The following is a 72,089-nucleotide window of genomic DNA, read 5'->3' on the forward strand; positions in this document are numbered from 1 at the left end:
TAACCCTAACTTCCCCCCCAAGTGCCTAACCCTAATCCCCCCTCTAAGTGCCTAACCCTAACCACCCCATTCCCCGCTGCCTAACCCTAAGTCCCCCCGGGGGTGCCTAACCCAAACCCTCCCTCCCCCTAGCCTAACCCTAACCCTCCCGGGGGGGTGCCTAACCCTAAGTCCCCCCCGGGAGCCCTAAACCTAACCCTCCCCCCCCCGAGGCTGTCCGCTCGCGGCGCCCGGCATCACTACGATCGTGATGCCGGGCGCCGGTCTCCCGGCGTCGGGGAAATGCGGGCGTCTACATCTAGACGCCCGGCATTTCACCCATGCCGGGATAAGACAGTCGGGAAGCCAGCTGCCGGTATATAGGCAGTCGGCTTCCCGATTGCTTCCCGTATATAAAACTGAATGAAAGTTAGCCCTATGTTATGTTTGATGAAGAGATGCTACTGCCAGGAAATAGTACACAATAAATGTCACAATAATTAAACTAAACATGCAGCATACAAATGGAAATGGTATAAATGAAAATCTATATGTGTTTTATTCCCACATGCAGGTGGTGGGTATATGCAAATGAAATAATGACACAGTATATTTAATATCCACAGTAACGACACACTAGGGAAAGAGTGAGGGCAGAAAAGTGGGAGTAATTATGTAGGATGGTATAAACATCAAGATATAAAATTGCATAAAAGATAAAATGAAATGGGGCAATAAAAAAGATGATGTAAATGTCAAGGAATCCAAAAATTGTTTAGGAGCAGTCGGATTCTCCTTTAATAAAGATGCTCCATATCCTAAAATAAGCAGATTGGTACAGTATCTATGTGCACGTGAAGTGAACTTGTAGTAGGTTCAAGGTATTCATCCGGTCTGTTAAGTCCATACAGTGTGGTGGTATCTGCAGTAGCCGTGGCCCGCACACGGCCAGCTTCACTGCTAGCCGGACAACAATAAGGGTCCCCTTGGGCACAGTCGAGAGTGTCTCACCAGCCCGGAGAAAATTGCCAGGTGCTAGCAGTCCAAATAAAATTGCAGAACATCTAACCAATGGACCACGATACCGACCTTGACTTTTAAATCAAACAGCACGGGTATTACCTATAGAATCCAGGACATGAAAAAGCCTTTGATAGGCTCCATTGGTTATAATTGTCCACGGTCCTCACTAAATTTGGTCTCGAGGGGTTCTTCCTCAGGGCAATCCTTGCGCTATATACAAATCCTTCAGCTAGGGTTTTTAGCAATGGGTTTCTTTCCAATCCATTTTCCATTTCTAATGGATCCAGACAGGGGTGCCCTTTATCTCCCTTAATTTTTGCCCTTTCTATTGAACCGTTAGCTGAATGTATTAGGTCTCATGACCAGATCACGGGTATTATAGTTGGTTCCTCACATCATAAAATCTGCCTTTTTGCGGATGATGTATTATTGTTTGTTACCAATCTGGAAATTTCCCTTCCCGCTATCCGTTCTGTCCTCCATAGCTACTCTGAAGCTTCATACTACAAATTAGATACTTCTAAGACGGATGCTCTGGCCCTTAGTATTGGCCAATCCCTTCTCCTGTCTCTTAAATCTAGATACACATATATGTGGCAGTCGGTATCATTAAATTATTTGGGTGTTCAGATACCTTCAGACCTCCACACGGTTATTGACTATAATTACCTTGCTTTATTAAAACAGTTTATGACATTAACTAAATCATGGTCTAACTACGAAATCTCTTGGTTGGGCAGGGTAGCTACTGTGAAAATGATGCTATTACCCAAAATACTTTATCTTTTTAGAGCCATCCCATATATAATACCCCGTCATTTATTTAATCAATTTTATGCAGTTTCTTCCTCTTTTATTTGGAGCAATAAACGTCCCAGACTCTCTCTTGTCCGAATGTCCAAGTCTAAACTTAGAGGTGGTCTTGCTGCACCCAACCTGGAATTTTACCAATTTGCCAGCTTGCTGGCGCAATTATCAGATTGGCTTGTTCTCGATTCTCCTAAACCCTGGGTGGATATTGAATGCTCTCAATCTGTTGACATCCCTTTAGGGGATCTCCTCTGTTTGGGCACTGGTCACAGGCCGGTATTGAGATTTCTACTAAGAAGTACTAAGGGTTCTCTACGAGTTTGGGATACGTTGCTTGGTATTACAGGATTTATTAAATTTCCCTCAGCCCATTTATCTCTGAAAGCGGTATCTAAACTTATTCCAGACCTGTCCCTGTCTCTGTGGTTGGATCTAGGGTTGTGTAAATCTTTTGATCTTTTGGACAATACTGGTGTTAATACAAAGCAAGGGGTATAAATATAGTACTTAGGGCCTGATTCAGACCCACTCGCAAGCGGCTGTCCGCTCGCAAGTGGGTCGAAGGTGTGCACTGCGCATGCGCACGACGGAGGGAGCTCCGTCGTGCGCATGCGCGAGACGCGACGAGCGAAGGACTTTCCTTCGCTCGTTGTGTCTGATCAAAGGGGGCGTGCTGTCGATGTTGATTGACAGCACGCCCCCTTTGGTGGGCGTGCCGGGGGCGTGCCTGCCAGACGGAGGCGTTCCCAAGGGAACGCCTACCGTCAGAAGCCGGCCCCACTGACATCACTAGTGATGTCAGTGGGAGTGATTTTGGCTCTGATAGAGCCAAAATCACTCCTGGCCTTGCGGTTGAGAAACTCAACCGCAGGCTTCTGCTCGCACTGGCGATGGTCGCGATGGTCAAGACCATCGCGACCATCATCCTGCACACTTGTATAGGCTGTGGGTGGTGACCTACAGCTATACGAGCGTCCAGGAGGACGCTCCATATTTATGGAGGTGGGCCCTGATTCAGAGCGAGCGCTCTGGTCAGAGCGTCCGGCTCTGAATCAGGCCCTTAATCCTTATCATGTATGGAAAATCCTGGCGTTCATCACTTTGTATGTGGAATTCTCAGAGTTTCCAAGATTTGTCCGTATGGTACATGAAATAAATGTAAATACAGGAAAACACTGTCTTAATGATCTAATATAATATTCCTGTTAATGTCTATATGAAAGAGAATGGCGTAATTCTTGTCAAATGGTCAGATGTATCAGATGCGTACCCCAACTCACATTCAAATATGTGGTTAAATTCCCAAAAAAGGTTTCTTTGTTCTTCCCGTCCAATTAATATTCTTAATATTAATAAACTGGTCTCTTGTATCAATCCATACTAATTGTATGAAGGGTAAGATGGTACATACCCTACTCACGTGGTATAGATGCTGTGATCTGCATATAAGGGTTTCTTTTCAGTTGTCCCCGGGATGTTCTTGAAATTAATCCCCGTATGATATATCCTCATAAAAAGAAAGAGGAGTAGTATGTATGGCTAAAAGCTTTTTAATGAAATACAATACATACTCAAACATAAAATGCTACTTAGTCATTCCATAAACCTGGGCCTCCACTGATATAGCCCAACTGGTGCCCAAAAACCATCTGGGCCTTACCGCTCTATGTTTTCCATATACCCAATAACTCAATGATTTTAACCTCTATTTTCTTGTGTTTTATATTTCAGGTGTCAAACTCATGGACTGTATATAGATACACACAAAATATTGGGAAAATAAACTTTCACAGAGATATATTAAAGAATGAAAAAGGAGCCCAACAAACACAATGATGTCTTCTTTACTTTGGTGACCTATTAAAAAATGTTTTAAATAAAATAATATGGCCACCCGCCTGTTGATTTCTGCTTTAATATGGCCTCTGATACAAGGTTCCATGGCTTTGAATGAACACTCCCACCATCAGGCACCCCAGTCTCTGACTCATGGTGACACTGGACTAAGACGCTGCGGAGAATATAGCAACCAGATCTTGGCGAACGGAAGATGCAAGATTATTGCTACGCTGCCTAATCAAGATGGACACCGCTGCCCGGACATGTGCCGCTGTACGGATGAGGTCATGTACTGGCTCCATGAGAATGAGGATAGAAGAAAGGAAATCCTGGAGCTCAGAGAACTTGTTTCAGAGCTTCAAGAGAAATTGAGAAACCATAGGCATCACCTTAGATCACTAGAACAACAGGTAATCACTACTCACTAGTAATACTTCATTACCCATTACATCCAGCATTTCTCTACTGTACAAATTACCTGTTCTATTTGGAAGATCTGGCCAGCATTTCTCTACAGTGCAATTATCTGTGCTATGCAGTAAACCTGTTACCTGTTAGTATTTCTCCACTGTGTAAATTGCCTGTGCTATTTGGAAGATCTGTCTAGCATTCCCCTGCAGTGTAATTATCTATGCTATTCAGAAAACCTGCTAGCAATTTCTTCAGTGGAATTACCAGTGTTATTCTGAAGATCTGGTTAGTTGTTTTCTTTATATAGTTTTAGTATTATCTTACTTAGTTGGCATATTTAGCTAGTGCATATAGTTCCTGGTGCCATCTAGTTAAATGGTACATATAGCTAGTGCTTTAGTCATTTTGAAGTGTCCTGTTCCCTTTAAATATATGTGTCTGTGATCTTGAGAATGCACTGCTTAAAGTTTAAGTTCTGGTGGCAGTCGAGTACCAGTGAACTGTATTAATTCAGAGAAAGGGGGTTGTTATAGGTGTAGTGCTCAGCAAGTTGGTTCAGCATGCTCGAGATCATGGTAGGCACTCATAATAGTCTGGCAGTATTGCTTCTAGGTCAAATACCACTCCATCCTGTAAACTAGGTGGATTGGTACCCTATGTACCATTAAATTGGTCACTTTAACCCCTTATAGTCATGAAAGCCTGTGTGACCTCTTTTACAGGAACTGTGATCTCAGAAGGGTTACAGACCCTGCACAGAGCTCTACGGCTGTAGTATGTCTGGTGTTTTTGTAATGCAACAACAGTAGTGAATAGGAAGGCATATAGTGGTCTATTCATAGACCAGTAAAAAGTCCTGTTTAGCTGCCTTCGGCAATTCATACAGGGGGTTACCGTGGAGGTTTTACCTTCTCCGGCGGCACCCCCGCTCTGTGTATGAATCGCATCACCATACTTTGTTTGCTCAGCTTTGCATTACTCTGCAGAGTACAGAGTTCCCATCTCAGGATGCCGTAATCTGTACAGCGCACTGAACAGAGCAGGGAAGTTGCTCTCTGTCCGGCACCCGGCCCTGGCTCTGCCCCCTTTTGCCCAGCGACCTTTGCGGAAGGTCTGACCTGCTGCTCTCGGACGCCGGTGCATGCACAGTGAGAAACAGACATATCGTGGTCCTGACATGTCTGTCTTCACACTGCTTTCCAGGATCGCGGAGGGGCCAGATATCGGATGAAGACGTCGGACAGCTAAGTGTACATGAATGGCTATTAAACATTACTATATATCGCATCGATGTGATGGGATCTATAGTGATATTTTTCAGTAGCCACTTCATGTTCTTCATGAATAGACTCCAAATTAGCTATTAAATTAATCAGACACCTGGCTGAATGTATGTTAAGGATGATAGATATTACAAGAGCTGACACATGACAGCGCATAGTGGCCGGTATACACATTATGTGTATTTATACAGGAGTACTTATTTGCTTGATACATCATGTCCACCATTTTGTCCATGCAGCCTGAGGAAGATCATTATAACGCCACCCTAATGCACAGGGTCCACGGCCTGGAGGTCTGGGCCAGTGAGAGCAGCACATTGCTGCACCTACAAGCCAGCTACATGTATGACATCCAGGCTCAGCTCGGCAACCTGTCCCAGTTGGTGAATGGGACCAGTCGGGACTCTTCATGCCCAGCTCCTGCAGCAATCATCAGCTGCCACCCTTTGCAGGTGGGCACATTGGTGGGGTGCATGGTTCTGTCTGTGCCTGGTTACAGTAGAAGTAAGGATTGCCACCAGAGATGGGGTAAAGTTATCAAAGTCCACTCCTCCCCAATGTACAGTACCCAAGGTGGCAGACAGAGATGGGGATAAGTAGCCAGCCTCGGAGAGAGATAAAGAAGAGAAGGTTCCCAATGCAGCCAATCAGCATTTAACTGTCATTTAATAGAATGTGCTAGATAAGTGACAGAAGCTGATTGGTTGCTTTTGGCACCTTCTCCCAGGCTTGATACATCTCCCCCAAAGAAAAGGATGAAAGAAACATAAAAAACAAAAAGCAAGAGCACAAAACAAGAGGAATAAAGAATGATGGGGGGAGGGGGGGAGAGATAGAAAGATTCTGTACAGAGAGTGGGATAGAAGAAAAAAGAAGACAGAAACGATATAGATAGATAGATAGATAGATAGATAGATAGATATGAGATAGATAGATATGAGAGAGATAGATAGATAAATAGATATGAGATAGATAGATCGATAGATAGATAGATATGAGATATTAGATAGATAGATAGATATGAGATAGATGATAGATAGATATTAGATAGATAGATATGAGATAGATGATAGATATGAGATAGATAGATATGAGAGATAGATAGATAGATATGAGATAGATGGATGGATAGATAGATAGATATGAGATAGATAAATATGAGATAGATAGATATGAGATAGATAGATAGATAGATAGATAGATAGATAGATATGAGATAGATAGATAGATAGATAGATAGATAGATAGATAGATATGATATAGATGATAGATAGATATGAGATAGATGATAGATATGAGATAGATGATAGATATGAGATAGATAGATATGAGAGATAGATAGATAGATAAATAGATAGATATGAGACAGATAGATAGATAGATACATACATATGAGATAGATATATATGTGTATATATATATATATATATATATATATATATATATATATATATATATATTAGGTAGGTAGATAGATATGAGGTAGATAGATATTAGAAATAATTTTGTGTGGCTGTCCCCTCACAAATAGTCTTGTAAGCATAATTCATATATTTAGTTTGAATTCATTAAAAAAATTAAATATCAGACAGCGGATGTTTTGGGAACTTCCTATACAGACTATAACTTTTCCAAATGCAGTTTTTGTGTTGGGCCAGTATTTTTTTTTTCTTTTACAGTTTCTGATCATTTTAACATTAGAAACAAATCACATTATTTAACGGGGAACATCATAGCACCATTACTGTATTTAATGATTTACTTTTGGGGGGCGTGGCCTAATCGCGAGAGGCATGGCCATACACCCTTAGGCATAAAAACCCCTATTTGCAGCGCTGCTGAGATGGGGGTTGCTTTGAGGCTCTCGGCCATGTGCCCCTCCAACATTCCCTAGCCGAGGTAATTAGTACCTGCTCCCCCTACCCAATCGGTGCCCCTGACCGCACCTCCATCGTTACTTTTCCGCAGTTGCTGAGCTGGGTATAAACCTAAATGTTAAGTGATAGTGTAAGCTTAATCATCCTTGGCGTGGGCTCCTTTCCACTGCAGATTGATAAATGGCTCTGAAAACAAATATTCATAATAGATGGCGATGAGGAATATTACATTTCGAGGCTGCATCGCAATGTTTAATAAATATGCCCACTCAACTAGAATGGTATGGAAGTGGAAATTATATCCTAAAGGTCATTTGCAACATTGCGTTAAAGACAAACAAGCCCAAAACAATGGAAGGATTAATAAGGAACAAAGATAATTATAGGAACCGACATTTGCCAATTCGCCAGTATGGCACTTGCCAGGGGTTTGCTGATATATATCTCACAATTTTATCTCACACCAATCTTTGATACGTATGCCCCTTAGTCAGTCAAGTCCTTCACTTTGCCAGGGATGCCCGGACAGAACCCTAGATGCAGTATTGTTTTCCAGCAAATATTTATTAACCTGCATAATTGTATATTTACATTTCTATCGCACTATTATCATTATCAGTGGTTAATGATGATACAGCGACATATCCACTTACAGAGACAAGAAGCTTCCAGACGGACTGTTCAGCCCTGTACTACAACGGGATTCGCACCTCGGGAGTCTATACGCTACTGCCATCTAGTGGACGAACTCCGACAGATGTTTTCTGTGACATGGGCACTGAAGGTGAGTTTGTACTTTGTACTGCCAATTAATGAAATTTTTTTTTTATCTGTATAGTGCAAGTTAGACAATGAAAGTAAGTGTCTGATTGGCTGACAAATTTGCATATGCAAATAAAACATTATAGTGTTTCAATGATTCGTGTTTGCAGATGAACCAAACAATACTATAAAACAAACGGGAGCATACTTAGAAACTAAGGGGTCTATTTACTAAGCAGTGTTAGGGGACAGAGTGAAAAGTGATAAGGTGCCAGCCAATCAGCTCCTAACTGTCATCTCACAGGCTGTGTTTGTATAATGACAGTTGGGAGCTGATTGGCTGGCACCTCATCACTTTCTTATCACTTTTCACTCTGTCTCCTAACACTGCTTAGTAAATAGACTTGGCCCATCTAGTCTGCCCCTTTTCATGTATCCTTTAGGCAACTTCAACCCTATTTGCTCCTTACATCTTACTTTGGTGTTATATTTTTACATCACATAATAAAACTTAAAAACGTAGAAACACCCCTGCCTGCACCAATTGGGATGAAACCAACGTGAGGTTGTCCTTTTGGATCCTGGACCGGTTTTAGGGTCCCGGTCGAACCTCCCGTCTACTGGATGGATTTGGACGAAAACTTCACAGACTGGTAACATTGGATCCCAGAAAACTTACTAGGGGGGTTAGGGTCCTGGTCGGACCTCCCGTTGTTGTACGTTGGGCAGAACTTTGAGCCAGGGAGCCTGTTCTGTGCCTTCCACTGGATAGAATTGGATGACATCACATAATAAAACTTTATAACTTGAAGATTTATAACCCGGGCAACGCCAGATACTTCAGCAAGTAATAATATATCTAAAAATAATAAATGAATAAACAAACATAACTTTGTACATACTATACAGTACATATTATTTTAATACTGTATTCTTCAGTAAATTGTTGTATGCAAAAAAAAGAAGCTACGTCTATATTTGCTACAATTATAGCGACTGTTCTGGAGTCACTGCGTTTCCCCTGTGTGGAAGGATTATTTCTCTGATGCGCATTGTTACCAGTGGCAGAACTAGTGGTGGTGCAGCCGGTGGCTTGCATCGGGGCCCGCTGTGGTGCAGGGGCCCATAGTCCCTGCAGCTAACAGTGCCGCTGCACCCACTGCCAGTGTCCCGGGGGCCCCACAGTGAGTGCGGTCTCCACTACACAACAAACACCGCCACCGGCCCTCGCACTACCCTGTGGTGGTGTGTTTGTTTTGGCAGCCAGTGAGAGTAAGACAGTCAGATGTGCGCATATAAGTATACATACACTTTGCCAGGAGATACCATCACCACGGTGCACTTGTACAATGCCTGGAAAAACATATGTACACTTATGTCCAACTCTGCGCATTCTGCAGTTGTGCTGACGTGCCGTCACTGAACTTTGCCTACCATGAAGAAACCCATTACAGCCCGGTTACGCCTGTTCAGTCATAAATGTAAGGTACCAATGGAGGCCTCCTCTACAATGCATCACCCATGCACGCGCATGGTTCCGGATCAAGGCCGGTGAGAGAACACAACGCAATCAGGCGTACATTCAGTCAGCATAAGCCCCTCAGTTCTCAACACTTTCATCTGCAGATCCCTCCTCTGACAGCAACGGCTTCTGCCACGTTCCTTCACACAATCTCACAGATAAAAAGGACGTGTTGCCCAATGACATCCCCATATTGCTACACAAGAAAAGAGCGTGTCCTACTCCTAATGCTATTTCCATGCACATAAACTCCAAAAATATACTGGTAGGTTAATTGGCTCCAACAAAATTAACCCTAGTGTGTATGTGTGTGTGAGCATGTGATAGGGAATATTGGGCCTGATTCAGAGCTGTTGGGAACGCCTCCGTTTGGCTGGCCACCCCCCGGCCCCCCCACCAAACGGGGCGAGCTGTCACTCACCATTGACAGCTCGCCCCCTTTGGTGCGAGACCCGGAGCGACGGAGCACCCGTCGCTAGCCGGGTTTCGTGCATGCGCACGACGGAGCCGGCTCCGTCGTGCGCATGCGCTGTGGGCCACCATAGACCCGGTTGCGAGCGCTCAGCGCTTGCGACCGGGTCTGAATCAGGCCCATAGAGTGTAAGCTCCACTGGGGCAGGGACTGATGTGAATGGCCAAATATTCTCTGTAAAAGCGCTGCGGAATATGTGTGCGCTATATAAATAACTGGTAATAAATAAATAAATAAACCATATATTACTGAGGATAGCGAGCTGATGGCATATGGATGTGACTCAGAGTCTCTTAGCTGCCGTTTCCTTACATGGGTTCATTAGAAATCCATAACATAGATCTGGAGGTGATCTTCTTCTTGTCCGTCCGGTAGATGGAGGATGGACGGTTATACAGCGGCGTCTGAATGGAGCCGTCAACTTCAACCGGACCTGGAACGAGTACAAGGAAGGTTTTGGTGATGTGAACGGCGAGTTCTGGCTGGGAAACGAGAACATCCACAGAATGACGAGAGGAGGGGGATATTCACTGCACATCGACCTGGAGGACTGGGCTGGCCAGCATAAATATGCTATATACAGGGAGTTCAGGCAAGTAATGATACTAATGTACTAATGCTAATGTAATAACACTAATACTATTGGTCACTAGACTCTCTCCATCTATATCCTCCAAATGAATCTCACCTCAACTCTACAGCAACCCTGATTACCTCATTCACATCTCTCCAACTAACTCTCATGTGCTGCCCGGAATGTCAGATCTGTCTGTAATAAACTGGTCCCCACTCATGACATTTTCATCTCCAACCCCCTCAATCTCCTAGCCATCACCGATTTCCCCCCTGACGCCACTTCTCCTGCAGCTCTCTACTCTGGGAGCCTCAATTTCTTTCACACCCCAAACCGGGGGTCACCGTGTTGTTAGTGTTGGGGTCCTTCCATCCACCAGTTACTCCTACCAACTCATACCCTCTGATCTGTCCCTTTCATTCTCTACATTTGAGGTTCAAGCTATGCACCTTTTCCAACCTGTTCACCTTTGAGTAGCTGTCATTTAATGTCCCCTCCGACCCTCCCTCCAAATTCCTTAATAACTTTCCTTTCTGGATCCCCCACTTCCTCTCTTCATATCTACCCTCCATTATCTTAAGTGACTTCCATATCCTTATCGATATCCCAACAGAATTTCTCTGCCTCAAAACTCCTTACCCTCACATCATCGTTTGGCCTCTCCCAATGGACCTCCTCACCCTCCCATGTGAGTGGCCACTCTCTCCATATGGTATTCACTCACCGTTGTAATATTTCTGATTACACCAATTCACCATTCCCCCTTTCTGGCCATCAACTTCTCTCTTTTAACTTATCCCTCACTCCTTCTCCACCTCTGCCTCCTAAGGTTACCATTATTAAGCGTAACATTGAGGCCATCGCACCGTATCCTTATCCATGATGCCGGACTCCCTTCTCTCCCCCATTATCTCTCTCCCTTTCTTCTGCTGTGGCTCTGGCAATCACTACTCACCAGTGCAGATCCACACCTCAACCCTGGAAGTCTCAAAGCAACACATACCTTCAAAAGTGCTCATGAACCGCAGAGCGACAGTGGAGGAAATCACGCTACTATGCAGACTACCTTTTATTTCAAATTCATGCGCTCATCCTACAGTGCTGCCCTCTCCCTCTCTAAACAGCCATTTTCAGGAACGTCATCTCAAGTCCTCAAACCTCCATCATCTCTTCACTTTTTTCAACTCCCTCCTCTGCCCCCTCTCCTTGTTTTCCTTCTACACCCTCTGCCCTTGACTGCCAACTACTTCACATCTATAATTGACCCCATACATCAGGATATCACATCCCACCCTCAGCACTCTACCCCGCCTTTCCCAACCTACCCCTCCCCATCCATCTTGCAAACTCTGACTTCTTTCTATCCTGTATGTGAAGATGAACTTATGGCCCCCATCTGGTACTTGAGTGGATTGTCTACATCCGCCTTAACGCCTTTCCTCCCACTCCCTGCTTGACCCATTTCAGTCTGTCTTCCATCCTCTCCACTCCACTGATTCTGCATTCATGAAAGTCAGCAATGACCTCCTGATAAATTCAAGAGCCACTACTCTCTGCTCATTCTTCTCGACCACTCAACTGCTTTTGATACTGTGGACCACCCTCTCCTCCTGAAAATCCTTCACTCCCTTGGTCTACTGCCCTCTTCTGGCTGTCCTTCTTTCTCCTCTCATTACTCCTCTTCCCCCTACTTCCACTAACAGTAGATGTCTCCCAAGGTTCTGTTCTTGGACCTCTCCTATTCTCCCTCTATACGTCCTCTTTAGGTGAGCTCTTCAGCTCTTTTGACCTCCAATACCATCTCTATGCTGATGATACTCAGATCTACCTTTCCTTCCCTGCCCTCTGCTCACTTGTATCTCCAACTGTATCTCTGCTATCTCTTCCTGAATGTCCCAGTGCTTTCTTAAACTTACATGTCTAAGACTGAGCTGATCATCTTACCTCCCTCCCGCATAACCACACCCCCATAATTTCATTATCTATTGACAGCATAACTATCTCCTCTAGCCCCCAAGTGCTCTGTCTTGCAGTTATCCTTGACTTCTGCCTCTACATCTAATCACACATTCAGGACCTCTTGGAATCCTGCCACTTCCATCTTATTTCCAGGATCTCACCTTGGATGCTACTAAGACCCTCATCCACTCACTGGTCGTCTCCAGACTACTGTAACCTCCTCCTATCTGGCCTCCCTGACTCTCACCTCTCTCCACTCTGATCTGTCCTCATTGCTGCTGCTCGGGTCAATCTTCCTCTCCAAACATTCTACATCTGCCTCCCCTCTCCTACAAGCCCGCCACTGGCTCCCCTTCCCTTCACAACCCAATTAAAGCTTCTCAAGCTCACTTACAAAGCCCTCACCCATTCCTCTCTCATTTAAATCTCTGACCTTACTTAATACTTAATACTCCAGCCCGTCCTCTTTGCTCCTCAAATGAATGCCGCCTCTTCTGCCAACTGATTACTTCCTCCCACTCCCAACCCCTTAAATTTTGTCTGTGCTGCTTCCTACCTCTGGAATTCTCTCCCTCTCCCTATCAGACTCTCCAACTCTCTACTAAACTTCAAACTGACACTCAAGACCCTCTACTTCACCAATGTCTACCCCATCTGTGTCACCCCTGTCTGTCTGCCCCTCACCTTTAGAATATAAGCTCTCATGAGTAGGGCAATCTTCTCTCATGTGGTTTTCTTTCTTTACTTATACTATAATATGCTCCACACTCCCTACAATAGCCCCTAACCCTTGGTTTCTGCTGTCCTGCTGCTTATTTGAGTGTTACGGCCGCTGATGCAGCAATGTGTATTAACCATGTACACATCATGCATTGTCTCGTAGTGTACAGTAAGTCACTGTTTTCTTGATTTTGCTTATTTGTTTATGTACTTTGTTAGGCGCTGCGGAACCCTTGCGGCACCATATAAATGAAGGATAATAATAATATAATGGTTCTAACCTAATAGTGCATGGTAACACTAACTTAATAATTCCAATATAATAATGCTGACATAATACTACTAAACTAATCATTCTAACAGCATATTGCTAACCTAGTAACACTAACTTAATAATTCTAATAACATAATACTAATGTAATAACACTAATATAATGGTTCTAATGGAATAGTGCACAGTAACACTAACATAATAATTATAATTAGAGATAATAACACTAATTTACCATTTATCTAAATCAGGGGTGGGGAACCTTTTTTCTGCCGAGGACCATTTTGATATATATAACATTATTCGCGGGCCCGGGGCAGGCCACGGCCCCTCCGCGTGACGTCACACGAGGGCAGGGCCACAATCGCCAGTGATTACAGCAATGCTCGGCGCATCCTGAGGATGCTCCAGGGAGCTGTAAGGGCAGCGGTGTGACATCTGAAGTGCCCTAAAGACGCTCCAGGTGGCACTGCTGCATAGATTCTGGCTGCAGGGGGCCATTCTAGGCCAGATGAGGCTAGCAGAAAAAAGCTCAGAGGGCCAGACCAAATGATTCCTGGGGCCTTATACGGCCCCCGGGCAGGAGGTTCCCCATCCCTGATCTAAATAATAAGTGAGAAAGTGTATCTGTCTGTCTTTTTGTTCCTTATGCACTGCCAGAGTTTTAGACACTGCCAGAGTTTTAGACCTAGCTCCATCAAATTTGGAATGGTGGTGTAGTTTGACCAGGATTAGGTCTTTGCCTAGACTCGAATCTCGTCAGGGCCACACACTGTCATATAATTGCTAAATATGGGACACTATTAAGTTACACAGGTACCAGGGCTGGTCCCAGTGGAAATTGGCAGTGTGCCAAAAACCTGTGAGATAGCTACAAAAGCATAATTTTCACCTCAGCCTGAGCAAACTTGATGACTCATGCAAGTTCATATTAAATCCAGAGCCTCTATATTTGCATGTAACTAGAACTTTGTGGGCCACATATCAAGATCTTAAAAGGGCCCCCTAGAGGTAAAAAAAAAACACATACATTTGCCCTCACACAGAGCCAATGTTATGCCACACAGACCCCATTCATATTATGCCACATAGAGCCCATTCAGGTTATGCCACACAGTAGTACACCTTATACACATTATGCCACACAGTAGTAGTGCCCCTTATACATCATACCACACAGTAATGCCCATTACATTACACAGTACACACAGTACCCTTACACATTATATCACTCAGTAATGCCCTTTACAGATTATACCACACAGTAGTAGTGCCCCATATAACACTTTATTCTACACAATAGTAGTGCCCCTTACACATTATGCCCCCCCAGCAATTTACCTCCCCATGTCCCTCCAGTAGCCTCTCGCCTCTGCCTGTGTGCCATCAGCAACCAGCTGGTGTGGCTTTAGGGCCGTGCTGCCAACTTATTACAACTGGCGCACCGGCAGGCAGAGGCAGACATGGACAAACGGCGCCAGTGCATTTTGAAAGTGGCGACAATTGAAGGGGCTGTGGGATGGGGAAGTTAGAGTCGGCTGTGGACAGGGGAGATTAGGTATAGGCACCACTGGGGGGGTAGGGTTAGTCACTAAGGGGGGGGGGTTTGGTTGGGGCACTAACGGGGAGGGTTAGGGTGCAGGGGGGAGGGTTAGGATGCAGGAAGGGAATATTAGGGATAGGAGGTGAAGGGGGGAGGGTTAGCATACTTACGTAGCCCGTCGGGATTCTGAGCATTGGGATGCCGCTGCCGGTCTCCCATACTCAACCCGTTAGCAAGCAGTGGGGTCCTTTTCAGGATCAATGGAATGGGGTTATAGACAAGGACAATGCAAACACTTAAAGGCTCCACATGTACTTCAGGGTCCAGTCTTCAACCCGGGCAACGTCGGGTATCCCAGCTAGTAATGTAATAATACTAACTTAATAATAGCAATGTAATAATAATGCTAATATAATGATTCTAATAGATGAATGCTAACATAGTAAGATTAATGCAATAATTCTAACATGAATATACCGATTCTAATGTAAAAATACTTACATAATAATACCAATGTAATAATACTAATGTAATAACACTAACATAATGATTCTAATGTAATGACACTAACATAATAACACTAATATACTGATTCTATAGTAATAACACTAACGTAATACTACTAATATAATAAGACTAACATAATAACACTAATATAATTATTCTAATGTAATAAGACTAACATAAAAATACCAATGCAATAGTACTAACGTAATAACACTAATGATTCTAATAGAATAATGCTAACATAGTAACACTAATACACTAATATACTGATGATTTGCCTAATGTACAGTATAAATACTGTGAGTATATCTATCTATCTTTACATATATATATATATATATATATATAATATATATACACAGTGCAACTCTCTTTGTTGAATTTATAAGCTATCAGAGATATATGTGTATATATACAGTGCATCGGGAAAGTATTCACAATGATTCTCTTTTGCCACATTTTGCTATATTACAGCCTTATTCCAAAATGGAATAAATTAATTTTTATCTTCAAAATTCTACACACAATACCCCATAATGACAACGTGTAAAAAGATTTTTTGAGATTTTTGCAAATTTAATTAAAAAATAAAAACTAAGAAATTACATGTACATAAGTATTCACAGCCTTTGCTCAATACTTTGTTGATGCACCTTTGCCAGCAATTACAGTCTCAAGTCTTTTTGAATATGATGCCACAAGCTTGGCACAGCTATCTTTGGCCAGTTTGGCCCATTCCTCTATGCAGCACCTCTCAAGCACCATCAGGTTGGATGGGAAGCGTCGGTGCACAGCCATTTTCAGATCTCTCCAGAGATGTTCAATTGGATTCAAGTCTGGCCTCTGGCTGGGCCACTCAAGGACATTCACAGAGTTGTCCTAAAGCCACTCCTTTGATATCTTGGCTGTGTGCTTAGGGTCATTGTCCTGCTGAAAGATGAACAGTCGCCCCAGTCTGAGGTCAAGAGCACTCTGGAGCAGGTTTTCATCCAGGATGTCTCTATACATTGCTGCATTCATCTTTCCCTCTATCCTGACTAGTCTCCCAGTTCCTGCCGCTGAAAAACATCCCCACAGCATGATGCTGCCACCACCATGCTTCACTGTAGGGATGATATTGGCCTGGTGATGAGCGGTGCCTGGTTTCCTCCAAACATACCACCTGGCATTCATGCCAAAGAGTTCAATCTTTGTCTCTCATGGTCTGAGTCCTTCAGGTGCATTTTAGCAAACTCCAGGCGGCCTGCCATGTGCTTTTTACTAAGGAGTGTCTTCCATCTGGCCACTCTACCATACAGGCTTGATTTGTGGATTGCTGCAGAGATGATGAAGGCCACTGTGCTCATTGGGACCTTCAAAGCAGCAGATATTTTTCTGTACCCTTTCCCAGATTTGTGCCTCGAGACAATACTGTCTCGGAGGTCTACAGACAATTCCTTGGACTTCATTCTTGGTTTTTGCTCTGACATGCACTGTCAAGTGTGGGACCTTATATTATAGACAGGTGTATGCCTTTCAAAATCATGTCCAAACAACTGAATTTACCATAGATGGGCTCCAATTAAGCTGTAGGAACATCTCAAGGATGATCAGTGGAAACAGGATGCACCTGAGCTCAATTTTTAGCTTCATGGCAAAAGCCATGAATACTTATGTACATGTGATTTCTTAAGCTGCATACACACACAACGATTTAGTAAATGAACGATTTTAGTAAACAATTTTCATTCATTTTTTCAAGGGAAAAATGAACGAAAATTGTTTACTAAAAACGTCCATCTGTAATGAACGATTTTTTTAACTGCATACGATTTTTGCATATTCCCTTAATGAAAATCGTTGAGTTGGTCAGTCTGACTGAACTACAAACTGCAAACTACAAACGTGAATGCGCATGAACGATAATTGTTCACCATTTTGACTTGGAAAGTGGACGATTTTTTCAACGATGAACGCTAATTGAAATCGGTTATCGAAAATCGTTCAAAAAAATCATTGTGTGTGTATGCACCTTTAGTGGTTCCTTTTTTTAATAAAATTTGCAAAAATCTCAAAAAAACTTTTCACACGTTGTCATTATGGGGTATTTTGTGTGTAGAATTTTGAGTTAAAACATTAATTTATTCCATTTTGGATTAAGGCTGTAACATAACAACATGTGGAAAAAGTGAAGCGTTGTGAATACTTTCCCGATGCACTGTATATATACACATATATCTCTGATATATCTCTGTCCAGGTAGCATTACAGGCAGAAAAGCCATCAGAGCAGCACAAGTGGGATGCCGCCTTAATGTGCCCAAAAGTTATTAATACTTAATTTGTTACAAGAAATCTCCACTGCGCCACTTACATACTGAATTCAGAATGATATGGGCAGCCTTCTGCTGCTAACGGTCTCAGGACCACATTCTGCAGGTTACTAAGCCTAACATAAATAAAAGTAATAATAACGCACCTTCAATGTTTTGAGATACTTTCTTACTTCGTATAAATAATAGGAAGTGAACAATATAGGTAATAGGGAAGCGCTGTGTGTTTAACGTGAACCTATAATAGTATGATGCAAAATGGTTGAAAAATTATTGAAATAATGTATATATGTGGCATAGTTCATGCGTGTAAAATTATGTGTGTGTGAGAAATTAGTTAAGGAGTGATATGGCAGTCATCAAAAATACAATATGAAAAATAAAATATATATATATATTCTTTTTTTTTAAACTCTTAAAATCTACTTCTAAGTATAAAAAAAAAATGAGTGGAGGCTAAAAATAAAAAAAAACAAGTTATAAAACAAGCTAAAAAAACAGCAATTTGATTCCTAGGAAATGTACCATAGGTGTATAATGTTATAGCTCTTTTTGCGGGGTGATGAGATTCCTGCTGCCGTAATGCAATCTAATTGCACTACAGCAGCAGGAATCAAATTGCTGGGTTTTTTTAGCTTGTTTTATAACGTGTTTTTGTTTTTTTGCCTCCACTAATTTTTGTTATACTTTTAGAAGTAGATTTTAAGAGATTTTGAAAAATAAAGAATATATATATATATATATATATATATATATAATATATATATATATATATAATACAATTACTTCAAGGGCGCTACGACACACTTAATAATACAGACAATCCTTATATATAACAATCCCTTCATGGCTTTTAGGTTCCAATTCTTTCCGTTTTGTGGATGTAGATAAAGATATTCGTGCTCGCTTTTCAGAACTGATCGAAAAGTTCATAGTATGACAGGACTTGTTTAATCGTCCTCCTTGAGGTTCTAAAAGATACCCTCACACCAGAAAAACTCCCAAGATAGGCCCAAAGGCCAACATTAATACACTTTAAAATAAATTTTATTAAAAATTTGCAAATTTAGATGGACAAATGTTCTTACATGAATGTATTAATACATCGACATCCTTTATACAAATAAAAATAGATTTCTCCACACCTTACAAATGAGTGAAGGTTTATAGTGCAATGTCCACCATTTGTATAACCCTACGCGTTTCGTTTTACGTCAAGACTTCATCAGGGGTACATCTCAAAATAAATATGCTTAAGGATATAGCTTGACAGTGATCAAAACGGCTCTCAGATTCAATCAATAATTAACTTTAAATAAAGAAGTGCTTCCCATCACCAATCGACGGCACCCGCTGGAAATCCCGATGGCGTCATCGGGACAAGTCCTGTCATATGAACTTTTCGATCAGTTCTGAGAAGCGAGCACGAATATCGTTATCTACATGCACAAAACGGAAAGAATTGAAACCTAAAAGTCCTGAAGGGATTGTTATATATAAGGATTGTCCGTATTATTAAGTATGTCGTAGCGCCCTTGAAGTAATTGTATTGTATTTATTTGTAGTCCTACTAACAGAGGACTTACTGAAAGGAGCGGCTGTTTATTATATAGCGCAGGTTGGGTTTGTTTGTATATATATATATATATATATATATATATTTTTTTTTTTTTATTCACATAATTTTACACGCATGAAATATGCCACATATATACATTCTTTCAATAATTTTTTCAACCATTTTGCAACACGTTAAACACACATACTACTAAGCTTGAACCAAAGGCTCTGAGTGAGGATTTTGGTTTTTTTGCAGTATTGAAGACGAAACTAACTTCTACCGCCTGCACGTTACCGGTACCAGCGGGACTGCAGAGGATTCCTTCGCCTGGTACCACAACAAGCGGAGTTTCAGCACTCCGGGGGCAGGGAACCTGTGCGCCGAGATCTCCCATGGGGGCTGGTGGTACCACCAGTGCTTCTTCTCCAACCTCAATGGGATTTACTATCTGGTAAGAGCATCTACACAATATAATACTCCCAAATGAAATCCAGAGGAACCTGTCCCACCAAGAGTAAGTACTGTGGGGGAAACTAAATAATGGTTCCATGTGCGGCAGCCTGGGAGAAACGCAGCAGGGTGTTCAATGTGCAGCTAAATTTTATTAAAATTAGCCCTTGTCAGATTTCCGCGTACTCATAGGTGATCCCGTTGTTGGAATAGAAAGAGGTCCATATAGAGTTGGATGGACGGACATTTTTTGTCCGTGAAATGCGCATTTGCGTACTACATGCCAAAAATGTTTACGCCCACATAATTGCACAGATATTACTGCATTCTACACTTCCAACTCCGTCCGCTCAGATAGGCAGTGCCAGATTAAGGCCCTCATGGGCCTGGAGCTGAAATTTATGAAGGGCCTATTGTGTGTTGCTGCAGGGAGTGTGACAAGCACTGCGACGGTGTGACGTGATGTGGGGGCGTGACCAGTCTTATGTGGGTGTGGCCTGTGCCACGGGTGTGGCTATCTCCATGAAGGGCATTGCTAGCCACTACCTTCGACCACTCTATAATGGAGCTATAACAAAAAAAAGGTTTTTTTTTGGGGGGGGGGGCGGGTTTGTGAAAGGCTGAGAACTGTATTGTCTGCCTTTCTTTGACTGCTAGAATAGTTTAAAGTGATAAAAAATAATAATTGTTCACTGATTATCGGCATATTTCTATAAATGTTCCCTAATCCCTAGCCACTGCAGTAAATCAATAAATTAGCTGTTGCCTTTACTTGGCAATACTAGACCAGGGTGGTAAGGGTTAACTTATTGCTTTGCAGATGTGCATGCGTGAGTTGATTTGGGATTTAGTTTTACATGTTAATAAAAAAAAATCTAATAAGGTTTAAAATAAAAAATATTTAAAATGAAAAAAAATCTCAAAAGTCTTTTCATAAAAACAATTTTTTGGGATCTATTTACTAAGCAGTGTTAGGAGACAGAGTGAAATGAGATAAGGTACCAGCCAATCAGCTCCTAACTGCCATCTCAGGCTGTGTTTGAAAAATGACAGTTGGGAGCTGATTGGCTGGTACCTTATCACTTTTCACTCTGTCTCCTAACACTGCTTATACCCCTTTTACACCGGAGCTAAAACCCGGGTTTTTGAAGGGTTAACCCGGGCAGCTCCCTGGTGTAAAAGGGGAGAGGGTTGGATCGCCGGGTCGAGTGACCCAGCAATCCAACCCAGGTAACTAGCAGGGTTTAGCACGGGCATAGCCCGTGAAACCCTGCTGTGAGAACAGCGCACTCCGGGTCACGATGACCTGGAGTGCGCTGCTAGCCGGCCGATTGGTCCGGCTTCAGTGGTGCTTGGAGATGACGTCATCTCCAAGTGACCACTTTCACTCCGGAAAAGCCGGGTCTATGCAGACCCGACTCCGGTGTGAGCGGTGCCGACTCGGGAATATCCCGAGTAGGCGCCGGCAAAATTCCGGGTCTGATCCGGATAGGAACTTTGTTCCAACTCCGGGTCAGACCCGGAATTTAGGTGAAAAAGGGGTATTAGTAAATAGACCCCTTAATCTGTTAATTACCATCCAGAGATACAGTAGTGCTAACAGAACATGTAATGCGGCGGTACAAGTACCTCTACAATACTAGTTAAATAGGATTCTCCATGCAGATGCTTTGGGAAGCCTCCACCAGATCATCTAGTCAAAGCGCAAGTGAATAAATATTAGGGATGTGCGCCGGACCATTTTTGCCGGATTTGGATTTGGTTCTAATTCGTCGTCCGGCTTTGGATTTGGATTTGCCAAACTGCGGTGACTGGCTTTGGATTTGGATTTGGATTTTTTTACAAAAATTGACAAAAAAAGCTAAAATCACATAAATTGGTCTTTTTTTTCTTCCTAGAGTATTATTAACCTCAATAACATTAATTTCCAGTCAATTTAGACCATATCACAGCTTATAATATTGTTTTCAACATTATTGGCCAAAGGTTGCAGTGAGCTGACTGGTTACTAAGCGACAAAGCAGCGGCACAGACACCACAGTATAAAGCACATCTATGACACATTGCCACACAGCAGTGGCAGAAATGAAAAGTAGTGCACCCACCCAGTGGGGTACGGCCAGCAGAATCACAGTACTTGTTTACATAGTGGGCTACGGCCCAAGGAGTCACAGTGCACAATCTTATTCACAATACACCACACATAGGGCCTGATTCACATTACACCATAAAGTAGTGTCTCTTATTTGTTACGACACACAGTAGTGCCCCTTTTACACAATGCCCACAGTAGTGCCCCTTTTATACAATGCCCACAGTAGTGCCCCTTTTACACAATGCCCACAGTAGCGGTGTCCCTTACACAATGCCCCCAGCAGTGGTGCCCCCTATGCAGTCCCCTTAGGAGTAGGGTCCCCTATGCAGTGCCCCCAGTAGAATGCCCCTCAGTAGTATGCCCCCCATTAGCAGGCCCCCCCCAGTAGTATGCCCCCCAGTAGTATGCCCCCCATTAGCAGGCCCCCCCAGGAGTATGCCCCCCATTAGCAGCACCCCCAGTAGTATGGCCCCCCCAGTAGTATGGCCCCCCCAGTAGTATGCCCCCCCAGTAGTAGGCTGCCCCAGTAGCAGCCCCCCCCAGTAGTAGCCCCCCTGTAGTATGGCCCCCCTGTAGTATGCCCCCCCAGTAGTAGTAAGCCCCCCCAGTAGTATGCCCCCCCAGTAGTATGGCCCCCCCAGTAGCCGGCCCCTCAGTAGTATGGCCCCCCCAGTAGCAGACCCCCCCAGTAGCAGACCCTCCCCCCAGTAGTATAGCCCCCCCCAGTAGCAGGCCCCTCAGTAGTATGGACCCCCAGTTGCAGACCCCCCACCAGTAGTATAGCCCCCCCAGTAGCAGACCCCCCCAGTAGTATGGCCCCCCCCAATAGCAGGCCCCCCCAGTAGTATGGCCCCCCCGCACCCCCAGTAGCAGACCCCCCCCCCAGTAGCGCCCCCGGCCCTTGCACAAGTAAAAAAATAAATACTTACCTGTATCCCCGCTCCCGCGCCGTCCGCTCTGCTGTCACACGCTGAGGAGGGAGCCGGAAGACGGAGCTCATGTGTGAGCTCCAGCCGGCTCCCTCCGTGCAGCAGCCAATGAGAGTCTGTGTAACTCTCATTGGCTGCTGTAACAAACACACAGCTGCCGCTGGCGGCTGTGTGTTTTGTCTGTGTAGGGCAGAGCGCTATCACAGCGCTCTGCCCTACACAATAGGAGCCCTGATGTCGGATTCTCTAGTGAGAATCCGACATCAGGCGGACGCCGTTCGGCCCCGAACGGGGATCCGAGTCAGGCGGTGAACACCCGAACAGGGTTCGGGTGGACTCGGATCCCCAATGTTCGGAGCTTATCTCTAATAAATATATATATATATATATATATAATATGAATTAGGATGCAACAGGTAATACCTGAGCAAACACCTCAGGCGGCACTCATGGCTTCTGGAAAATGCTATCTCCAGAGGCAAAGACTCAGCTTGGCACTGTCAGCATTGTAGAGTAATCGAAAGTTCCTAGCACGTAACCAGAACTACTTCTGCTAATAATGTAGAATTTTATAGGACTATAGCCCTGATTCAGACCCACTCGCAAGCGGCTGTCCGCTCGCAAGTGGGTCGATGGTCTGCACTGAGCATGCGCACGACGGAGGGAGCTCCGTCGTGCGCATGCGCCAGACGCGACGAGCGAAGGAAAGTCCTTCGCTCGTTGTGTCTGATCAAAGGGGGCGTGCTGTCGATGTTGATTGACAGCACGCCCCCTTTGGTGGGCGTGCCGGGGGCGTGCCTCCCTGACGGGGGCGTTCCCACGGGAACGCCTCCCGTCAGAAGCCGGCCCACTGACATCACTAGTGATGTCAGTGGGAGTGATTTTGGCTCTGATAAATCACTCCGGGGCTTGCGGTTGAAAACCTCAACCGCAGTCTCCGGCTCGCAGTTTCGATGGTCGCGATGGTCAAGACCATCGCGGCCATCAAAGTGCACGCTCGTATAGGCTGTGGGTGGTGACCCACAGCTATACGAGCGTCCAGGAGGACGCTCCATTTTTATGGAGGGCGGCCCTCATTCAGAGCGTGCGCTCTGCTCAGAGCGTACGGCTCTGAATGAGGGCCAATGCTCTAAAAATAAACTAATACAACACTAAATGGGTAAATTCTGAATAGTTTATTAAAGGATATAGGGTCAAATTATCAATTAATATTTGCAGGATATTCCCTGAAAACACCAGTTTTTTTGTGCTACCCACAAATATTAAGGATCCCTTGAATGTATGAAAGAGGAGCCGCAGCAAATATCACCGTCATCGGAGGTTTTGAGGTCGAAAATTTTTTCGCGCTCGTCCCCGCGTATCCCCGTATTCAATTCCAAATCGTCGAAAACAGGACCCTGCAAAAACAAAATCTGTGAAAAGTGCTGTAATTTTGGGGAAATCAGCCTGACACCCCCCAAAAGATGGGGGATCACTATGGGTACCCCCGAATAGCCCTACTAAAGGTATTTGGGGTCTTTAAATGGTCTCAATAGCTGTTTTTTTGTGGCTTTGAGAAAGTGGTGAAGAATAGCATTTAGCAACTTTTGGGGGGCAAAATAACTAGTCCCAGGAAATTTGGGGTACATGAAATGGGTGCTATCATATTTTAAAGTTGCTAATGTGAAGATTTTAAAAAAGTGAAAAATCCACCTGCCGCAAGCACCTGCAAACTAAAAAACACCTGCGGCATACTTGGGGACTCCCCCTGAGTCTATTTCGCTAGTTGTAAAGTTTATCCCCCCATTATTATTTTTTCACCCCCAAAACAAAAGTTCTTTTTTGGGGTGTCCTGTGGTACTTTTTAAATGTTTTTTGACACAGTTAACCTTAGGGGGACTGTCTAAGGAGTGCTGGGGGGTTCCCGCAATGTTGCACCCCAAAACCCCAATTTTGCACTTGTTTTTGACACCTATTCATAGGTGAAAACATTTCACAGGTTTTTGCCATTGACTTTTCGCACCTGCAAAAAGTCAATGAAATTTAATACGGGGATAAGTGCAGAATGGCGAAATGACGTCATCGGCTTTTCGCCTCCTACTTGAATATGCCCCTTATACTGGCCGCCGGAACTCCTCTGCTGGAGCCAGGACATCTGCATCCAAGGACGCAGAGCCTGGCATCGGCACACCTACAAAATGGGGCGACATGCCCACTGTTTTGTAGAACGGTTCCAGGGCGCTGCCACAACATGTCAATCATGCTGAGAGGGGACTGCAGTGGCAAACGCAGGATTTTGAAAGGGGGGTTTCCAAATCTTTGGTTACTGAGTCAATGAAAAAACATCTACCCACAAATAAATAAATAAATATATATATATATATATATATATATATATCTTAAACAGGACTTAGGACCACTACAGTAAATTATACCACTCAGCCCATGATGGGGTACAGACAGACAGACATCTATGTCTAAAAAACAGATGGGGAGAGCTTCAGTGAAGCCTTCCAGGCACTGCCGGGTTCCCGTGTCATGCACATGCGCACACGGACCATCACGGACAGCAGCCCAGCGGAGGACCTCGTAGACGAGGAGGACTTCGCTGGAACTCACCGGAGGGGTGAGTATTGGTAAATACCAGTGGATATTTCATTTGTATCACAGTGATACTAAATGAAAAATGCTGCTGGTGTTTACCTTAGCTGATAAATGGGGCCCTCTATGTGTCTTTTTGAATATGATATTTTGAAATTTACCTTTTAAACAAAAATTTAATGACCGACCCCCCCCCTACCCTTACTAAATTCAATTACCCTCCCACCCTTACTAAATGTAACACAGACCCCATTCCAATCACAAACAGCAGCTACACTTGACAGTCACTGTAACTTACCTTATAGCTTAGTCAGTGCACCCTCTCCTCCCCCTTCAGGGTCCAGGACAGACAGCTCATCTCTACCCTGGTCTTCAAGAGTAACTGAGGCCTCACCCAAATGTGTATCTCAGCTGACGATTCAGCCGAGGTGTTATGCTCCTGGTCCAGCATGCTGCAGCTGCTGCGTTGTCACTCACTGCTGCTCCTCCATACACTTCACAGGCAGGCACATACAGAGATTGCGTGCGGCGTGACGTCATCACATCACGTCGCGCAAGTTCACAGTGTAAGGCCACTGATAGAGGCAGCAAGGGCGGCGGAGGAGGGGGAGTCCTCCTCCTAGTAGTGTCCTCAGCTCCCAGTCCTTACTGATGGCCGAGAGCCGCGGCCGAGGACACGGGAGGTAAACGAATGACAATTCTGGCAGTCTGGCTATATTCAGCCAGTGAGTACAGAGTAGGCACCTGCCGTGCGGCACAGTTGCCTGAGCTCTGGTATTTCGCTCAGCTGCGCAGCGATGGATCAGCTGGCAGGGGGGGGGTTTCCGGGTACTCAGAAACCCCCCCCTGCGTGCGCGTATGCACTGGACTGCGAGTGATCTGATGTTATTAAATCACCATGCGCTGGAATACAACCAAGAAGGGAAAAATCGAATATACTACTCAGACCTCCTGGGTTGCAGATTTACAATCAGGTACTTGGTCTCGATTTCAGGGTTGCCATGTGCTGAGATGTTTGCTGCTGTCAGATAGCTGTTAGGAGGGTTTTGGTAGAAAAAAAGGGCTGCCTGAACACACAGTATGGCTGAGTCTCACCAATGGGATGGAGCTTAACATGACCAGGAGGCTCCCACACTAGTGGCACATTTCATGTGACCAGGGACAGAGCTTATCGAGACCAGGGGTTAACCCATAAGCACACTGGTGACACACCTAAATTTGCCGTGGGGGGGCGGAGCTTAGCTCGACCAAGGAGCAGAGCTTAGAGTGAGAAGGGGACATCCACTCTGGGAACACAGCTTTGTAAGGACTTGGGCAGCCAGGAGACAGAGTTTACTGAGACAAGGGGGCTTCCACACTGGTGACTCAGACAGGTTCATATATACACGGGGCAGAGCTTAGCGTGAGTATGGGGCGGAGCTTAGCGCGAGTAGGGGGCGGAGCTTCGGGTGGCCTCGGTGATCAAGGGGTGGACTAGACGATGCCGTGGCCGGTCCCGATGATAATGTGCTGGGCTGTTGGTGGTGACAGGAATTTTTTTTCCTGTCAACACAGTTACTATGCACTGCAGGGGATCGTGTGGGCCTATTTTTATGGGGGGCCTGGAGCTGTAGCTCCACCCGCCCCATTGTTAATCCGGCCCTGCAGAGAGGTAGAACCCAGGAGAGGAGCGGCAGGCGAGCATAATCGAGTGAGGGCATGGTAATTTAATTGTGACTGCAGAGCCCCTGCCACGGAGGCGAATATTCTGCGGGTGCTGGTGCAACCAACTGCAATTGTGGCAATGACAATCACCTTCTGATAGCCCGATTGAGTGCTCTCTCTAATAGTACTTCATTCACCAGTGCGGCTACTACTGTATATAATACAAAGAGTCTATTCACATTACTTATATATACTGTAATGGTGTTGGAGAGTAACTTTGCATGTAATCATTACTGTATTTGCAGGGGGGGAGATATGTGAATGGTCGCAGGGCGTTGGGGCCAGACGGCATTGTGTGATACAGCTGGAAGAACACCGACTATTACTCACTGAAGAGAGTTTCTATGATGATACGGCCAAGAATGTTCCGCTCCCCTGTATCCCCGCAGTAGTGATTACCTGCAAGTTACCAGGCCACAGTGTATATAGACTGTAGCGCATCAAGGACATACTGTGAATGGTCTACACTTTGGGAAGAGGAGAACTTTAACCCTTTGCTAGTGGGAGAATGTGGAAGCGGAGACAGGTACGAGACAAGAAGGTCAGATGCCGTTATAGTGGAAGCGGGGAAAGTGTTTGAAAAACAAAGAACAAGCGATGAGAAAAATACTTTTTATTACTCCAGACTAAGGGAACAATATATTATCCTTTACTGTGTACACTGTACATACAATCTGACCCAGGATGTGCACTTACTTCCAGGACACAGGGGCGTTAGTCACCAGATGATGGACATGCAGTAGCTCAGGGTCTCGGGTTGTAAAACAATTAGAAAAATTATTACATACAGGATACAGTGAAGCACTCCAGTCTTCCGGGACACCAAAGTCTGGTCATCAGGAGATGAATTTAACTGATACTTGTACAAATTTAATAACATGAAAAAAGTTTATATGACACTATGCAAATTAGTTGTTTGTCTGTCCAGAAGTTAGATAGGAGTTTGGCACATGGCAGGGAAATAATACCTGTATGAGAATATTCTATTTTACATTATACTGGGCTTTATTTGACATGACCAGGTTCTGAGAATATTTCTAGTAGACTGGCTTAGAATCCTCGGATTCAGACATCTGGGGGTAAATTTACTAAAGGTCGATTTGCAGGTCGATTTGAGGTGTGATTTACCTCTTCTCAAATCGACTCAAATCGAATACAGTGAAAACTTATTTTTCACTGCATTTACTATTATTCGATTTGTTTTGCGATTTGCAAAACAAATTCGATTTGAGTCGGTTTTGAAGAGTGATTTGCAGTTCGATTCCACATGTTCATGTCCAAATCGAACCCACCCTTCAAAATTAACTGCAAATCCCCGACGTGTTAGAACTGCTTCATGCTTTCACTTTCAGCATGAGCAGTTAATTCTCACACAGATACATGCAGACATCAGTGAGATGCCTGCATGTATCTAACTCGAAAAAGTGTATAAAAGGTTAAAATTAAAAAAACAAACAAACGTGAGTTCCCCCCCCCAAAACAGAACTAGCCCCGGACTGCTGAAACCCAGGTCTGGTTGACTAAGTACAGGGAAAAAATGACGTAGGGTCTCTGTACTCAGTACAACCAGCACTGGGCTATGGGAAACAGGGCTGGTTCTGGATTTACAGAGAAAAAACTGCGTAGGGTCTCCCTGTAAATCACAGAACCAGCCCTGGACCCTTTCTAACGGGGGACTGATGCCACAGCCAGGGGAGCCCTTCATTCGGGAAGGAATAATAATTCTGGTTAGAATGATTATTCCTTAATGTGATGGTCGGGTTTCTCATTTTCTTATTTTAACCCATGGATGCCTACTGGACAAGGGGACCACTGGCGGTAATGGTGAGTATGTGTGAATGTGGATGTATTTATGTGTTAAACTTATACTGTGTAAGGTGTGTGTGTGTTTCTTGCAACATTTCTTTACAGGTGAACTACAGGTCCCAGTGGGCACTTAATACCCCGCGTGCTGGTACTTGTGGTTCTCCAAGTACCAGCATGCGGGAGAGGCTTGCTGGGACCTGTTCTACTGGAAAAACCATGTTTTATTACTTCTATTTTTACACATCACTCACACAATCAACCCGCCACCCACCGCCCAGGGGTAGCGGGGATAGCCCCGGGCCATCAGCCTAGGCTAGGGGTGCCCTGGAGAGGTACACTCCTTTTTTTGAGGCCGATTTGACTCCAAATTTGATTTGAAGTCCGATGTTACATTCAATTTGGCCTTTAGTAGATACCCAAAAGCAAAATCGAATACAAATCGAATGAAAATCGCACTTCAAATCACTCAAAATGCCAAATCGATCTTTAGTAAATTTACCTCCTGATGTCAATGTTACAGTAGGAATAGAGGAAATAACAGGATGACTTTGTCTTCCTGCATTTGGCATCTTGTGTACATCCGTGCGGCCAAATGTGCCATGGACTGAGACGCCCACTTTCAGCATCCGTGCCATTGTGCATGCATTAATACTGATTGGTGCTTCCTTATACAGGAGCATTGGTCGCACCATCGAAACTTGCACCAGCCCTAAGGTGCAGGTTCTCTGTCTGACCACGGCCTCGATGCTTGCGGCTATGTGTCTCGGAACGCCATAGGCAAACGCAGGGGGGGGTTTCCATCTGCCTGGAAACCCCCCTACCAAGCCCACACCATGACCACAATAGAAATAGTAATGTAATAGAATTTTACTAGTGCTGCATGTTCTTCACAGTATCATGAATGAAATAATTAGCACCACCTGTGTATCTTTTAACATGTATCAGTCAGTAATAAGTTCACCTGTGCACCAACTAGGAGATCTGGAAAACATGCACTGTTAGGGATGTGCTGCTATAGATCCCAATATGTACAAATATGTCCAGGGCAGTGCTAGGTTCTTCTGCTGCTCCCCCAGACTCCCGGACTTGCTCTAATGCTCAGTAATGGTGCCCACATCTAAAATAAATACATTCAGCTCAGGCAGGATGGCGCTACTGCCCAGTGGCGTATCTACAATGGGTGCAGTGTGTGCGGGGCACACAGGCCCCCGGATCCAGGGGGGCCCCACACTGCACACCCTGCACCCATGTTATTTAAAACTTACCTGTCCGTGGTCCCGCGGCGAGTCTCAGCGTTGCTTAGAACACCGGAAAATGGCCGCCGCGGCCATTTTCTCTGCGTTCTGTGTATGCGCAGTAGCCTCTGAGCATACTATAGTGCCCGGAGTCTACTAACGCTCCGGTGGCTGGCCAGCTTCATCAGTCAGCTGCCTGCCACCGCGGAGAGAGGAGGGGGCCCTGCACAAGGAGTGCACGCGGGCCCCCTCCTCTGTTAAGACGCCCCTGCTACTGCCGCATCTAATGGCTTACTGTGATCGCTGGTCCTGTATATGTTGGAATTATGACACACAATATATATTTTGTATGATGCATATTAAAGCTGGATAAGTGGTAATTATGCCCTCTTCATGGACTGGCCACAGTCTAAAAGTCAGGCATTTGGAAACCCCCCTCTAGAAATCCTGCGTTTGCTACTGAACGCAGCTGCTTGGATCCTACGCTTGCTGAAGTGTCTTCGCTATGGACAAGCATTTGTACCAGCCCTAGACCTAGCTCAGGAGATCTGTCTTAAATCAGAAGGATCTCCATTAGATGACAGCTGAGAAGTGCACAACTGCCACTCTCCCGTAGCCGCTCATAGATGCGCGTGCTCCGCTCGTACAACTGCGCAGTGTGAAAAATCACAAGATCCATCTGTTAGAACGGGCCTGGGAGCAATTCTGTACCACCCGCTGCTCTCACAGGTGGGGCTCCAAATCACACGACATGTCTGATATTTTTGTAAAGTGTTTCTGTTATGTTGACTCCTGTTATAATTTAATAAAAAAAATTAGGGGGAAAAAACCCAGATAATTATTATTCTATTGCTGAAATAAACATTATTATCAGTGTAGCGCAGCGAGTTTCAGGCATCTGCCAAATCCGATCCTGGTTCCCGTCACTGGATAATAACAATAGACGTATAATCCCAATAACTGGGAAAATATTCCTTTTTCATATAGGATTTATTATCATTTTATATAACAAAACCGATTCTGCAAAAATCATTTATTCTACTCCAAGAACCACTGTAGGCTCCTCTGCATAATCCATCATTAAACTCAAGTGAAAAACTATTTGTTTGCTGCCCCCTAGTGGACTAACTGTAATAAAAACTACCTGAATTCTGGCCAGTAATTGCTTTAGACCAGGGGTTTCCAACCACGGTCCTCAAGGCACACTAAGGGGAAAATTTACTAAAGTTCGATTTGTTTTTTTGTGTGATTTGACATTCAATTTGCATTCGATTTGCATTTGGAGATTTACTAAAGGCAAAATAGAATGTACAATCGAACATAAAACTAAATTTCACTCAAATCCCACTCAAAATCGAACATCGGAAAAACATCGGTACCTTTACATAGACCAACACACAAATCCCTTATTTACTATGATTTGATTTCAAATTGAACACAAAATCGAACTTCAAATCGAACTTCAAATCCCCAAATGAATTTACCTGCTTCATGCTTTCGATTTTAGCATGAGCAGGTCGGATTGACACAGATACATGTATACATCAGTGAGGGTAGAGCCGCGTCTGAGCTCTTCATTCGGGAGGTAACAACCATCATAATTGTTACCTAGTACGTGGATCGCGAATCTTGTTTTCTTATTTTTCAAAGACCATGGATGCCTACAGGGAGAAGGGGACCAGTCCAAGTAATATAGGTGAGTATGTGTGAGTGTGTATGTACTGTATGTATTAAAACTTTACTATTACGGTGTGTGTGTGTGTATTGTGTTTATTTAAACATTTCTTTACAGGTGAACTACAGGTACCAGCGGGCCATTAATGCCCCGCATGCTGGTACTTGTGGTTCTCCAACTACCAGCATGCTGGGGAGGCTTGCTTGGACCTGCAGTTCTACTGTAAAGACAGGGGTGGCAGGGATAGCCCCGGGCTATCAGTCTAGGCCTGGGGTGCCCTGGAGAGGGGGACCCCTTTATTGGGGGGGTCCCCAACTCCCCAGGGATCCCTGGCCTTGGCTGACTAGCGTTCAGGGCTAATGCTTTGGCTGGGGGCCCTGGGGGAAAGGGCTCCCCTGGCTGTGGCATCAGCCTCTCACTAGAAAGGGTCCGGTGCTAGTTCTGGAGATTACAGGGGAACCCTACACATTTTTTCCCCTGTAATTCCAGAACCAGGACAGGATCAGAGCCCAGTGCTGGTTGTGCTAAGTGCAGGGGGAACCCTACGCAATTTTTCCCCTGTACTTACACAACCAGGACTGGCTATAAAAAGTCCGGGGCTGGTTCTGTTTTAGGGGTGGACCCCACGTAATTTTTGAAAAAAAATGTAACGCTTTTTACAGTAAGATACATGCATCAAAACAAACTGCTCATGCTGAAAATGAAAGATTCAGTCGGGGCTTTGAAGTTGGTTTTGAAGTGGGATTTTCTGTTCGATTTGGATATGAACATGCAAAATCGAACAGCAAATAATTGTTCAAAAATGAACCAAATCGAATTCGATTTAGAAAATGCTTCTAAAATCGTATTTTAGTAAATGTGGGATTTGAAGAGGGATTTGTACTTTCGATTTGATTCATTTTGAGGTGAGCTAAATAGAACATCAAAACTAAAGTAAAAACGAACTTTGATAAATATACAACTAACAGTCCAGATTTTTAGGATAGCCATACTGGAGCACAAATACCTTAATTAGTACCTGAGCTATTTTGATTTAACCATCACTGCTCAAGCATGGATATTATTAAAACCAGGACTGTTAGTGTGCTCAGGGCCGGCAACAGTAATCTTGGGGCCCGGTACACTTTTATTTTTGGGGCCCCCATTCCATACTGTGCCCCAAATCACATGATATGCTGCAAAATGCCCCCAAATAACAGTATACTGTATGCTGCACTGTGCTCTAATATCACAATATATGCCACAGTGTACACTAAAATCACATTATATGGCTCAATAACAGAAAAATAACCCCAAGGTGCAGAGGAGATTGATATCTTGTTTTAAATAAGATTATAGCTGGTAATTTTCTAGTTGATTCACCAAAAATAAATAAAAAATTGAGCACAGTCTATACAGTGCGTTCACTATGCCTGACAGTACAGAAACACAGGGACAAGGCTACAAACACAGGGACTAACGTAGAGAAACATGACACCTGGCCAATGTTATCAGTTGACAATCATCACCTCAGTGTCCTCTTTCTTACCCACACACCGACTCCTGATTGTCGGACACTTACTCCAAGACAAAGCTTGACCCCTAGCCAGGGCCGGATTGAGGGCCACATGGGCCTGGAGCTGAAAATGACTAAGGGCCTTTTATGAGAAGCAGAGGAGGTGTGACCAATGCTGTGTGGGTGTGGCCAGTGCCATGTGGGTGTGTACACCCCTATACTCTCAGCCCAAATGTCTCCCTAATATGTAAAAGAAAAAAAATGCTTCATTTTGTGAGGTAAATAGAAATACAATTTTACTACTTATGATTTATGGCTGACCGTGTGGACAGCAGATGGCCAGTCAACATCATGTTGTCATGACAATGGGCCTATTTTTATGTGGAGGCCTGGAGCTGTAGCTCCATCCGCCCCATTGTTAATCTGGCCCTGCCCCTAGCATGTCTGGAAAATGCAGTGCCTCTCACCTCTTTCTCCGAGCCCAAGTCCCCTAAGCATCCCCTGATTATCCCCAGCTGCATACACTAATGTGGTGTCCAGCTCGTCATGGCCGCTTCTGAGGAAGTCCTTCACCGCCACCCCGCTGACCCGCACGTTCATCAGACACCCAAACTCCATGGCATTGAACACGGTGAGCTGTGGCCTGGGCGGAGAGCGAGTTTGAGGACAGGCACCGACAGCAGACCCAGGGCCTTGGGAGCACAGAGCGGGCCGGCATTACCAGTGGCGTCAGGCGGCCACCGCATCCCTGTTTAAAGTTCACAGCATTGTCCGGGAAGAAGATCACCGGGCCTCAGCGGTGGGTGCGGTGTAGGCTAGGTAGTTCAGACTCAGCTGGCAGTTTCTTTTCTCTTGGGAGGATTGTGCCGGGGTCCCTCGGAAGCTTGGGGCCCGGTACATGTTTCCCCCTAGTCCTCCCCTGTCACCAGGCCTGAGTGTGCCTTGAGGACCGAGGTTGGCAATCACTGCTTTAAACTGTGGACGGGAGATGTAACAAGCCTTGGAAAAATGGAAAAGTATAGTTATTGCCCAAAGTAACCAATCAGCTTCTGTCATTTCAAAGACTGTGCTAGATATATGATAGCTAGAAGCTGATTGGTTACTTTGGGCAACTTCTATTTAAAGCTTGATACATCTCCCTCTGGGACCCAAAGAGTTCTAGGGGTAAATCTATTAAAGGTCATTTTGGTTGATTTTCCTTCGATTTTGCAAACTGTACATTTACTAAAGTCAAATCCGACGGCAAAACGACATAAAACCCAACTTTAGAACATCGGTCCAACAATTGATTTTCCCACATTGGGCCTATTTCAGAGTTCTACGTCAAGACAATGGTTTATGCACAATTCCTATGTTTATACCCCTGTTTACCGATGATAGTCCATATGCCTATCTCTGCCTGTGACGGTCACAGTACCTCCTAAACTACACCATGATTGACATGCTGCTGCCATTTGGGGGTAGTGTCGGTGTTTCACAAAAGAGGGGCATGTCATGTTTTTTCCTCCTATTTTCTAATACCAGCCCAGTTTTAGAGGTCCGGGGCTAGTTACTGATTTAGGGGGCACCCAACACATTTTTTAGAAAATGTTAACACTTTGTTAACTTTTTAACCTAACGAAGCCTGAACAGATCGTACTGATCTGTGCAGTACCATTGTTTTTTAATTCCTATTTACTGTCAGTTTTGAATTGAAAGATAAAAACCGACGGACTTCAGAGCTGAAAAAAAAAAAAGTCTGACATCGACATCAGGTTTTAAATGAAGCTAAAACACTGCGAATGATACATAGCAATTTTTTGTGCAGCTAAACGCTGTCAATGTCCGACGGTGACCGTCGATTTTGATTTAGAACCAAAACCAACGGTTAGTAAATTTTATCCCCTAGAAAGCAATCTATGGGCAGAGGTTCCCAGACTCTGGCACTCATTCGGAGGTGCTCGCAAGAAGTGAGTGCTCGTTCTGAATGAGGGCGGCTGCTTGTATTTTTAAGTGCGGCCTCCTGGTTGCTAGCTAAGCTGTGGGTTACCACCCACAGCTTTAGCCACTGACCAGGTTGATGGTCGCGATGGTCAAGACCATCGGGGCTTGCGACGAGACCCTAAGGTTGGGTCTCGGCAACCGCAAGCCCCAGGGAGCTTCCTGCTCTGATCAAGCAGGAAACTCCCCATTGACATCACTGCTGATATCAGTGCGGCCGCCCACAAAACGGCAGGCGTTCCTTAAGGAACGCCTCCGCTTGTGAAACCACCCCCCCGCCACGCCTACAAAACAGGCCGTCCCTTTTGTAGTGAGCTCCGGAGCTAGAGAATTTCTCTCTCGCTCCGGGGCTTGCGCCCGCACAGTGCGGCCGCTACACATGCGCAGGGCCTAAACATTGACCCGTTTGTGAGCGCTCATCGCTTGCGACCGTGTCTGAATGAGGTCCCCTGTCCTCAAGGCACCCTATCGGTCCAGGTTTTAAGGATAACCATGCTTGGGCACAGGTAACTTAATAAGTACATCAGTCAGTTTGATTTAACCATCTGTGCTCAGTCATGGATAGCCTTAAAACCTGGGCTGCTAAGGTGCTGTGAGGACTTTGGGAACCATCGATCTAGGCAAAGTTTTAGACAATTTGTGCTTATAAAAGGCTGAAAAATAAGTCATGGTGATATGGTAGCAGAAGTAATGGCGTGCGTAATATGTTTGTACCCTACACATGTGGTGTGCTTTCCTTTTTGGTTATATCTATATAGTCCTAACAATACCAAGAACTCCAAGTAAGTGAATTGTTCAGAAACTTAAAATGTGATTTGGTAATTTAGGACAGGGCGGGACAGCCTCCTGGAGACCTAAGGAATGGACCGTGTGTATGAGAAGTGAGAAGTAACCAGTGTGAATGGCGCCATCTAGTTTACTGTGTATGATCGATACAATGGATGATGGACGGCTGTCCCCTGCTTAGCTCCTGAGACCTGAAACCAGTGACCGCTTGTGACCTCTGTTCCAGCACCCGCACCATTCCCGCAGTTCATCAGTCACTGGTTAGTGAGCTGCCAAACCCCGCTCCACTTCATGCTCTGGACAACCAGTGTAACAGTGAGTACGGCTGTACACAATCAACCACACATCCTGGTTACGTTCTGCTGGACTAGTTGCCTGAAAGCTTTATACAATATATGCACTGGCGTGTACCCAGCTCTGCTAAATCACCAAGTTGTACCCACATTTCCAACACATAGGAGACAGGGACCAGACTGGTCTGTGAGGGTACAGGGGCAAATGGGCAGGGTGTAGACTCAGTACTGTGTGATATCCTATAAAAATAAGACCAATCTGGAAAAGAGCATAGAGGTCAGTGCCATTTTGAATAAAGTTTTCTTTAAATAAAAAAACAAAACAGCAGTTTGAGGAGTGACAGTTGGAAGTTGGAGCGGCTGTGAGGGGAGAGCGGATGACGCCATGGAGCGGAGAGGAGCAGCTGATAGAGTGTAAGCAGAAGGGAGAGACACAGCAGGAAAAGAGAGTCAAATTAAGAACTGTAAAAGGTGTAAAATTGTGAACCCGCTGACACCCCCAGCCAAGAGAGCGCACTGCAAGTGTCAGAGACAATAGAGTTGAAAGACTTTATACCACTGCTGATTTGCTGAGGGAACACTGCCTCAGCAACGTCCATTGGGCTGAGTGAGATAAATCCTTTAAGTATATATATATATTTACAAATCTGCCCCATTGCACAGGACATTATCCTATAGATGCTATACCTATACAGCAGATTCCATAGGAAGAAGTTCCAGTTTGTTTGATACAACCATCTTTAATACAAGTGCTGAAATATTTTGTTCATTGCTAAAAAGGAGTTTTACACCCTGAATCCCACAGCTCCACAAGATAATTGGGCCCCAACGTGCACATAAAGACCTCTTTAGTATCCTTGGCCACACCAAAGTTATATTGGACTTTAGTAATGTGTCTGCCTTTGTTTGTGACTATCTGGGGAAACCTTGCCTCTCTGCCAGGGTAGGTTATAGGGAAAAGCTGCTGCCAAACGAAGAATACCCTACCAAAGTAACTCCGACCTGTACCTATATCACAACATTTGCACCCTTTTCACACCAGGGTATTACATTTGGCATTACGAACAGGATTTGCAGAGTCCAAAGCAAGCCATACCCTCAGCTCAAAGAAGATGTCACAAGACAGGCAACCCACACGAGGGGGACCAGCACCCAATGTTGCAGATACAGTAAGAGCAGCCCCAGTTATGACTCTTGCTACCCCAATCACCATGCCATACTACTTCGGGGCACCTTGGCTCCCAACCTACTCAGGTATTACCCACAGCACTGAAACCAACATCTTTGGAGAATTTAAGGGAAAAATGCAGTCCATGTTTCGTCTGTACTCATTGAACATGCAACAAGAGGTGGAGATCTTCATGGGACAGTTGAAATGGCCTGCGCTAAAAGTGGTAACTTCCTGGCCTACTAAAGAGAAGAAGACTGTTGACGAGATCCTCAACAGGCTTGCTACCACCTTTGACACAAGGACGGTGTCAGAACTGAAAATGCACTTCTATGCTCGAAAGCAACAAGCAGGAGAGTCTCTCCGGGACTACGCCTTAAGCCTGCAGGAAGCACTAAGAGATGTAGAGCATGCAGACCCTGAGGAAGTGCATGGCAAAGACAAAATGTTATTGGACAAGTTCATTGAAGGTTCCAGGGGCGAATTTGTAAAATCCAGCTGCGATTACTGAGATTGCAGAAACCTGACAGCACATTCCTTGATTTTAAAGAGGCGGCGATTAAAGTTCTAGGCTCCAGCTTTTCTTCAGAAGTTGATCCTCAAGTGTCTTTTCCAGAGTTGCTGGAGTATCGAGAGAATTCTGATTCCCAGGAGTCAAATTTTAAAGGTGCTACTTACCCACCTGCAGAAATAGGAGTGACAGTGCATCATACACATGAATGCATATCTGACTCCACTGGTGAATTACAAGCTCAGCTGGCTGAACTGACACACGATGTGACCGAAATGTGCAGAGAGCTGCAGAGTCTGAAGAGACAGCAGGCACAGCTCCAGGAAGAAATGGAATGGTGCCAAGAGAGACAACTGAACAGTCCCCAATGGGACATCCATAGCAGCATGGCAAGACTTTCTTCCAACCGCTTTGCCTCTCAAGGACAACCCATTTTCCAAAGTGATGACAGAAGCAGACATATTAAGAGAGAATGTGAGCAGCCAGACCGTTTAAACTTCAAAACCTTGTGGTCACCCCGTTATGTTAGCCAATGCCCAGTAGTTCAAATTTACATCAATGGTGTATTAATGCCCGCTCTCTTAGACACTGGCTCACAGGTGACCACAATACAAGCGAACCAGTTTAAGCAGCACTGGATGGAGGAACAGATGTTTCCATCAACTTCCACATTGATAAACCCGATTGCCAGTAATGGGCAATGCATCCCTTGTAAAGGATACTGGGAAGCTGAAGTTCGAATTGGCCGAACAGTGCTACCCCAGCAAGGCTTCATCATCACCACTGTCAAAGATGATGGATTGCCTCCAGTGATAGTGGGCATGAATGTGTTGTGGAACTGCTGTGAGGAACTTGTAGCGGCACTCAGAGGAGAGTTGCAAACTGTCCGGTTTTCAGAGAAACAAAGCCTCTTACCTGGGAAAGACAAAAGGAAAGGAGGCATGATGTCCAGACTACCTGCAAGAGTGGAAGATGGACAAGATGAAGCTAGCCAAAAAAAGGTAGAGATCCCCATTTCCAGTGCCCAGTTTGTCCAGCAGAATGCTTCACTGTTGGACATGAATCATACAGTATCCAGTTCTAGAAGCCTTAAGCAACCCAAACAAGTTACCAGGTGTGATCATTTGCAAGGCAATAGTCAGTTGATAAGACAACTCAAGGCCTTACTGAGGAATGGGAAATACTTGACGAAGCGACAAAGGCAAGAATCCGATCTGGAACTTGTGAAGCTGTTGAGGCAGCGAGAAAGGCTGTTTGAAGAGAAGGGACAGTTGTTTCGATGCAGTGTGGATCCCAGAACTAATGACAGGATTATTCAACTTGTGGTCTCAAAGAAAAGAGCCTGTTTTGTGTTAGAAGAATATCATGACCAGCCGTGGCACCCTGGGCGCAGAAGGATGGATGTAGCCATCTGGAAAAAGTTCTTTTGGGTTGGCATGAGAGAAGACATTAAGAGATGGTGCCAGAACTGTCTGACCTGCACTGTAAGAAGGACCTCACAACCTCCATTTGTCCGGAATCCATGGTCCCAAATTGACTGTGTTGCTGAATTCCAAGGTGGAATGGAAAAGGCACATAAAGTCAATGTAGAGCAGATGAGAGTGCTATGTCACCGACAAGCAGCGAAGAACAACAGAGCTTGGAGAACAGAAAACCACCATGATCAGCTTAAGTTCTGTGCAGCCAAATCCCAGACAAAGGGCCTGATTCAGAGCCGCTCGTAAGCGGCCGCTTGTTCGCTCCGAGCGATGTTCGCACAACTGCGCATGCGTATGGGTTGTAATACGCATGCGCGAACCAGTCATTGCGGTCGGAATTTTTGTGCTCGCAAAATAGCGAGTGCCTGCTAATTTGAGTGACAGAATGAGGCGTTTGTGGGTGGTAACAGGGGCAGGTGCTTGAAAACGGGGAGTAGTGATCCGAACGCAGGCGTGCCAAATGGTCAAAACGGGCGTATTAAGGGTGTGCATAATTAACAAAGCAGCGTCATCGGCCACGTCACTTGGTTGTTTCTTAGCCTGAACTGTTCGCATGATCGCGGTAGGAAAATCCAACCACAAGCACTGCGAGCAGTTCAGACGCCTTTCGATGTACTCGATTAATCAAATAAATAGCGGAGATGACGTAGGATGCAAGCGGCCAGGGGGCGTTTTTTAAAAATAGCGAGCGCATATTTCGTTCACTCGCTCAGACATAGAGGCGTCAACAGACCGCAAAGAGCGAGCGCTCAATTTAAATAGCTGGCCCCTTTTTCTGAACGACCGTTCACAAATAGCGTCCGGCTCTGAATCAGGCCCAAAGTACATAAAGAGTCCAAGACTTATCTAGGGCAGAGGGCTTGGGGTTTCCTACACAAAACTTTATGACCTCATAAGTACAGGGATCGATCTGTTTTTTTTTCTATTAGCATCTATTAATGTAGCACAGGAGCCCCAAATAGAATTAGCTGATAGATGTATGCAGTAATATGAATATTCTGTAATTTATTTGCAATTCCTATAAATGTGTAATTTACAGTCAGATGACCAAAGTTCGATTGCTTATTTTAATATATCGGGTTGATGGCAACATCTTTTGCGTGAGGACACGCATATTTTCAGCCGGGAAGCATGTGATATCCTATAAATATAAGACCAATCTGGAAAAGAGCATAGAGGTCAGTGCCATTTTGAATAAAGTTTATTTAAATAAAAAAACAAAACAGCAGTTTGAGGAGTGACAGTTGGAAGTTGGAGCGGCTGTGAGGGGAGAGCGGATGACGCCATGGAGCGGAGAGGAGCAGCTGATAGAGTGTCAGCAGAAGGGAGAGACACAGCGGTAAAAGAGAGTCAAATTAAGAACTGTAAAAGGTGTAAAATTGTGAACCCGCTGACACCCCCAGCCAAGAGAGCGCACTGCAAGTGTCAGAGACAATAGAGGTGAAAGACTTTATACCACTGCTGATTTGCTGAGGGGACACTGCCTCAGCAACGTCCATTGGGCTGAGTGAGATAAATCCTTTAAGTATATATATATATATTTACAAATCTGCTCCATTGCACAGGACATTATCCTATAGATGCTATACCTATACAGCAGATTCCATAGGAAGGAATGCGGCCGGCAGTTCGATTCCCGTCAGCAGCAGCCCAACAGGAGCAGAGTGCGACGCAGCAGAAGCCCGACAGCGCTGGAAATCCCGATCGTGGATAAGTAAGTATCCACTAACCTAACCTAACCCCCCTAACCCTAACCCTCCTTAGGGGTGCCTAACCCTAACTTCCCCCTCTAAGTGCCTAACCCTAACCACCCCCTTCCCCGCTGCCTAAACCTAAGTCCCCCGGGGCGGTGCCTAACCCTAACTCCCCTTCCCCCTAGCCTAACCCCAACCCTCCCGGGGGGGTGCCTAACCCTAAGTCCCCCCCGGGAGCCCTAAACCTAACCCTCCCCCCCCGCGGCTGTCCGCTCGTGGCGCCCGGCATCACTACGATCGTGATGCCGGGCGCCGGTCTCCCGGCGTCGGGGAAATGCTGGCGTCTACATCTAGATGCCCGGCATTTCACCCTTACCGGGATAAGACAGTCGGGAAGCCGGCTGCCGGTATATAGGCAGTCGGCTTCCAGATTGCTTCGCCATAGGAAGAAGTTCCAGTTTGTTTGATACAACCATCTTTAATACAAGTGCTGAAAAGGAGTTTTACACCCTGAATCCCACAACTCCACAAGATAATTGGGCCCCAACGTGCACATAAAGACCTCTTTAGTATCCTTGGCCACACCAAAGTTATCTTGGACTTTAGTAATGTGTCTGCCTTTGTTTGTGACTATCTGGAGAAACCTTGCCTCTCTGCCAGGGTAGGTTATAGGGAAAAGCTGCTGCCAAACGAAGAATACCCAACCAAAGTAACTCCGACCTGTACCTACATCACAACATTTGCACCCTTTTCACACCAGGGTATTACAACTGTACCTGGGATTTGGGCCCCCTTAGCGAATAAACACAGATGCATCTACACACTTACATTTCCACGTGTCGTTTGAGTTGCTCCCAAATGAAGATAAGTGCAGCCCGAAATCTATCGTATCACAACTCCACAACCTGCACCAGGCAGGTAAAGGGGCAAACTGAAACCAAGGGTTAAAGTGGGCCGGAACAGGACGGAACTGCGTTCCGTCAGTAGTATTACGAGGCGGAACGCGTTATGCCTCTGCCAGCCCACCTCGCCTGGCCTCAGTTATTATTCTTTCCGCAGTGCTGTGGATCGGACGCCACCCATGGCCCATAGGGACGGACGTTACATTCTTATCGTTTAACACCATTGATGTTTTCCTTGATATGGTAGTGTTTTTACCATTCAACGGCGTCTTTCCGATGGCAGCCAGCATCAAATGGTGTGGAAGCGATGGACAGTCGATGTTAAAATGTATCTGAATTCAGCTGTTCAGCATTGAGAATGGACGCAGGTCGCTATTGCGTATCCTCAAACCATCACAATGTTATCACCTGCCCCAGAGCTTCTATTATTATGTACTATGGCCCTGATTCAGAGCCGGATGCTCTGACCAGAGCGCTCGCTCTGAATCAGGACCCACCTCCATTAAAATGGAGCGTCCTCCTGGACGCTCGTATAGCTGTGGGTCACCACCCACAGCATATACGAGCGTCCAACAAGATGGTCGCCATGGGCTTGACCATCGCGACCATCGGACTTGCGAGTGAAACCCTGTGGTCGGGTTTCACAACCGCAAGGCCAGGAGTGATTTTGGCTCTGTCAGAGCCAAAATCACTCCCACTGACATCACTAGTGATGTCAGTGGGGCCGGCTTCAGACGGTAGGCGTTCCCATAGGAACGCCTCCGTCTGGCAGGCATGCCCCCGGAACGCCCACCAACGGGGGCGTGCTGTCAATCAACATCGGCAGCACGCCCCCTATGGTGCGAGACCCGGAGCGATGGAAAGTCCTTCGCTCGCTGGGTCTCGCGCATGCGCACGACGGAGCTCCCTCCGTCGTGCGCATGCGCAGTGGGGACCATCGACCCACTTGCGAGCGTACTGCTGCTCGCGAGTGGGTCTGAATGACCCCCTATCTGGTTAAAGCTCCGGTTTATGAAGATGACATATTATTCCTGGCGTATTTTCACTAGACTGCATGTCATATGTCAACATGTTCCAGATGCTTCTACGTGCTGGATGTCGACACTTTAACCATGGCAACATCATAAGGGATAGACATTATGGGCTTGATTCAATTAGGTGCGAGTTCCTCGCTGTATGTCGCACTTACAGTACCCCCAGACTCACACATTCAGCTCATAGCCCCATAGGGCTGCAAACAAAAATGTGCGAGTCCAGACTGAGATCGAGCTGCGGGGGAAGGGCGAATTGCCGCGTTGTCCCCGGCGTTTATGTGCCGATCCAACTGCATTTTGCCCTCTCCGCACCTAATTGGACAACCCTGTACCCTATTTACAAATACAGGGGTCAATTCAATTAGGTGCTCCAGTTCCACTGTCTGTGCCCGTTTGAGTCGTCGTTTGTCACGCCTGTCTAGACCCATCAAGCCTGTCCCGGGCGAGGAGCTAAGACTGCCCTTACCGCCATTAGCCAGTACTGCCGGTCAGCTAAGTATCACTCAGATGCCCCAGTGATCAGTTAATAATAAATATCGACAATGACAGGTTTCCTATCACCGGTAAGATGAGATCATTTATATATTTGTTTTAATCAATTTGTGGTGCCTGTGATGTTATTCTTGCTGCTAAGTATTCCTACATCATGTCATTGGTGGCGAATTTAGGGATCTAATATGTATGGAAAAGTGATGATCTAGATTGCCTTTTCCGGGGCTATTTAAGATTAGTCAGAAACTAGGACACAAGCTCTGAATAGAGCCCGTCCTGGCGAAGGCTAAAACATACAGTGATCAGAGGTCCTGATTCAGACCCGGTAACAATCGCTGAGTGCTCGCAACCGGGTCGATGGTGGCCCAGAGCGCCTGCGCATGACGGAGCCGGCTCCGTCGTGCGCATGCGCGAGACCGTCGCTCCGGGTCTCGCACCAAAGGGGGCGTGCTGTCGATGTTGAGTGACAGCACGCCTCCTTTGGTGGGCGGGTCGGGGGAGTGGCTGCCCAGACGGAGGTGTTTCCATGGGAAGGCCTCACTGACGTTTGGGGGCGGCCCCACTGACATCACAAGTGATGTCAGTGGGAGAGCTTTCGGCTCTGTTTGAGGGGCCACGAGACCCTACCACAAGGGTCTCGTCGCAAGCCCGATGGTCGCGATGGTATTGACCATCGTGACCATCATCCTGGCCGCTCGCATTAGCTGTGGGTGGCAACCCACAGCAATGCGAGCGGCCAGGAGGCAGCTCCATAAAAAAAAAAAAAAAGACGCCCTGATTCAGAGCGAGCGCTCTGTTAGAGCGTCCGGCTCTGAATCAGGGCCAGAGTTCAGAGCCAGCAGAACTACTAACATAAGGGGATCTCAAGAATAATATGTGATTTTGTATCTATAGGCTACAATGACCGATGCCAGCTAAAGCGCATGTTGGTTAGCGGGATCACTCTCCGGAAAGCTGCGCTTTACATCTTTTACATAGACTCCATAGAAATCTATGAGACTGTCTTTGTGTTCGTTAACAGGGGGACTGCCGCAGATATTCCCTATATCGGCTGCGTACCCCTTGATAAATGGCTAAGATTCTAAACAATGTGGAAGATCTCCAAAAAGAGCCATATTTAGAGCACTGATAAATAGATCCCTTATCAGCTCCTGTGAGTGATCATTCCTTTTTAGGTACAAAGGATTTATATATCCACCTGTTCCATACATGGACGGGAACCTTATCCCCAATAATGTCTGACAGGTTCACGTCAGTATGTAAAATGTGCCAGCGATTCCTTGGGAAAGTGACATCATAGCCCAGCGCCGAGCTCCCAACCCGTTACCACCTTGGAGGAGCAGCTGACAGCAATTTCACAGTTAAGAATCCACCTCATGTTAACTGCAAGTGCTCTGTATGGGGCTACTGAACGAGTGTCACATGCAGCCCCTCCCTCATTCATATAATTGCAGAAGTGTGCCGCCACGGCTGTCCCCATCTCCTGAAATACTCTGTGCTGCTGTGAACATTCCTTGAATCTGATTGGTTGAAATTTGCACATAATAGACAAGCAACAGATGCATATGATTTACAATAAGGTGCTCAAGCCCTAGTCACATGCACCTTTAAAAAAAAAAAAAAAAACAGCAAAGAAACCTGTTACAGTTCCAGAGTCACCGCCGGTGTTCCTAACCTATATATTCAAAAGTAAAAGTGCTGTAGTAATAGCAGAATCTAGGAAGATAACTTGTATATTGGATATCACAGATTAAAGTGTCCCAAAAAAGCTTGTTTTGGTACATCTAATGGGGCACATCCACTAGCAGACTGTGAAAAGACTGCACGATTACGACATTGTAATCGTGCAGTCGTTTCACAGTCTGCGCTGTGCCTACACTGAACGATCAGTCGTTCAATGTATGCACCCTCCCTCATCCCTGAACATGGGCAATCTGTCGTTATCGGCAGATTGACCAGCATGTTCAGGCGATGATAGATATCGTTCAATCGCTTAATTTAAACGGGTAGTGGATACCCCCCTTTACAGTAATGTAGCAGGGTCCCATTTTTACTGACTTTTAGGGGTACATTTACTGTCTGTCGGTTTTGATCTGTGCAGTTTTCGTTGACATGTAAAAAAAAAAGTTAACATTTTCTTAAAAAATGCATGGGGTCTCCTCCCAAATCAGTAACCAGCCCCAGACCTCTGAGCTTTTTTTGGCATTGGTTAACAGTGGAAAAAGGGTGTGGGGCTCCCCCGATTTTCCAACAACCAGGCTGATTCAACCAGGGGGCTGACGATATAGCAGAGTGACAGACAGTGTGGGTTCCCCCTGCCATAACGCATAATGGCAACCAGCCCCAAACTGGAATCCCTGGGAAAGTCGGGAACCCCGTAAAAAAAGAAAAAAAAGACAAAATGGCCAGGGAGACCCCACGCTGTGTGTCTCCCTGCTAAGGGGGAACCCCACACATTTATTTTTTATTTTAACCTTTTTTTTTATATATATATTTTAACCTAACGAAGCCTGCACGGATCATAGTGATCTGTGCAGTGCTTCTGCCAAACTCATCTGCCACAGGTAGGTCTATTGTTTGGGTGGGTTTACTGTAGTTTCACGGTCATCTTTTGGTCCATTATAAAACCGAACAATAGTAAATCTGCGGATCCTCTTCTTCTCTATTTAAAATAATCAATAGTTGTTACAGTGTTCTAAACTGTCGGGATTTTGGTCGTTTTGCCGTCGGATCTGACTATAGTAAATGGCCGATTTGCAAAATTCACGGCACAACAACCAAAAAGCCAAAATTGACCTTTAATTAATTTAGCCCTTCATTTTTCCTTCTTACTGACAAAGGAAAATGTACTAATCGCCAGTAAATTTCTTTGCGGTAGGCAAGCCTGGTCGCTGTCCTGCCCTACCAGACCGCGCGGGAGGAGGAGCTGAGCTTGCATGCTGGCCAGGACTAGTTAGCAGGACTCCTCATTGAGGCTCACACTATAGTAATAGACAGCGGTGAGTAATGAGACAGAGGCAGTAGGGTAACTTGGTATTAACGTATGTATTGATGATGATGTAGACATATAAAATCAGTGCCATTAAACAGCCCTCCCTATAGCAGATAGAGAGGATGGTTGGTTCATCTGCGCTAGCGTTTTATAAAACCACCAGTGCCTTCCCCATCACAGCAAGCTGCTTTATTGACCTTTAATAAACGTATCATACTGGTAGTGACATGAAGAGAATGCCAAAGGCTGGGTTCATGGGGACAACTCTTTTGGACTTGCGGATGAGATGGCCAACCCCTCCCGTTACGTCATCCCAGTTCCCGCCCTAAGCTTCTTGAAAAAAGGTGGCTGTCGCCGATCATCCCTGGACATTCACAAACAAATAAAGCAAAAAAGAGTCTCTGTCGCTTAACATTGTGCTGGGCAGCTCAAGCACCCTTTGGGGTCCACAGTCCAAATCATCGTGAGGGCCATGACGTTCTACCTCGAAGCTTCTTCCTTAAGTTCTTTGTTTTTCCGCACTTCTTCCGCGTGTTTGTCCTGGGGAGGAGACGGACAGATGGTGTGAGTGTGACATAGCTAATAAACAACCCCCCCCCCCTCATCCCCACCCTTTATTTCACTGTTATAGATTAGATTTCTCTGCTTTACACACATTATGCATAGGCTCCATTTACATGCAAGGCCTGCCTACGCTCCTGGAACGTCCGAGAGACCCCTGAAATTCTGGGGGTGATCTTAAGAGAGTAGACACCCTCCCAAATCCTGCTTCCCGTGGAGACGTGATTCTCTGCGACTCGTAGGCCCGCCCCCGACACGTCATGTCACCGTAGCTCAGCCCACACTGCGGGATGAACTGTGCCATTGTGCATCAGGGGCGTGGTCAGGAGGGAGCAAATAAGTGTCATCACGCCCCCCGCCCTTGCCCATTGGACTGCATCCAGAGAGGAGGTCCATGTGGACAAGTACAGTTTAGGCTTAATGAATGTGCGTTGAATGCCCGATTTCTACACCAGGGTGCACAAGACCTTATAGATAAAAACAAGACCAGTTACATTGTCTCATATATATATATATATATATATATATATATATATAAAAAAATTAAGCAGTATCCCTTCCGGCTTGTTGTAGTGAAAGGGAAGACGGGGTTAGGTGAGCTCAGGCTGAATGTATTCATGTTAGAAGGAATTTCCACTTGCTGCACATATCATATACACTTTCTCTCCACAAGAGGGCACCATAATAGGTCTCTGTAATTGGTGTTCCCAAGAAAATCTTGCAGGGTTTTTTTCACTTCAGGAAATTATTCCCATCAGTCTGAATTCCTGTCTGAAATAACCAGAGTTACGAGGTCTACTGGGTGTAATTCATCTAATTCACAATGCATTTGGAAAGAAAGGTGCGCCCTCTACAGCAGGCCTGGCCAACCTGTGGCTCTCCAGCTGTTGTGAAACTACAAGTCCCAGCATGCCTTGCCACAGTTTTGCTATTAGGGAATGCTAAAACTCTGGCAAGGCATGCTGGGACTTGTAGTTTCACAAAAGCTGGAGACCCACAGGTTGGCCAGGCCTGCTCTACAGACTAAATAATCCTATGACTTTCCAAATGCAGGATAATGGTGTTATGGCCATAAAGATCAGCCAGCAGCCTATAAGCGAGCAGCGTTGTATCACATTTATGTGCTTTCTTATATATACTGCAGGAAACCTTCAATAAATAACCTTTTTTTGGCAGACACAGCAAGCTCCTACCCCCAAGTGTACTAATATACAGAGCAAGCCTCGTATACCAAGTGTATCATGTTCTATGCTGTAATTATCCATAAGCACAGACACAAGCTTACGTTAGGCTGTATATGTCCCAGTGCTGTTACTTCTGGGTGAGGGGCTCTGCTCTGGTCAGCAGGAGCCCCACAACTCAGCAGCAGCCCAGTTACGCCTCCTAAGTGACAGCAGTTTCCTGCTAGAGATTTCTGTATTTGGAAGGCTATATCCATCAGACATCTCCCGATCACCACACCCAGTATCTTCTCCTCAACGCTCCCACCTTTATCCCTATGCTGGCACAAGAACACCAGACCAGTGGAGTCCTGCAATTGGCTGGAGGAGGACCGGAACCATGAACTATAATTAGGAAGGGGTTGGCGAGTGTAGCACCAGATGAGAAAATAATTTTGGCCATTAAATCAGGTGCCACCTCCACCAAAACTACTGGTCTAACATCTTGTGGCCTGCAATGCTGGGCACCGATCTGCCAGACTTCTGCAGGACTCCTCTGTACCCAGTGTTCAAGAGCCCATTTTCAGCTAAGCATGGAAGGACAATGGATCAGGCTTCCACTGCCTCTCTAGCCCGCTGGGTTCCAAGGGGGCGGAGTTGACTGTAGGTGGGCACCACTGTGAGTTTTCATCAGGTCACTCAGCAGAATGTACGTACAGTTGGGCTTATCACTGGGAAGGCACAAGACAAAGACTCGCACACAAGGGAAGAACGTGTAATTACCACTTTAACTAACCTTTAACTAACCTTCTCCTGCAGACGCTCCAGCATGGCGGCTAAGTGCGCTTCCCTGTTCTCCTTGTTGACCTCCATTTTCTGTGTTAGTTTCTCTTTGGCCATTTTGCTGAAGTTGTTGTTTTCCTCAATGGCTTTCTGAATAACTTCCCGTTCGTGCTCCCTCTTCTCCGCCAGGTGTTTGAGGAGCTCGGCTTCATGGTACTGCGTTATTCAGAGAGATTCAATGTCAGTCTTATTGATCAGTACGTATCCCAATGAGACAATCACATCTATACTCATCACCGCACCAGCATGACACATTATATTTCTTTACTTCTAGAGGCCACGTTTCTGTTGTTTCAGTGATACCATGCACCCATTAGTTCTGGTAACCCCATTCACGTCTTCACCCCTGCATCTAGCAGGGGGGGGGGGAGCTGATACTGATCTCTTTTACAAATCCTTTGGCTCTACCACACATAGGGATCCCAGGTGATGTCCCTTTAGGGAAGTCACAGGCTTTCCCTGTGATCATTGGGAATCTCAGGCTTTCTCATAGTCTCATACAGATGTTGGGGATTCACTTAACAGAATTCTACTTTTGTCCAACTTTTCAGCTTGGTAGGAGTCCCTTCCCTCTCTGCTGTGGGGTTCCTGGATGAAATTAGGTCACTGGAAGGAAGGAACCTGACCAGCTGTGGTAGGCACTATGTGATCTCTTACAGATGGAGAAGCAAGTCAGGACCCTCTTTGCATAGGGCACAGTGCACCCCGAGTCCAGCACAAAGGGAACAGAGTATTGAACACAATTAGGGATTAATTTAAGATAACCACAGGTCTGTGAGCATGATGCACAATAATGGAATGGATAAAAGATTTAACAAATACTTGTCACAAACTATTTGTCTTCCTTGTTATAAGTAAATTATACATGATTCCTACCCATAAGCAGAGACAGGCATTACATGGGCTGGGTCAACATTTAGAAGAAGAATAGTTATGCGTATTGCTACAGCTAACAATATAGCCACTTCCACTAAGTGTAGGTGACCGGTAGACTTCAAATGAGGCAGAGTCACTCTGAGTATACGTTATAAGACTCTATGTGCCTCGTGCCTCAGTGATATCCCCAGATCCAAGTGAAAGCTAGGTCCCAGGTACCCAGTAATTACCCAGACTGTCCCTGTCTGACCCATTTACCTTGCGCCTCTCTTCAGCCGCTTCGAGTTTTTTCTGGATCTCCTCCAGGGAGGGGTCTCGCCGCTGGGGAAGGGTGGCGTTAAGTTCTGGGACTCCCTCAAATGAAGGCGGCTTTAGAATGACTTCGAAGGCATGGCCGGAGGCTCGCTTGTTTAATTCTATGACCTCCATGTCTGAGATAACGCACCACGTCAGGTCCACAGTGTCTGCTGCGAGGAGAGAGCAGAACCATCAGATTATTCCCTGCACCAGTTCACCATCCCCAGCCCTCCAATTTGTACATCCCCTTCCAACTTTGCCCCCCCCATAGCACATATAGGGGTCCCCCTGTGAACTTTGTGAGCTGAAGATCAGGTTAATTTGGAAAACAACAGTCCATGGTCTGACACCAAACCCACACCCCACCCTTCCCTCTCACCCCCACCCTGAGAATTATCTGCAGCCTAGCTAGTGATCTTCTGTACATTGTTGCAACAATATTGTTACTCTGTACAATCCTTGAACCTCACTGCTGCTGGGAGCCGATCGTTTTACATCTTGGCCCCAACCAAGAGGAAACTAAATGTAACGCAAGCTTATATCAATATATAGATAATGATGGCATATATCATGTACTTACCATCATATTTGTAGGTCTGTTTTTTTGAAGGATCAGAGAGAAAGCAAGAACAGAATAGAGACACTAGGGGGAGCTCCTTCATCTTCTCTTTGTAGGCTGCAAGGGACAAAGAGGTCATGTTATTCTCCTTCCAAAACCGGACTCCTCCATGGGCATATCACAGATGGGGAGTATTGTTCCTTGTGGACACAAATCCCACCGGCTCTGCTTCGGTCCTGTGCTATGAGGTTGTGCAGGACACAGAGCGAGTCTATGTTTTACAGTACGCTTAAACACAGGAAGTCTGCTGAGCATAAGGAAAAAAAAAACCTCCCTCACAATTCCAGTTTCATCTCACATATCCTTATTTGTGGCCAGAGCTGGTATACTGACATATACGGTGTAACTCGTAAAATGACAACATAAAACAATATGGTTTTAATGCAGCAGACATGAATAGGGTGTGGAGCATGGATTTACCCAATAACAGACAGTTGGTCTACTGCACAGGTTCTCAAACTCGGTCCTCAGGACCCCAAACTGTGCATGTATTCCAGGTCTCTTTACAGAATCACAAGTGAGATATTCGCTCCACCTGTGGATCTTTTAAAATGTGTCAGTGAGTAATGACTGCACCTGTGCACCTGCTGAGTGACCTGCAAAACATGAACTGTGTGGGGTCCTGAGGACCGAGTTTGAGAACCACTGGTCTACTGTAAGGTCTGAGAGGGTCTCACCTGCCAAGGTCATGATGCTGAGGTCCTTATTTGGCTTCTACGAGGTTCACAGTATGAGGTAAATCACCTGTAAGACAGAAGATACACTATTTATAGACAGCTCAGCTACTGATCGCAGACCAGCAACATTCTATGGGATCGTTGTATCAAGCAGTGAAAAGCATGGAGAAGTGGATCACTGCAGACGTTGCCCATAGCAACCAATCAGCTTCTACCTAACATTTTATAGAATTAACTTAATAAATCCTACCTCAAAGCTGATTGGTTGCTATGGGCTACCACTCCACTGGCCCACTTCTCCAGTCTATTCATCGCTCGATACATCACCCCCTATATACTGTACATTTCCTAGTACACAACTAGTCTTTGCACCCAATGTTATATTTATAATTGTCATTTCTTTTACATTTCCATGGTGATTATTATTTTTTTTTACAAAAGATTTCCCCAAGGAACAGTATTAGCTCCATTTCCTGCGTGTCGCACAACATTGTGATATAAATCTAACGCACTGTCTATAAGGGGCTCTCTTATGTATACAACAGGTACAAGAGAGAGCCAACACAGAACAGAACATTCCACAAAAGGACAAAAACACCATGGGAAGGGGGGGTGTATCACGTTTGGGGAGAGATACTGGGGGGATGTATCGAGCCTTGGAGGGAGATACTGTGGAGTAAGCAACCAATCAGCTTCTCACTGTCATTTCAAAGACTGTGCTAGATAAATGACAGTGAGAAGCTGACTGGTTGGTTTGGGCTCCAGTTTATCTCTAACCAAGGCTTGATACATCTCCCCCCAAGTCTGGTCTCTGCAATCAGCAAAAGCCCCATCTAGCAGACCCATTGTGGCTGGTTACTGTAGTTTGCATTAGGATCTCTACAGCGGACATAGTAATGCATTATATTATTATCCATTATGTGATAAGGAATAAGCAAATCCAATACAGAAACTTTAGGGTCTATGCACTAAGCCTGGAGAGAGAGAAAGTGCCAACCCATCAGCTCTTGTCACTTTACAGGCTGTGTTTAAAAAACGATAGGAGCTGATTGGTTGGTACTTTATCTCCGTTCACTTTATCTTTCTCCTTAAAACATAGACCCCTAAAGTCATGTAACATTGAGCATTAGACGCCAGCGATCCAACGCAGCTGTACCTAATGGATGGTGCACATATATAAGTGGAGGCACTGCCATGTCTGACACAGAGACAGGTGCCCGGGACACGCGGATTCGGTATGACTTGCGTCCGGCGGTTCAAATCCCGACAGCGGCTGCCCGACATGGGTGAAAATCCCGATCGTCTCTAAGGTAAGTGTTCACTAACCTAATTCCCTCCCCTAACCCTAACCCTCCTTTAGGGTGCCTAACCCTATCCTTCCCCCCAGTGCCTAACCCTAATCCCCCCTCTAAGTGCCTAAACCTAACCCCCTCCTTCCCCGCCAACTAACCCTAAGTCTCCTGGGGGTGCCTAGCCCTAACCCTCCCTCCCCCTAGCCTAACCCTTACCTCCCGGGGGGGTGCCTAACCCTAAGTCCCCCCCCCGGGGGTGCCTAACCCTAACCTCCCGGGGGGGTGCCTAACCCTAAGTCCCCCCCCTGGGGTGCCTAACCCTAACCTTCCCTCCCCCTAGCCTAACCCTAACCTCCCGGGGGGGGGGTGCCTAACCCTAAGTCCCCCCCGGGGGTGCCTAACCCTCCCCCTCCCTCTAGCCTAACCCTAAGTCCCCCCCGGGAACCCTAACCCTCCCTCCCCCTAGCCTAGCCCTAACCTCCCGGGGGGGGTGCCTAACCCTAACCTCCCCCCGGGTGCCTAACCCTCCCTCCCCCTAGCCTAGCCCTAACCTCCCAGGGGGGTGCCTAACCTTAAGTCCCCCCCCAGGAGCCCTAAACCTATCCCTCCCCCCCAGCGGCTGTCCGCAGCGGAGCCCGGCATCACTTCGATCGGGATGACGGGCGCCGGTCTCCCGGTGTCGGTAAAATGACAGGCGTCTAAATTTAGATGCCTGTCCATTTAACCCTCGCTGGGATAAAGCAGTCGGGAAGCCGGCCGTCGGGATTACGTCCGCCGGCTTCCCGACCGCATATCGGACACACCAGGTGCCTGTCATTCTTCTGCAAATCCATGTAAACTGCACCGTTCACTGAACAGCAAAGAGGATAACAGCCAGTTCTGCGACACGGCACAGCAAGTATCCATGAAAGATGCAGAAGACAAGATGGCAACTCTGAGGCCGAACTGTCAATTAAATTAGCGAGTTCGGATTGAGTAAGATACTAGAAAACTACCCGTATATCAGAAATTGTTTCTCGGCAATTATTTTTATTAGAGATGAGCGGTTCGGATTCTGTGGAATCCGAACCGCTCCGAACATTGGGGATCCGAGTCCACCCGAACCCTGTTCGGGTGTTCACCGCCTGACTCGGATCCCCGTTCGGGGCCGAACGGCGGCCGCCTGATGTCGGATTCTCACTAGAGAATCCGACATCAGGTCTCCTCGCGTGTAGGGCAGAGCGCAGTGATAGCGCTCTGCCCTACACAGACACAGACACACAGCCGCCAGCGGCAGCTGTGTGTTTGTTACAGCAGCCAATGAGAGTCACACAGACTCTCATTGGCTGCTGCACGGAGGGAGCCGGCTGGAGCTCACACATGAGCTCCGTCTTCCGGCTCCCTCCTCAGCGTGTGACAGAGCGGACGGCGCGGGAGCGGGGATACAGGTAAGTTTTATTTTTTTATTTTTTTTACTTGTCAAAGGTCCGGGGGCGCTACTGGGGGGGGGGGTCTGCACTACTGGGGGGGTCTGCTACTGGGGGGGGGCTATACTACTGGGGGGCCATACTACAGAGGGGCCTGCTACTGGGGGGGCTATACTACTGGGGGGGGGTCTGCACTACTGGGGGGGGTCTGCTACTGGGGGAGGCAATACTACTGGGGGGGCCATACTACAGAGGGGCCTGCTACTGGGGGGGCTATACTACTGGGGGGGGGGTCTGCTACTGGGGGGGCCATACTACTGGGGGGATCTGCACTATTGGGGGGCCATACTACAGAGGGGCCTGCTACTGGGGGGGGGCTATACTACTGGGGGGGTCTGCACTACTGGGGGGGGTCTGCTACTGGGCAGGGCTATACTACTGGGGGGCCATACTACAGAGGGGCCTGCTACTGGGGGGGGCTATACTACTGGGGGGGGTCTGCTACTGGGGGGGCCATACTACTGAGGGGCCTGCTACTGGGGGGGGCCATACTACTGGGGGGGCCTACTACAGGGGGGGCCATACTACAGGGGGGGCCCATACTACAGGGGGGGCTACTACTGGAGCAGCCTACTACTGGGGGGGCCTGCTACTGGGGGAGCCATACTACTGGGGGAGCCATACTACTGGGGGGGCATACTACTGGGTGGCCTGCTAATGGGGGGCATACTACTGGGGGGGCCTGCTAATGGGGGACATACTACTGGGGGGGCCTGCTAATGGGGGGCATACTACTGGGGAGCATTCAACTGGGGGCACTGCATAGTGGACCGTACTACTAAGGGGACTGCATAGGGGGCACCACTGCTGGGGGACATTGTGTAAGGGACACCGCTACTGTGGGCATTGTGTAAAAGGGTCACTACTGTGGGCATTGTGTAAAAGGGGCACTACTGTGTGTCGTAACATAAATAAGAGACACTACTTTATGGTGTAATGTGAATCAGGCCCTATGTGCGGTGTAATGCTAATAAGATTGTGCACTGTGACTCCTAGGGCCGTAGCCCACTTTGTAAACAAGTACTGTGACTCTGCTGGCCGTACCCCACTGGGTGGGTGCACTACTTTTCATTTCTGCCACTGCTGTGTGGCAATGTGTCATAGATGTGCTTTATACTGTGGTGTCTGTGTCGTTGTGCCGCTGCTTTGTCGCTTAGTAACCAGTCAGCTCACTGCAACCTTTGGCCAATAATGTTGAAAACAATATTATAAGCTGTGATATGGTCTAAATTGACTGGAAATTAATGTTATTGAGGTTAATAATACTCTAGGAAGAAAAAAAAGACCAATTTATGTGATTTTAGCTTTTTTTGTCAATTTTTGTAAAAAAATCCAAATCCAAATCCAAATCCAAAGCCAGTCACCGCAGTTTGGCAAATCCAAATCCAAATCCAAAGCCGGACGACGAATTAGAACCAAATCCAAATCCAAATCCGGCAAAAATGGTCCGGCGCACATCCCTAATTTTTATTTGCTTCTCCTGTTGTTTTTGCCAATTGAGGGAGAAGTTTTGCATAATTATCCTAGGTGTCAGCCATATTTGAAATGCACCAGTCAACAACTCACTGTGGGGGCTGCCATTTTGTGGGCTGAGCCAATATCCATGAGAATTCAGCCAATCAATGGACAAGATGTGATGTCACTGCTAGGCCCGCACAATGGCTGCCTCTACGGTGTGTAGGAACGGGAAGACTAATGTGGAATAATACATTGAATGCCAAGTAATTATTAGCTGATATAACCACACCTGGTTAGCACAAAGTAGAGGTTACATTTGTGTATTATCAGCTTTACATCACTTACTGCTGTTATCAGAAAATGGGTTAGTTTTCCAAAATAATTTTCGGTGGAAGGAAAATTTATGGGGGGAAAAAAAGCCAAAAGTTACTAGCAATCGTCAAGTATTCAGTAAATATTCTAGAAGGGTAAACAATACTGATTGATTAACTTATTGAGGTACTGACCATGTGACCTATTGATAGAGTGACTAACTTTAAGACACATGGGTCTAGAACCATATATATATATATATTTGTAAAGGACCATTTCCTTCCACCCTGGAGGCCAATATCATGAAAAACACTACATTCTGCTTGATTTAGGGGTCTAATTACTAAGCCTTGGATGGAGATAAAGTGGACAAAGGTAAAGTACCAGCCAACCAGCTCCGAACTATCATTTCTCAAACACAGCCTGTGACATGGCAGCTCGGAGCTGATTGGCTGGTACTTTATCTCCTTTCACTCTATCTCCACCCAAGGCTTAGCAAATAGACCCCTTAATCAGATATTTTCAGAATTTCAGGAGGTAAGAAAAAAAACACGTTTGACCTGCTCTGCAGTGAATATCGCTATAAAGGATTCCCCCACCCTAAATAGAGAGACACCTCCATTTTAAAGCAAATATTCAGTCAGAGCCCCCAACCCACAGCGGAAGCGGACATACTGTGGGCTGAGACGAAATTCAAAAATCAGTTCACTAGATAGTTGGTAGTAAAGCTGATTTCCACCAAATTAATAGCTTGTAATGTCATCCTGAGATTCCTGTCAGGGAGCAATATGGCTGCCTGAGCTGAGTGTAAGTGACAGGTACACTTAGATGAGGTACGGTCAGTCTGTGGATCCCTGATCATACTGACTAACATCAGGGTGCAGCTGACACCAATGACTGGAGTTATTAGACAATATATATTATATATAGGAGGATTCCTATATCCTCAGTGTTTATTGTTCCCAACAAAGCTGCCAGCGATTGCTGAGCAATTTGCATGTGTCTGGTACATAGTTACATACACAGCCATGATGCTGGATAAGAACCTGACAGGTTTAAATCAGCGTACATGAGAACTGTCTGCACTGCAGTATATCCAAACAGCATGTACTTATTGTACTGCAGACCCTCCAACATGACCCCTTCCATCAGGTGCACAATGCTCTGCTCCTGGACTTCCCTCGTAATTTATGATTGCAGACACCTGTGTTGAGCTAATTAACTGGTTTCAACACAGGTGACTGCAATCATAAATTAAGAGGGAAGTCCAGGAGCAGAGCATTGTGCACCTGATGGAAGGGGTCATGTTGGTCTGTTGTACTGTACATGTCACGAATAACCTGGTGTAAGCCTACATAGAGACACTCCAGTTCGTGTCTCTTGGGGGAAGCACATACACAGTGCACTCCATACTTCCTACTCAAAGAAAGGTTGCACTTAGAGTTGTACTATTTGCGCTAATAGCTCTGTTTACTAAGCCTTGGATGGAGCTAAATTACCAACCAATCAGCTCCCAGCTGGCACTTGACAGGCTGTTTTTGAAAAATGACAGTTAGGAGCTGGTTGGCCGGTACTTTCTCTCCGTCCATTTTATCTTCATCCAAGGGCTCAGTCAATAGACCCCTAAATGCTGTAAATATGAATAACTTAGAACGACAAAAGCATTAAAACATTTATAGTTCCCGCTTTGTGTTGCAATTCAGGGCGGTGTCAAAAACATATAGAAAACATTTGACTGAATCAACAACATAATTAAAAAAATTAAAAAAAGAAAAGAATAAAATTGCAGCCAAGGTGGAATTAACACCCCGAGTTACATAAATGACGATAGAATGAGATAACGCATCAGTGTAAGGATATGTTGTACAGGCTCGGTCCTACCAGCTGCCGATGACATAATGCCGTACACTGAATTAAGTGGGGCAAATGTAACAGAGCAGGTGGAAGCCAGAATGGCCTGTATTACACTATGCACCGTACCAGAGCACACTGTACAGCGCTGGCGAGTTTGCTGGCTCTATGGAAATAAACGTTAATAATAAGAATATCTTCACCTTTGACAGCAAACAACAATGAAAGAAGAAACCGTTAACCCCTTGATATTCTATGGTTCTCAAGTGGTTAAATATCCTCCGAATTTAACCCCTTCACCCAGCCTGCTGATCTCTGCGGGAGCTACTTCAGGACAGGCTGGGTCCGTCGCAGATATCTCAGGGTGATCTCTGCGAGTCCCTATCCTCACCTCCCCTGTGACCACCTTCATACCTGCCGCCCTTACACGTTACCCCCTGCGCTAGTCACCCTTTATCTGATGATTGTGCGGGGTTCACATTACATCCACCATATGACCCAATAATGCTATGCATAGACATGACAGCGGGCAGTGCATATATCGGGGCGCCCGTGCACCCACAGTGCCCACCGGGTGGGCTCCCATGCTAGGCACACAGGTCAGGGCGCTGCACTGTACAAAGCAAGGGGTAACAATGTAACGGAGGGATCACAAAGAATGAAATAACCAGAAAACTGAAACATTCAGCAATGTCTGCAGATGTTACTATTAACCACAATGCATATGGCATCCCGTGTACAGTTATATGGTGAATGTTTGCTAAATATCTACATAGAAATGCAGCAGCTATCCCCTGTGCCCATAATGTACAATATTGTTGACTCACCTTTGTCTGGTAGGATACTGGGCTCCTGTCGGCTCAACTCCCTGAATTAAATCTCTTAGAGACAATCCCAGCATCAGCACCGGCTCTCACCATGACATCACCTCTGAGCATTCCCATTGGCTGGCTCAGCCAGCCCGCAGATTGGCCAGCATCTTCCGGGGAAGCTCAGTCTGCCTGAGTAACACGCTGCATAGAGGAAAAAGGATGATGTCACTTACACAGCCTCTCTGCCCATCATCACAGCAGCCCAAGGAGAAAACCTCAGCACCAAAAAAAAAGGCTCTGTGCATTATTGTCTGCGTTAGGTGTGCACGGTGCATATAGAAAATAATGTTAGCTGATGGGCGCAATACATGACTATTATATATATTGTATATATACAGACACACTATATATGTATATACAAGTGTACAATATATACACACACATAAATATATATATATACATACAGTATATACATACGGTATATAAATATGTATACTGTGCAGTGTATATAGATACATCTATAGTGTGTGTGTGTCTGCAGTATAAATCAGTGGCCAGTTTTGGGTTTGGAACAATTTGTTCTTGCACAGATGTTGGGGGCAGATCCTGCAAATATAAATACCTGAGCTTCCTGTGTACCCCCCCTCCTACCTGTGTGATCTTCTCCCCCCTCTTTATTCTGCACCATGTTTTGCAACTGTAAATTTAATATACACAAAATTATTTTAAAATAAAGAATTTCCTTAATCTGGGTCCCTCAGGTCTACGATGCTCTGACAGGAACTGTCCTGGAACATCTCCCTCAGGGGCACTCCCCTTGGCAGCACGCAGCACCTTCGTTTGCAGCGCACGGAATGCTTGGCATCGCCGCACATAGCACAACAAAGGTGGCAATCGTGGTGGAGATGACCGTGGGGCGACTGGCCCCCCCTGAAAAAGAGAAATGTCAGCCGGGTATGCGCAGAACCCTTCAGAACAAGGCGTGATTCAGGGGTGCACATAATTCACATGCACTGCCGACGTTCACGGTCGTTGGCTAGAAGTGAACCCCAAAAAAAGTCTGTTTCATGGGTGTATTATGGGAGTGTCAGTGAAAGCAGCTGCATTCCCGGGTGCACAGCCGCAGACACAGAGGCCATAGTCAGATAGAAGAGCTGCACCTGCCGTAGCGTTGGTGCCAGTGTCTGTGCTGCGCGCGATGTTGACGCCTGATGGACCACCGGCAATATAGCAGCGCGCAGACACCATCATTTGCTTATTATCGCGGCCGCAGCTTCAGCAGCAGACACAAGAGCCGACGCGGAGCATCCATCTCTGAATCTAGTGTACTAGAGGTGCCGGGCTGTGACTGTAACCGCTCAGGGATTAGTTTTAAACACGTACAATGTGGGAGATGATGCACAACGGGACTCGGGGTGAGAAGTAGCCGCGGCACCTGTATCGCAGCCCTTCTTACATAGATTCAGGCTCAGTCGCACACAGAAGTACAAATGTCACGCATCAAATTGATCCGTGCAATCTGGCAAAGTAGCTTTTGTCCATGCACCCGGCAAGTCTAATGCAGGTGCCATGGTGACAGCGATGGCAGCAACCCCCAGAGCCCTGTGAGACGCACCCTAGCCCTTATCTCTACTGATTGGCTTTTTGCTTAGTAACCATCAGAGCCGTAACTAGGGCTCTGAGTGCCCTGTGCCGGCCCTGCCCCTTTTCCGCATGACGTCGCACATAAGGGGGCGTGGCCGACGGCACTTGAAGCTGCAGCACTGCCCGGACCGTCTTCAATATGCTCAGGGCAGCTGTAATTATGGCAGGGTGTCTGCCTATAGCGTCCAATGCCTGTAGCGTTCAATGTAGCGGTGCTTTGCAGGCACCCTCCAGCCAGAAGCCGGGCCGCGGGGTGGGGACGTTGCCGTCCATAGAGTCCTGTGCTCTGTGCGGTCTCACTGGCCGCTCGCCCCTAGTTACGGCTCTGGGGACCATTCCTACTGATAGTACTAAACTCTTTAGTGTCACAGCTGTATTATATGAAATCCTGGCCATCAAGGGGTGGTCAGAAAAACGCAGGCGTGTCTGACCATGTGAACGCTGTTTCATGTGTGTGCGTAAATTAGCCATAGCGATTGCATTCTCAGCATGAGAGCTATCAGCGTCTCAGGAGATCTGCAGTACTTGCGACTGGTTAGACCTGCCGCAAGGGCAAGATGGTTGCTTGATGTGCGTCATTGTTACCAATATTTCCGCAGGTAAGCGACATCATACGCAGATGAGAAGGCAGCAGCGGGCATCCCTATATTCAGGTTTTCTTTGCACCCGTTAGCATATTTTCGCAGCTGCATTGCGTACGGACTCGCAGCTGTGATCGCATTATCGTCCATCTGTGAATCAGGTCCTCTTATAATAACAACAGTCACCGGCACAGCAGCCTCCAGACCGCGTAACTTTCCAGAACATGTTCCCAGTATCATTAGATGGCATTGGCTATAGTAGCCTATGGGCTACCTTACACGAAAATCCATTCCTTGCAGCTTGCGCATGCCAATTGCCACACATGCGTGTTTCAACCGCTAGGTCCGGAATCCATAAGTAGCTGCATTGCTAAGACCACTCCATCTTAGAAGAGCTGTCCCGACAACAAGGTAATCCTGCGTAGCAACAATAGAAAATGCCAATATCCAGGCAAATAGAGGGGGAGATGATCAAAGTTTATTTATGAATAATGATTGATGTATCTCCTCAATAAAGAGGAAAAGAAACAATCAAGATAGCAAATATAAGCAATACTGGGGAAGTCAGTAATGACACAGTCAATCGGTGTAGAAGATAAAACCCAACATAAAGTTTTTCATCTGCTGTTGGGGATGTAGGTTATTATTATTATTATTGTTTATTTATATGGCGCCACAAGTGTTCCGCAGCGCCTTACACAGTACATAACCAAAAAAGTGACTTACAGTACAATACAATGCAGGACAAGGATAATATACATTGATACATTGGTGACCATAACACCCAAATAGCAACAGAGCATAAGCAGCCAAGTGTTAGGTGCCCTAGTGGGGAATAAGAAGTAGAAGAAAATAAAGCAAGTAGAAGCACAAGAGGGTAGAGGGCCCTGCTCGTAAGAGCTTACATTCTAAAGGAAAGGGTAAACAGACAGGCGTGACACAGATGGGGTAGATGGGGAGGACGGAGCATGTAGCAGAAGGTTAGGATGAGAGCTGGAAGGCTATGATGAAGTAGTGGGTCTTGAGAGCCCATCTGAAGGATTGTAGAGAGGCAGAGAGTCTGATAGGGAGAGCGTTCCAGAGGTGGGGAGCAGCATGGGCAAAATCTTGGAGGCGGGAGAGGGAAAAAGTAATAAGTTGACAGGAGAGGTGGCATGCATTTGTTGAACGAAGAGAGCGGACAGGAGAGTGAAGGGAGATGAGGTCAGAGATGTAAATGGAAGAGGAGTGGGTGAGGGCTTTGTAAGCAAGTGTGAGAACCTTGAATTGGGTTCTGAAGGGGAAGGGGAAACGGGTGGTAGATGTAGGTCGGGTAGGGATGTAGGATGGATAGGGATGTAGGTTGGGTGGAGATGTATATTTAGTGGGGATGTAGGTTAGGTGGGGATGTAGGATGGGTGGTAGATGTAGGTTGGGTAGTAGATGTAGGTTGGATGGGAATGTAGGTTGGGTGGGGATGTAGGATGGATAGGGATGTAGGATGGATAGGGATGTAGGTTGGGTGGGGATGTAGGATGGATAGGGATGTAGGATGGATAGGGATGTAGGTTGGGTGAAGATGTATATTTAGTGGGGATGTAGGTTAGGTGGGGATGTAGGTTGGGTGGTAGATGTAGGTTGGATAAGGATGTAGATTGGGTGGGGATGTAGGTTGGATGGGGATGTAGGTTGGGTGGTAGATGTAGGTTGGGTGGTAGATGTAGGTTGAATGGGGATGTAGGATGGATAGGGATGTAGGTTGGGTGGAGATGTATATTTATGGGGATGTAGGTTACACGGGGATGTAGGTTGGGTGGAAGATGTAGGTTGGATGGGGATGTAAGTTGGGTGAGGATGTAGGATGGGTGGGGATGTAGGTTGGGTGGGGATGTAGGATGGATAGGGATGTAGGATGGATAGGGATGTAGGTTGGGAGGAGATGTAGGTTGGATGGGGATGTAGGTTGGGTGGATATGTAAGTTGTATTGGGATGTAAGTTGGGTGAGGATGTAGGATGGGTGGGGATGTAGGTTGGGTGGGGATGTAGGATGGATAGGGATGTAGGATGGATAGGGATGTAGGTTGGGTGGAGATGTAGGTTGGATGGGGATGTAGGTTGGGTGGATATGTAAGTTGTATTGGGATGTAAGTTGGGTGAGGATGTAGGATGGGTGGGGATGTAGGATGGGTGGAGACGTTGGAATGGTGGGGATGTTGGAATGGTGGGGATGTAGGATGGGTGGAGATGTTGGAATGGTGGGGATGTAGGATGGGTGGAAGATGTAGGTTGCGTGGTAGATGTAGAATGTATGAGGATGTAGGATGGATGGGAATGTAGGATGGGTGAGGATGTAGGATGGATGGGGATGTAGAATGGGTGGGGGATGTAGGATGGGTGGAGATGCTGGAATGGTGGGGATGTAGGATGGATGGAGATGTAGGTTGGGTGGATATGTAGGATGGATGGGGATGTAGGATGGATGGGGATGTAGGATGGATGTGGATGTAGGATGGATGTGGATGTAGGTTGGGTGGGGATGTAGGATGGATGAGGATGTAGGATGGATGGGGATGTAGGATGGATCAGGATGTAGGATGGATGGGGATGTAGGATGGGTGGGGATGTAGGATGGGTGGAGATGTTGGAATGGTGGGGAAGTAGCATGGATGGAGTTGTAGGTTGTATTCTGATGTAGGATGGATGAGGATGTAGGATGGGTGGGGATGCAGGATGGGTGGGGATGATGGAATGCTGGGGATGTAGGATGGGTGGGGATGTAGGATGGGTGGAGATGTTGGAATGGTGGGGATGTAGGACGGGTGGAGATGTTGGAATGGTGGGGATGTAGGATGGTTGGAGATGTTGGAATGGTGGGGATGTAGGATGGGTGGGGATGTAGGAAGGGTGGAGATGTTTTAATAGTGGGGATGTAGGATGGATGAGGATGTAGGATGGGTGGAGATGCTGGAATGGTGGGGATGTAGGATGGATGGAGATGTAGGTTGGGTTGATATGTAGGTTGTATTGGGAAGTAGGTTGGGTGGTGATGTAAGTTGGACAGGGATGTAGTTTGGATAGGGATACTAAATGCTAAAGCTCCATTACCATATTTATACACAATATAATGATATAATTGTGAGATACATAATAGAGGACACTGTTTTGACATTTATCGACAAATACAAAAATTGCATATTTTATATAAAATGTCATTAAATACAAACACATGCATAAAATACAAAGTAAATTAAATACCAACTGTTTACCCTTTAAAATATGGAATTGTAATCTTCTTTCCTACAGTAGTCCAAATGGAAATGTCAATTAAGTAATGTGAGTAGCAGCTGTGACATTATCTAATATAACCGCTAATGATTTCTGTACTGTCAGTTGGAGTTGTCAATATGCTAGCATCCAATCAGAGGCAGCTAAATAGCGCGTTTCACTGCCATAAATATCATCGTGTGTTACAGCTTCTGCAAGAGACAATACACCCCCAAAGGGTGCACTGTATCTGTGCATGTGTCCACATGTAATCTTGACGCAATTACTGTACATGAACACGCCATTACTGTACATGAACACGCCATTACTGTACTTTAAACCTTTAATTATAATCAGATAAAGTAGAAATAAAAAATTAAATGATGCCATTTATTACCCTGAATACACGTCAATGACATATCGTGTGTTAAATATGTGCTTCAAACAATGGGCCTGTTTCAGACCCTCTCGCGAGAGCATAGCGCTCGCAAGCGGGTCGATGGCCGGGCAGTGCACACGCGCGAGCCCCGGAGCGAGTGAGAAATCAATTGCTCCGGGGCTCGCTACAAGACGGGGCGGCTGTCGATGTTGATCGACAGCTCGTCCCGTTTTGTTGGCAGGACGGGGGGGGGGATGCACAAATGGAGGCGTTCCCGTGTAACGCCTGATGTTTGTGGGCGGCCCTACTGACATCACACGTGATGTCAGTAGTGAACTTCCTGCTCTATTAGAGCAGGAAGTTCACTGGGGCTTGCGGTGGACGAGACCCTACCACAAGGGTCTGGTCGCAAGACCGATGGTCGCGATAATCGCGACCATCGCCAGGCCGCCTGCTAAAGCCAACCACAGCTTAGCGAGCGGCCTGGAGGCTGGGGAAAAAAAAAACGGCCCGCCCTGATTCAGAGCGAGTGCTCGCAAATTTCAAGCGCCTCTGAATCAGGACCAATATACTGTACTGTACATGAAAATAGATGATTTAAGGAAAATTCCATTGTACAGTAACCATATTTTCCCTACTTTATTTGCCATAGATTTACACTGTAACGTCTACCTGCGCATCTGGGGCTGTGGAATACTGTGATACTGCTATTTAGATTGCAGCAGCCAAGATAAATATGAATAATGATACAAAAATATACAGTAGCTGAATCTGTCACTCAGTACCATGGAAAGCAACCTGCAGGGAATGCACCTGTATGTGTTACCCTGTACTCTGTACTGTACCCACAGAGCTGGATCCTGTGTGTTACCCTGTACTCTGTACTGTACCCACAGAGCTGGATCCTGTGTGTTACCCTGTACTCTGTACTATACCCACAGAGCTGGATCCTGTGTATTACCCTGTACTCTGTACTCACAGCACCCACAGAGCTGGATCCTATGTATTACCCTGTACTCTGTACTGTACCCACAGAGCTGGATCCTGTGTGTTACACTGTACTCTGTACTGTACCCACAGAGCTGGATCCTGTGTGTTACCCTGTACGCTGTACTCACAGCACCCACAGAGCTGGATCCTGTGTGTAACCCTGTACTCTGTACTGTACCCACAGGGCTGGATCCTGTGTGTTACCCTGTACTATACCCACAGAGCTGGATCCTGTGTGTTACCCTGTACTCTGTACTGTACCCACAGAGCTGGATCCTGTGTGTTACCCTGTACTCTGTACTCACAGCACCCACAGAGCTGGATCCTTTGTGTTACCCTATACTCTGTACTGTACCCACAGAGCAGGATCCTGTGTGTTACCCTGTACTCTGTACTGTACCCACAGAGCTGGATCCTGTGTGTTACCCTGTACTCTGTACTGTATCCACAGAGCTGGATCCTGTCTGTTACCCTGTACTCTGTACTGTACCCACAGAGCTGGATCCTGTGTGTTACCCTGTACTCTGTACTGTACCCACAGAGCTGGATCCTGTGTGGTACTCTGTACTATACCCACAGGGCTGGATCCTGTGTGTTACCCTGTACTCTGTACTGTACCCACAGAGCTGGATCCTGTGTGTTACACTGAACTCTGTACTCACAGCACCCACAGAGCTGGATCCTGTGTGTTACCCTGTACTCTGTACTGTACCCACAGAGCTGGATCCTGTGTGTTACCCTGTACTCTGTACTCACAGCACCCACAGAGCTGGGTCCTGTGTGTTACCCTGTACTCTATACTGTACCCACAGAGCTGGATCCTCTGTGTTACCCTGTACTCTGTACTGTACCCACAGACCTGGATCCTGTGTGTTACCCTGTACTCTGTACTCACAGCACCCACAGAGCTGGATCCTGTGTGTTACCCTGTACTCTGTACTCACAGCACCCACAGAGCTGGGTCCTGTGTGTTACCCTGTACTCTATACTGTACCCACAGAGCTGTATCCTGTGTGTTAGCCTGTACTCTGTACTGTACCCACAGAGCTGGATCTTGTGTGTTACCCTGTACTGTACCCACAGAGCTGGATCCTGTGTGTTACCCTGTACTCTGTACTGTACACAAAGCTGGATCCTGTGTGTTACCCTGTACTCTGTACTCACAGCACCCATAGAGCTGGATCCTGTGTGTTACCCTGTACTCTGTACTGTACCCACAGAGCTGGATCCTGTGTGTTACCCTGTACTCTGTACTGTACCCACAGAGCTGGATCCTGTGTGTTACCCTGTACTCTGTACTGTACCCACAGAGCTGGATCCTGTGTGTTACCCTGTACTCTGTACTCACAGCACCCACAAAGCTGGATCCTATGTGTTACCCTGTACTCTGTACTGTACCCACAGAGCTGGATCCTGTGTGTTACCCTGTACTCACAGCACCCACAGAGCTGGATCCTGTGTGTTACCCTATACTCTGTACTGTACTCACAGAGCTGGATCCTGTGTGTTACCCTGTACTCTGTACTGTACCCACAGAGCTGGATCCTGTGTGGTACTCTGTACTATACCCACAGGGCTGGATCCTGTGTGTTACCCTGTACTCTGTACTGTACCCACAGAGCTGGATCCTGTGTGTTACCCTGTACTCTGTACTGTACCCACAGAGCAGGAACCTGTGTGTTACACTGTACTCTGTACTAAACCCACAGAGCGGGATCCTGTGTGTTACCCTGTACTCTGTACTGTACCCACAGAGCTGGATCCTGTGTGTTACCCTGTACTCTGTACTCACAGCACTCACAGAGCTGGATCCTGTGTGTTACCCTGTACTCTGTACTGTACCCACAGACCTGGATCCTGTGTGTTACCCTGTACTCTGTACTCACAGCACCCACAGAGCTGGATCCTGTGGGTTACCCTGTACTCTGTACTGTACCCACAGAGCTGGATCCTGTGTGTTACCCTGTACTCACAGCACCCACAGAGTTGGATCCTGTGTGTTACCCTGTACTCTGTACTGTACCCACAGAGCTGGATCCTGTGTGTTACCCTGTACTCTGTACTGTACCCACAGAGCTGGATCCTGTGTGTTACCCTGTACTCTGTACTGTACCCACAGAGCTGGATCCTGTGTGTTACCCTGTACTGTACCCACAGAGCTGGATCCTGTGTGTTACCCTGTACTCTGTACTGTACCCACAGAGCTGGATCCTGTGTGTTACCCTCTACTCTGTACTCACAGCACCCATAGAGCTGGATCCTGTGTGTTACCCTGTACTCTGTACTGTACCCACAGAGCTGGATCCTGTGTGTTACCCTGTACTCACAGCACCCACAGAGCTGGATCCTGTGTGTTACCCTGTACTCTGTACTGTACCCACAGAGCTGGATCCTGTGTGTTACCCTGTACTCTGTACTGTACCCACAGAGCTGGATCCTGTGTGTTACCCTGTACTCTGTACTGTACCCACAGAGCTGGATCCTGTGTGTTACCCTGTACTCTGTACTCACAGCACCCACAAAGCTGGATCCTATGTGTTACCCTGTACTCTGTACTGTACCCACAGAGCTGGATCCTGTGTGTTACCCTGTACTCACAGCACCCACAGAGCTGGATACTGTGTGTTACCCTATACTCTGTACTGTACTCACAGAGCTGGATCCTGTGTGATACCCTGTACTCTGTACTCACAGCACCCACAGAGCTGGATCCTGTGTGTTACCCTGTACTCTGTACTGTACCCACAGAGCTGGATCCTGTGTGTTACCCTGTACTCTGTACTGTACCCACAGAGCTGGATCCTGTGTGGTACTCTGTACTATACCCACAGGGCTGGATCCTGTGTGTTACCCTGTACTCTGTACTGTACCCACAGAGCTGGATCCTGTGTGTTACCCTGTACTCTGTACTGTACCCACAGAGCTGGAACCTGTGTGTTACACTGTACTTTGTACTAAACCCACAGAGCGGGATCCTGTGTGTTACCCTGTACTCTGTACTGTACCCACAGAACTGGATCCTGTGTGTTACCCTGTACTCTGTACTCACAGCACTCACAGAGCTGGATCCTGTGTGTTACCCTGTACTCTGTACTGTACCCACAGACCTGGATCCTGTGTGTTACCCTGTACTCTGTACTCACAGCACCCACAGAGCTGGATCCTGTGGGTTACCCTGTACTCTGTACTGTACCCACAGAGCTGGATCCTGTGTGTTACCCTGTACTCCGTACTGTACCCACAGAGCTGGATCCTGTGTGTTACCCTGTACTCTGTACTCACAGCACCCACAGAGCTGGATCCTGTGTGTTACCCTGTACTCTGTACTGTACCCACAGAGCTGGATCCTGTGTGTTACCCAGTACTCTGTACTGTACCCACAGAGCTGGATCCTGTGTGTTACCCTGTACTCTGTACTGTACCCACAGAGCTGGATCCTGTGTGTTACCCTGTACTCTGTACTGTAACCACAGAGCTGGATCCTGTGTGTTACCCTGTACTCTGTACTGTACCCACAGAGCTGGATCCTGTGTGTTACCCTGTACTCTGTACTGTACCCACAGAGCTGGATCCTGTGTGTTACACTGAACTCTGTACTCACAGCACCCACAGAGCTGGATCCAGTGTGTTACCCTGTACTCTGTACTGTACCCACAGAGCTGGATCCTGTGTGTTACCCTGTACTCTGTACTCACAGCACCCACAGAGCTGGGTCCTGTGTGTTACCCTGTACTCTATACTGTACCCGCAGAGCTGGATCCTGTGTGTTACCCTGTACTCTGTACTGCACCCACAGAGCTGGATCCTGTGTGTTACCCTGTACTCTGTACTGTACCCACAGAGCTGGATCCTGTGTGTTACCCTGTACTCTGTACTGTACCCACATAGCTGGATCCTGTGTGTTACCCTGTACTCTGTACTCACAGCACCCACAGAGCTGGATCCTGTGTGTTACCCTGTACTCTGTACTGTACCCACAGAACTGGATCCTGTGTGTTACCCTGTACTCTGTACTGTACCCACAGAGCTGGATCCTGTGTGTTACCCTGTACTCTGTGCTGTACCCACAGAGCTGGATCCTGTGTGTTACCCTGTACTCTGTGCTGTACCCACAGAGCTGGATCCTGTGTGTTACCCTGTACTCTATACTGTACCCACAGAGCTGGATGCTGTGTGTTACCCTGTACTCTGTACTGTACCCACAGAGCTGGATCCTGTGTGTTACCCAGTACTCTGTACTGTACCCACTGAGCTGGATCCTGTGTGTTACACTGTACTCTGTACTGTACCCACAGAGCTGGATCCTGTGTGTTACCCTGTACTGTGTACTGTACCCACAGAGCTGGATCCTGTATGTTACCCTGTACTGTACCCACAGAGCTGGATCCTGTGTGTTACACTGTACTCTGTACTGTACTCACAGAGCTGGGTCCTGTGTGTTACCCTGTACTCTGTACTCACAGCACCCACAGAGCTGGATCCTGTGTTACACTGTACTCTGTACTGTACCCACAGAGATGGATCCTGTGTGTTACCCTTTACTCTGTACTGTACCCACAGAGCTGGATCCTGTGTGTTACCTTGTACTCTGTACTGTACCTACAGAGCTGGATCCTGTGTGTTACCCTGTACTCTGTACTGTATCCACAGAGCTGGATCTTGTGTGTTACCCTGCACTCTGTACTGTACCTACAGAGCTGGATCATGTGTGTTACCCTGTACTCTGTACTGTACCCACAGAGCTGGATCCTGTGTGTTACCCTGTTCTCTGTACTGTACCCACAGAGCTGGATCCTGTGTGTTACCCTGTTCTCTGTACTGTACCCACAGAGCTGGATCCTGTGTGTTACCCTGTTCTCTGTACTGTACCCACAGAGCTGGATCCTGTGTGTTACCCTGTACTCTGTACTCACAGCACCCACAGAGCTGGATCCTGTGTGTTACCCTGTACTCTGTACTGTACCCACAGAGCTGGATCCTGTGTGTTACCCTGTACTCTGTACTCACAGCACCCACAGAGCTGGATCCTGTGTGTTACCCTGTACTCTGTACTGTACCCACAGAGCTGGATCCTGTGTGTTACCCTGCACTTTGTACTCACAGCACCCACAGAGCTGGATCCTGTGTGTTACCCTGTACTCTGTACTCACAGCACCCACAGAGCTGGATCCTGTGTGTTACCCTGTTCTCTGTACTGGAGGCTGATTCATTACCGATCGTAATTGCAATTACGTAAGCACGACCGATTGTTGCGCTCTGTGAACAAGCCGGCCACTGCGATCGGGACTGCGATTGACTACGCAGACCCATCACAGAGTGATGGACAGGAAGTGCCGTTCGTGGGTGGTGACGGGGAGTTAGTGTGTTTGAACGCCGTTGCAGGGGTGTGCATAAATTAGCCACTGCAATGCCCTCCGCAGCCTCAGGACTCGTACCGTGCAATGAAGATAGCAATTTTTGAGTAACGTCAGACCTTGTGCAAGTGTGCGTGAGGCTGCGATGGTACTCCATTGTACCGATGGTTTCGCAGTCTTGGTAAACATTACACATGTGTGTAAGGTAAAGTGGGTGTCCTTATGTTGTGCTGCGGCAGAATAGCGATCGCAATGGATTAGCATACTATCGCAGTGAGACTGCATGAGTAATCGCTATTGCAATCGTAGTTACGATCGGTAGTGAATCAGGCCCTGTATCCCCAACACCCACAGCGCTGGCTTCTGTGTGTTACTCTGTACTCTGTACTGTACCCACAGCAACCAGAGAGCTGGCTCCTATGTGTTACCCTGTACTCTGTACTGTACCCACAGCATCAACAGAGCTGGCTCCTATGTGTTACCCTGTTCTCTGTGCTATACCCAGAGTGCTGGACCCTGTATGTTACCCTGTTCTCCGTGCTGTACCCACATCACCCACAGGGCTTGATCCTGTGTATTACTCTGAACTCTGTACTGTACCCACAGCATCCACAGCGCTGGATCCTGTGTGTTACTCTGTACTGTACCCACAGCGCTGGACCCTGTATGTTATCCAGTTCTCTGTACTGTACCCTCAGCATCCACAGACCTGGCACCTGTGTATTACCCTGTTTCCTGTACTGTACCCACAGAGCTGGTTCCTGTGTATTAACCTGTTCTCTGTACTGTACCCACAGCACCCACAGAGCTGGCTCCTATGTGCTACCCTGTTCTCTTTACTGTAGCGTCCATGGAGATGGCTCCTATGTGTTACACTGTTCTCTGTACTGTACCCACAGCACCCGCAGAGCTGGCTTCTATGTGCTACCCTATTCTCCGTTCTGTACCCA

The 72,089-nt window shown here is 46.4% G+C and overlaps 2 protein-coding genes and 1 pseudogene across 4 annotated transcripts; 2 read left to right on the forward strand and 1 right to left on the reverse strand.

Annotated features, from left to right (window-relative positions):
- Nucleotides 1-3,698: 3,698 nt before the first annotated feature.
- Nucleotides 3,699-27,574, forward strand: LOC148505945 (fibrinogen-like protein 1; annotated as a pseudogene).
- Nucleotides 27,575-37,564: 9,990 nt separating this feature from the next.
- Nucleotides 37,565-39,855, forward strand: LOC148505946 (uncharacterized). Its single transcript, XM_088447592.1, is given in 2 exon segments — nt 37,565-38,111; nt 38,114-39,855. Coding segments are annotated over 2 exon segments (2,289 nt in total).
- A 6,902-nt stretch (nt 39,856-46,757) lies between these two features.
- Nucleotides 46,758-59,018, reverse strand: STMN4 (stathmin 4). Of its 3 annotated transcripts, none has more exons than XM_088447534.1 (6): nt 58,963-59,018; nt 51,757-51,823; nt 51,041-51,136; nt 50,422-50,630; nt 49,252-49,443; nt 46,758-47,263 (listed from the first exon to the last, which is right to left on the reverse strand). In XM_088447534.1, exons 2-6 carry the CDS (start codon nt 51,767-51,769, stop codon nt 47,204-47,206), a joined length of 570 nt encoding a protein of 189 aa, XP_088303660.1. In that variant the 5' UTR covers nt 51,770-51,823; nt 58,963-59,018; the 3' UTR covers nt 46,758-47,203. The 3 variants fall into 3 exon arrangements, with proteins under 3 accessions (XP_088303660.1, XP_088303661.1, XP_088303662.1); XM_088447536.1 differs by having other exon boundaries at nt 47,181-47,263; nt 49,241-49,443; XM_088447535.1 differs by lacking the exons at nt 51,757-51,823; nt 58,963-59,018 and adding an exon at nt 51,500-51,588.
- Nucleotides 59,019-72,089: the final 13,071 nt, after the last annotated feature.

Source organism: Taudactylus pleione, unplaced genomic scaffold, assembly GCF_031769625.1.
Source record: "Taudactylus pleione unplaced genomic scaffold, aTauple2 ptg000434l, whole genome shotgun sequence".
Lineage (NCBI taxonomy): Eukaryota > Metazoa > Chordata > Amphibia > Anura > Myobatrachidae > Taudactylus > Taudactylus pleione.

Excerpts from the sequence above, each read along its gene's own strand:
- STMN4 (XM_088447534.1), bottom strand. Across the intron at positions 50,631-51,040 it reads ACAGACCTACAAATATGATG|CAGACACTGTGGACCTGACG; the intron begins GTAAGTACATGA and ends CTCTCCTCGCAG. Across the intron at positions 49,444-50,421 it reads CGGCTGAAGAGAGGCGCAAG|TACCATGAAGCCGAGCTCCT; the intron begins GTAAATGGGTCA and ends TGAATAACGCAG.